At 39.3% G+C, this 72,089-nt stretch overlaps 1 long non-coding RNA gene across 1 annotated transcript; it reads right to left on the bottom strand.

Moving 5' to 3' along the window:
• Positions 1-33,215: 33,215 nt before the first annotated feature.
• LOC136882171 (uncharacterized) lies at positions 33,216-62,018 on the bottom strand. Its single transcript, XR_011018759.1, has 3 exons — positions 61,888-62,018; positions 53,511-53,638; positions 33,216-33,296 (listed from the first exon to the last, which is right to left on the bottom strand). It is a non-coding gene; the product is annotated as an uncharacterized lncRNA (long non-coding RNA).
• Between the last annotated feature and the right edge of the window lie 10,071 nt (positions 62,019-72,089).

Raw genomic sequence — 72,089 nt, 5'->3', positions numbered from 1 at the left:
TTTCGGCTGGACAAGTCACAATATTATCCTGAACTTTGAGTTGGAAATTCCTGTTTTTGTTAAAATTTGATGTTAAGATTTCATTGACGATTTTCCAAGGAATGTTTTTGGCATTACTAAATCTATTTAGACTTTTGTAGACTCTTCTGAAGTTTGTCAATATTGAAATCTTCTACAGTAAAACACATATAATTACCGTATTTATTCCATATATCCTCACGTACATTAAGAGACTCTTTGGAAAATTTTAAAAATCTGGTGATTATGGGAGATTTCAATGCTGTGGTTGGCTCAAAACCAGACAGAATTGGAATAGAGAAATTTGGACTGGGAAAGAGAAACAGACGAGGTGAAAGGCTACTAGATTTTTGCGAAAAGTATGATATGGTATTAACTAACACCTTGTTTGAAGTGCCTTTGAGAAGACGATATACGTGGAAAAGTCCCGGAGACATGCAAAGATACCAAATTGATTTCATATTAGTTAAAGCTAGGTATAGAAATCAAATCAAATCAAATTATGCCACAGCTATCCTGGCGCTGATGTGGACAGTGATAACACACTTGTGATGGCAAAATGCAATTTCAGACTTAAAAAGATAATCAGAAGGAAGAAAGTCAGATGGGATTTAAACAGATTGCAAAACAAACAAATTAAACAGAAATATGCAGAGGATACAAATGCACTCGTGGACTATAATAATTGTGAGATGGACTGGGAAATGATGAAACAAGGAATCTCTGAGATAGCACATAGAACTTTAGGTAATAGAATACTAGAGCCAAGAAAACCATGGATTACTGAAGAGATATTAGACCTCATTCAGAAACGAAACCAGTATAGGAAGATAAACACAGCATTAAGCCAAGATCAGTACAGAAAAACAAAGAATCTCATTGTGACAAAATGTAGGGAGGCAAAAGAAGCATGGATGAAGGAAATTCCGCAGACTATAGAGAATGATATAATAAGAGGAAGAACAGATAGAGCATATGGCATGATCAAATCACTCCAATATAAACCCTAAACAAGAAGTTCAGTTATAAAGGATGAGAATGGGAAACTACTTATCGATAGTGAAGATATCGCAGAACGCTGAAAGGAATATCTTGAAGACCTGTACTGGGATGAAGAAGTAATGGCAATTTCAGACTATCTTGAACCTGAACAGATGGTGGAAGAAGACAATATATGCCCAATAATCACATGGGAAAAATTTGACCTAGCACTAAAACAATTAAAGGACAAGAAAGCAACCGGACCGGACGACATACCAGCAGAACTTCTCAAGGGAATAGGAGAAAGAATGAAACAACTGTATAACATCATTGCGAAATGCTATTAAAATGGTGAAATTCCTGGAGACTTTACTAAAAGTAGGACAGTTACCTTACCAAAGATAGGAAATGCTACTGACTGTTCCAATTATAGAACACTAACACTGCTATCACACGCATCCAAAATACTGCTTAATGTAATTAAGAACAGGATTAAAAAGAAAATTGAACAATATACATCGAAGGATCAGTTTGGTTTTACAACAGCGAAGGGAACAAGAGAAGCTCTTCTAGCATTAAGAACTATTCTAGAAAGAAGACTAAGTGTTAACAGGAAAACATACATTGCATTTGTGGATATAGAGAAAGCCTTTGACGAAGTAATCTGGAAACAACTCTTTAGGAACATGGGAGAATATAGGACTGGACTGGAGGGACAGAAGACTCATTTTACTCCTGTACAAAAATCAAAGCACAACAATAGAAATCAACGGTAATGTTAAGACAGCATCCATTAGAAGGGGAGTGAGACAAGGTTGTGCGCTATCTCCATTTTTGTTCAACATGTTCATTGAGGAGGCCATATCAAAACTGAAGCAGAAAACCAAAGGAATGAAAATTAACAGACAACAAATCCACTGTATAAGGTTTGCCGATGACATTACATTAATTGCATATTCAGAGAGGGAAATAAGTAAAATGCTACGAGTTTTAACATCAACACTACAAGAATCAAAATTGAAACTGAACACATCGAAAACAAAAGTATTAGTTGTCAAGAAGTCAACTGAGGAAATACCAATAATCATTAAGGTAGGCGATGAAAATGTACAACAAGTAAGTCAATTTTGCTACTTGGGAAGCATTATCACTCAGGACAACAGGTGCACCACAGAAATCAGGAGGAGGACTGCTCTAGTTAAACAAGCCTTCAGTAACAAGAAACAGCTTTTGAGAAGCAAGAACATTAACATTAAAATTAGGACAGAATTTGCCAAAATGTTTATGTGGAGTGTTTTGTTGTATGGTAGCGAAACATGGGTCTTAGCAAAACAGGATATAAAACGCCTGGAAGCAATGGAAATGTGGATATGGAGGAGGATGCTGAAAATTAGTTGGACAGAGAAAAAGTCAAACAATAGGGTCCTTAAGAAAATAAACGAAACAAGGGAATTGATCAACACTGTAGAAAAGAGGCAAACCAAATTCCTTGGCCACACACTTCGACATAACACATTCCTCACGACTCTGCTGGGAGGAAAATTTCTGGGTAAGAAGGGAAGAGGAAGGCCGAGGAGGAAGTATCTGGATTCCGTGATGGACAGGCTGAATTTGGAAATGTATGTTGATCTAGAACGTTCAGCAGATGAGAGGCAATGTGGTTGCAGCGACAAGGCCTTGCCTTTAGGATATGAATGAATGAATGAGTACAAGTTGAAGGTGACTGACTGGTGTCCATTTAAGAAGAAACCATATCCCATCCTAAACAAATACTTCGGCGAAGTAGCCAAAATTTCCGAGGAGATGGAAACGAACGAGATAGTATCAAAGAGACCCACACCGTTCGTAAACCCACTGGTGGTAGTGAAGAAGCCCTACAGATCCTTAAGGATGTGCCTGGAAGCAAGAGCAATAAACGAGAGGATATTGCCCGAAAATGACCAAGTTCCGAACATCACGGAGATCACTCGATCATTTCAAGGCAACCGATATTTCACGAGCATGGACTTCACATCTCCGTACCATCACATCACGCTAGAGTACAAGTCAAGACTGCTCACAGGCTTCATGTTTAACAACCACACGTACGTATTCAAGCCACTACCCTTCGGAAGTAAGACCGCTGGTTCCGCATTGATTACAGCTTTAGACAAAAACCTGACTTCAGAGGTGAAAGGATTCTGCATTCGCTATGTGCACGTCCTCATACTGGCCACAAACAGCTTTGAAGAACATCTAATCAAGCTGGAGAAGTTGTTAAACAACCTATCCACAGCTGGCTTCAAAATTAATCTCGACAAGTCCAGATTCTGCCAATCGGAGATACTCTTCGTTGGTCACTTAATCGATGGCGAAGGAGTGAGACCGAATCCAACCAAGATTCAAGCGATTAGCAACTTTCCAAGGCCCACAAAAATAAAGCACGTACGCCAATTCATTGGCATATGTCAATTCTTCGCAGACGACTGTCCAGGATACGCAAGTCATGGCACCGCCGTACGACCTGCTGAAAAAGAACAACAAATGGAAATGGGACGACGGATGTGAAGCAGCCTTCACGGACGTCAAGGAGCTGCTGAACAACTCGATCAAGCTGGGATACCCAAACTTCGAACTGGACTACATAATCCAGACGGATGCGTCGTTGACGGGCATAGGGGCAATCCTATATCAAGAGAAGGACGCTGAGGATGGTAAAAGAGAATACCTGCCATTCTACAGCAGAAAACTACGGCCACACGAAGTGAACTACGCCATCACTGAGCTAGAAATGCTGTCGGTAGTACAAGCACTACAGCAGTGGCGCAAAATCATCTACGGATACCCAATCGTAATCCGAACCGACCGCAAGGCGTTGACATTCATGCTCAAGTCTACTCTATCTAGCGAGAGAATATCGCGGTGGATTCTGTTCATGCAACAATTCAATATCAACATTGAACTCTGCAGTGGAAAGTCGAAAATCCTAGCCGACATATTGAGTCGAAATCCATGTGACGACGAGGTCAATATCTTCAGCCTCGAAAACGATCCTAAAGACACCGGCATCATGGATAAACTCAAAGAGTTGAGCACAGCACAAAGAATAGGTCCTTACCTTGGGGTCCTTGTCAATCAACTGGAGCGAATCTCGGGAGACGAGCGTCAACGGAATCCTATGCTGAACAAAGTACTAGATCGATACACGATGAAGAAGGGATAACTGCGTCGATACATCGATCAAGAACACACCAGAGCAAGGATAGTACTACCGAAGGAATATCACAAGGATGTGGTGTGGTTAACACATCGGCATACCGGACATGCAGGAGTTGACAAGGTGCATGCGACCATGCGCGAGACCTTCACATGGGACAAAATGAAGAGCGACATATGGAAGATCCTAAAGACCTGCGACATATGCCAGAAGGCAAAGCACAATCCGTTCACGATGGAACAAACACCTATCCCAATACTACCAAATGAACCGCTAGAGCTAATGGCAGTTGATCTGTACGGACCTTTGCCGAAATCCACTAAAGGGAACAAATACATCATCGTAGCCATGGACGTATTCTCCAAATTCACTGACATGTGTCCATTTAGGAAAGCAAACGCCAAATCCATCATCCGAGGCCTGGAGAGGCACATCATCGTCAACATAGGAAAACCAAAATTCCTGCTAACTGATCACGGTCCGCAGAATTCCACAAAGCGTTAGACGACATGGGGATACGACACGTATTCAACTCAATCAGACATCCACAAGCAAATCCAGCTGAACGACTAATGCGAGAGATTGCGGAGTTTTGTCGCATCTACTGTCCACAACAACACTGGCAATGGGCGAAGATGATCCCCATAATGCTCAGCAGCGTAAACGATACAGTGCACGAATCCACAGGCAACATTCCCAGCGTGGTACACTTCAACAGACAACCAAGTCCTCCAAGGGACGAGATACTGTGTTACCCGCACGATGACCAGCTAACGTCCACGGAACGCATACGTCAAGTCAGTGAAAACTTGAAAAAGCAAGCAGAGAGACGAACAAGGAGAGTACGACATCATCAATTCCACTCACCACTGCGAGAAGGGGAACTGGTGCTAGTGAGAAAACCCAAAAGCTCAAACCCAGTCGTCGGATTCTACGCAAAATTTGCACCATTGTTTGATGGTCCGTACGTCATTACCAAAACATACAACAACGCCTACAGAATAAGACGCTTGGACGGTGCCAACGAAGCTACGTACAACGCAAGCAACCTCAAACAATACTACACCTGGAAGGAAGAGGAGAGCCGAACTGGCGAACCATGCGAGGAGACGCCGAAGATAGAACCTGATGCAGACTTGTCGGACAGCAGCGAGACCAAGGAAGAAAATGACGTCTAGCCAGGAAATCGCACAACGATTGATGTGACAAACCAAAGGAAAACGGACAGAAGGACATGAAAACGACACATTAGGATGATACTGAACAAGAATAAAAATTACTCACATAATTTTTATTCGGTGGCCGCGGGGGTCAATGTGCCGTTTCCACGTGAAACATGCGCCACAGCGCGAGTGAAAACAGCAAGCACGAGGTCCGGAAACATGGCGCCGGGACAGTCTAGGCGAGAACTGAAATGCAAACGTTGAATACGCGAAGAAGTGGTCGTGAAGAGAGACTTTGCTTTCATCTTTGAGCGGAATGACGTGTAAATACTTGTAAATAATGTTAGAATTAAGTTCAATGTTAAATGTAGAATATATAGAATAAGACGAAACCAAAGATCGTATATGCAGGGTAATGTCATGCAATGTACAACATCGATAGTTCTTAATAAGAATGGTGGCGAGATCTAGGTATCGACAGATGTAAGTACGTACGTTAAATTCACTTCCGCATCTAGTGTGTACTTCTGTTATTCCATGTCTTGTTTTAAAACGAAAGGAAGATATACCGTTGCCTACGCTATAATACAAGGCCTGGACAAGCCGACGCATTTCTGGGCGAACAAAGTAGTTCAGGCAATGGCCGCTTGGATCGCGTTTATGTTCTGTTTTTCACATGTTCTGTCTATCCTTATATTGAAGATTCATACAATAACGCGAAATAATACATTTTATTATCATTATGCCCGGTGTGACTCAGATATAAATATATAAAACAATTAGGACACACTACACTTGATAGATTTCTTTCATTATACACTTGTTTATCACACAAGAATAAAGAATAGGGAAATAGACCTAAATAGAAATACACACCCGATTTTTCCCTATTTCTATAATTCAACACTTTTCTGCTCAGAGGCTTGCTCTTGAATTTGTTTAATAAATCACAGTCATTAGTTACTTTCTTTGCATTATTATCAAGAACAGGCCTGAAAAATTGTGTAATTATAACGTATGTGATGTGCGCTTTTTCACACTTGTGGCACTGAAACGTCTCTTTAAACTTTGGAGCGGTAAGGAATTTCAACTTTCGAACAAAGTCACATTTTCCGAGATATCCAAACGTCCGCGTTGTAAATATTAATACATTTTTAAGAAGACGAATTTGCGTCGGCACTTTGTCGGGGAGCAGAATTCCCCTCATAGTACTTACACTGTAATCTTATTCAACAAAGTGCAAGTTACATATTCTGGAGTTATCAATAGGAGCCCAACGAGATCCTTTTCTGCTGCCCCGTCGAGAAATAGCAAGCCTCCACTTCTCCAGTAAACTCGGATCTTTAGGAAAAAGATGAACATTTATATTTGTGTATATTTCTTCGCTGTGTCAGATGTGCAGTTAGCAGTGGCGTATCCTGGAATCTCCACTGAGGCATGCAACTAGTAACCATGCAGTTAACACAATGTATTAAGTAAATTTCAATTCTACTCACCCTAATTACATGTAAGTGAACTCGAGCCAAACAGTTTTACTGTAAGTTCCTGGATTGAACGTGCGTACACAATTCTTGTTTTCTATTTTTAAATTTACGAGAGTCCGCCTCTGTGGTGTAGTGGTTAGTGTGATTAGCTGGCACCCCCAGAGGTCCGGGTTCGATTCCCGGCTCTGCCACGAAATTTGAAAAGTGGTACGAGGGCTGGAACGGGGTTCACTCAGCCTCGGGAGGTCAACTGAGTAGAGGTGGGTTCGATTCCCACCTCAGCCATTTTGGAAGTGGTTTTCCGTGGTTTCCCACTTCTCCAGGCAAATGCCGGGATGGTACCTAACTTCAGGCCACGGCCGCTTCCTTCCCTCTTCCTTGTTTATCCCTTCCAATATTCCCATCCCCCGCAAGGTCCCTGTTCAGCATAGCAGGTGAGGCCACCTGGGCGAGGTACTGGTCATCCTCCACAGTTTTGTCCCCGACGCAGAATCTGAAGCTCCAGGACACTGCCCTTGAGGCGGTACAGGTGGGATCCCTCGCTGAGTCCTGGAGGGTAAGCAGATTAAGAAGGAGAAGAAGAATAATTTTTTTGCTACGGGCTTTACGTCGCACCGACACAGATAGGTCTTATGGCGACGATGGGATAGGAAAGGCCTAGGAGTTGGAAGGAAGCGGCCGTGGTCTTAGTTAAGGTACAGCCCCAGCATTTGCCTGGTGTGAAAATGGGAAACCACGGAAAACCATCTTCAGGGCTGCCGATGGTGGGATTCGAACCTACTATCTCCCGGATGCAAGCTTACAGCCGTGCGCCTCTACACGCACGGCCAACTCGCCCGGCCAACTCGCCCGGTAAAGAAGAAATATACGAGGGAAGGTAGAGGTCTCCCGGCTTGAACTATTTGAATCTTTTCATCAAACGAACGGCCAGTAAACTGATTTACAATTATATCCGTTTTAGACTCATCCATCGTTAATACCACAATAAGCGCAAAATATAATAAAAGACCGAAAACGACGAATAGCACAGGAACAGCACACACAGAATGAACTCACTAATCAGCAAAACACACAATGAATTAACTCACTAGTTAGCCACAACTGAAGCACTGGAGGAAAGTCACCTCAGTGGCATTGGTCAGTTTCGTCACGTTGGGTTCTCGCTGGGGGATAATCTGTGGGTCCCGTTCGCTGTAAACATGTCGACTTTCTCCAAGTTGCTAACAGATGGCAGAGGGTAGCACGGGTATGGGGTGACAAATTCTGACCAAGTTTCAATTGCAGCGACATCGTTCGGAGGGTTTCAGAACTACGTCTGCCACTGAATGCAATTATAAGATTGAATGACTTGCATCCTTAACTCCGCCATGCTGTCTCTTTCTTCCTAGAGAGGAGTAGACGGCGAGACTACACCAGCACCACACGTAGTCAAGCAACGGAACTAGTACAGTTGCGCGGACCTTCTGAACTTCTGAGAGATGAAATCGTTAATATTTGACTTAAAACAACCTAAAATCGAACATCAGACAGTTCTTTGTGTTATCATAACGCATGCAGTGAATGCCTTATATTCAAGGAGAATACGCCCCTGGCAGTTAGGCAAACAAAAATAAACCACCTTAACCTCCAGAATGGAAAGAGAAACTTGACGGTAATTGGCCTCTGAAATCTGGAGCGTGAGTTGGCGACCACGGGGACTTTAGCTGAGTCCTGGCATTTCTTCCACTTACTCGTGACAGGCTCCACACTTTCATCTATCATCTCCGACCTTCCTTGGTCAACTCTAGTTCTTTGCCGACTCCGACGCTATTAGGTTTCCAAGGGCTAGGGAGTCTTTCATTTTCACGCCCTTAGTGGCCTTTGTCCTCCTTTGGCCGATACTTTCATTTTTCCACGTGTCGGGACCCTTTCGGTTTTTTCTCTCTGGTTAGTGTTATATAGAGGATATATGCCTAGTTGTACTTCCTCTTAAAACAATAATCACCACCACCACCTCCACGGTAATTTGGAAGAACATAACTAAACAAATGTTAAATGAAACTCAGCAACCAACCATATATTGCAAATCGTGAGACCAAATAAATAATAAAACGTCAAAACTCTTCACATTTCCCGTTAGATAAGGCCTTACCTTATAAAATGAAGTTTAATATATTATTTCTTCTCATAAAACATGTTGCTGTAACACACGTAATCATAGAATTCGTTCCAAAGAACAGTACATAAACGCGAACCTAGCGGTGGAAAAGAGAAAAACTATTACCTCGCTTTTAATGCAAGAAATTGGCTTTCTGTCCAGGCCTTCTAGTATCTAGTAGGCTTTGGATATACAAAGCCTGGTTATTGTTCATTGTTAGTGTCGATGTAATGGTAGTGTGAAATTGATACACAGAAACTAGAAATTGAATGCGAAAAGAAGTTATTAGGTGATATGTACGCAGTAAATGAATGAAAATAGTGTGAAATAACAACGAAATACTTACAGTCGTACAAGGCAAAGCCATTACAAGGGAAGCAACGCGATACATAATAGAAATTGTCGGTATATCGTAAACATTTACATACAACTGGAAGTATATGCATTATTGGTTCAATAGTGATTGTGTGTGTATTGAATAATCAAACGTTGGCCTTTTTCAGGTGTGATCTGCAAGGATGTAAAATAACAATGTCAGAAAGATACTCAGGAAATACAAGTACAGAAGAGAATATGGAGAGCTAAACAGTCATAGGCGTGTCCAGCTGAGATGATGGAGTGGTTACGAGGAAGGATAACTTAGGCCAAGTGCTTCCCAATACCCTGGCCATCCAAGTCAGTAACTGCCCATTATTTTAATAATAATGTCCTTTTTGCATTTTATTTTATGCAGCACTTATTTGCATTCTATTTTATTTACTAGTATTCTCAATGTAGATAATAGTGAATGTACAGTACATGTCCTGAAGTAGTTCGTCAAGACGTACGAGTAATTGCACAATGAGCGACGTGATATTATGTTATTTGGCCTATAGAAATTCATATACGCGTCTGGCGACACGGTATTCGAAATGCTATGGTATCATGTGAGCGAACGACTAATTATGTCAGTAGGCGACTTTGGCATTGTTCGTATTATGTTGTGGTATCGTAATTACTGAAAGACACGAGCTTATGTATGCATATGTAACATGCACTAGCATAAAATCAGCATACTTATTGTGGAGTTAACACAGGTAACGCAGGCAAATGGATACGTGCTGTAACATAAGAACGGAGACCGCGAACGTTGTATATTCCAAGGTACGATTGCAGCAGGTTTACTATAATTACGAGAATGGTCATGACGCAACGGCATATCGAGGTATCAATAAAGATGTTCTGCAGGTAAGTGATATAAATGTAGTGAAGTTACGAGTGATGATACTAATGTGAGTCGACGTGAAATATATAATAATAATAATAATAATAATAATAATAATAATAATAATAATAATAATAATTATTATTATTATTATTATTATTATTATTATGTGAGTGCCATATGTATTAAGTGCCTGCGATGGTGATGGTTATTGTGTTGATAAATAATATAGTGTGGGGTGATATCGTGATATGCTATTGATGCGTGGGCGAGCTCACGTGAGGTTTAGTGATTGAAATAGTGAAAAGTGCTGCGTCATGAGAATTATACAAGTTGAGATGTGATAGTGAAAATTCGTCCTACTTTCGTTATGTAGAACGTGCTATTTAACTGTGTTATGTTGCTGTGAAGTTAAATAAATTAAATGGAGGTGTGATGTTCATGTACAAGCTAATGCTGAGATTGTAATACCCAGGTGTAAGTGAATGTTATGGTTTTAATACTCATACATGAGTGAATGCTAAGATTGTAATGTTCATATGTAACAGTAGGCTAAGATGGTGATGCTGATGATTATTAATTGCGATGCGATGTCGGCCACGGTTGTTCAATCGGTTATCACGACACTTCGGATGCGATATTCGGAATTTACGTTCAGTTATCAGGATTTTCAGTTGGTATTATGACGATACGCTTGCGGCGTGTGGAAAGCCTGCCATGCACATGACTACGAGGACACATGCCATGATATCGGTTAGGTTAGGTGTTTTACTTCATGGGCATAGTAGTTTAAGTAGTGGGGATATCATGTGATGTTTTGTTGACATTTGAGTGTACATATTTCTATGTGTTGTTTCTGGTTATTCATTTTGTGCAGTAGCATTAAGTTAATACGATCCTCGAAGGTATGTACGAGGATGGGCGTGTACCTGTTGTTGCGTCAAGATGAGCCTCATCAGGACAGAATAAGTTAGCTAGGATGGTGATGATTATTGATTTTAGTTAGGATAGGTATCACATAAAAAGGGGCATTATTATTAGCTGGACTTAATGCAAGTAAAATTGAACTTCTCCTAATGTAAACCTGGTATCAGAGCAAAACAAAACAAAAAGGGCACCCAAAACAATGGAAATAAAAAGAATATGATCATATAGATGATACATTCAAACAGAATAGGTTAAAAACGAGATCTCGAAATAATTATTAATTTCAAGGTTTAGGTATATTAATGAATAAATGTAAACATGTGTACGTAATTTCGAATAGATCTTGGAAAACGAAGATTAATTAATTCACGATCTCTGCAAATATGTTGAAATAGGTCTAAATTAATTGAATTACGTCAACCGTCTTTGTGTCATTATCAATGATTCCAAATGTCTAAATTTAGGATCACGGTTTTGTTTCGTCTTAGTTAGGTAGGATTACTTTAATTATTAAATAGAATCCCATCCAGAATATCTCCATCCTTCCGTTATACAATAGATGTAAGCAACCTTACTTGTACATTTAATGGAAACCTCAAGGTCATATTAAAGTATGAGTAACTAACACAAAACAAAGTCATGGTCGTTGCATGCATGTCACAAATTATAAAAGTAGATAATACAGACTGAACAGCGACGAACTGAAAACCTCAATACAGAGATTCAGAAATCAGGCCGCCCGATATGATTCCGAATCCGATTTTCCTACCACAGACGCGACACGTATTCATATGGACACATTAGCTAGCTGAGCCGCACACAGAGACCTGCGACTCTCTGAAATAGCCCCACAACAACAAGAACCTGTTAAGACCCTGAGTGTAGAGTACACCCAGTGCTAATCCATGGGGCAAAGTGTATTTTCGTGGCAGTAAATCTACGAGGCTGACGTAACTGAACTCCTTCAAATACCACCGGTCTGATCCAGGATCTAACCTACCAAGTAGAGTCAGAAGGCGAGCAACTTAACAGTCTGAGCCATTAAGCCTGGCAAAATATTAAACAGTGTTGAAAGGAAAATACAAACGTTTATTCATAATCTCATTGCATTCTTAGCTGTTATAGTGGGATGGAGTGGTCTGTTTTGTTGTTACCTGATATATTTGAATTAAAACTCTTATTAACTCGCAGTGGTGGATTGATAAGCAACAACAACCCAAAGCTACCCCAAACTAAATAGTAAAGCTTAATACATAAATGCTTCATAACATGTCCCTTATGCGAGCAAATCAGACAAAATTCTTAATTAAATATAAAACAGCCTATAAATAATACCATATCCAATGCTGAGTCAAAACAGTACGTTCTCTCATTTGAAGATTCCTCGTGTGGCAACACATACGTTGACTGAAAATCCATAACACCACTGCAAAATATCGAATGTTCAATTACTCGTCCTCAGTTAGTCATCACTTGACAGCATTCCTGAACATTCCAGGTTAACTGAGACTTGGGTGTTCTATAATGGCTGTAGTGAACTCGGGAGTGCCCTCCAAAAGACTTCCAAGTAGGAGAAATATCTGGATAAAGTACACTTATAACTTATTATCGCGGTCCCCGTACACATGGCCCTCTAATTCATAGCTGTGTCACTGTAATCGTCTCTATCATGGCTAGGAATTACGATTTATAACTACGTACGTACGTAATTTATCAGACGAAATCTGACGTGTTAACAACAAAACAAGATTCATACTGCGATTACTTTTATGAAAGTGAGAGATCCATTACCGTAATTTAAGAGTTTGTCTCTTAATTGACCTCATTGCACAACACTTAAAAAATTGTCATCTACGGTGTCGTGTTATTTTTTCACTACTTCCTCAATTATGTTAATTAAAACTCCAGATGTTTCCAGGCACGTTATAGGTTATGGATGATTTCCATAATCGATCTTTGTCATACAAATTTTCTGGACCCTTGAGTCGTACTTTTTTAAAGACAACTGAATATTCAGAAGTTAATGAACAGTTTTGCGTGATTTTACTGTAATGTTCTGTGTAATGCAAGTCAGCTTTAACTCAAATGCCTCATATTGTAAGTACAGGCTGAGCAGAATGGGGAATACGCTACATTTTAATATTTTCGTTTCATCTCTCATGTCATCTTTAAATTTGGCCATAATATTTCTTTATTCTGGGAGGAGCTAGGAAATTACAGCGGACCAATAACGGGATATATAGGCTTAAATGCACAAATGGTGCCAATTAATACGTTGGGCGAACAGGACGTAATTTCTTAGTAAGATAGCAAGAACATATTAATGCTAAATACATAGGAAGTACTCAGAATGAGTCTTCATATGACTGAATATAAACACAATTTTACATCAATAGAAAGGGACTTGCCCATTCTATGAACGTTAAACAAAGGTAAATTAATAAATATTGTTGAAAATATCTATATTGAGATTGATCGGAAACAAAACCCCAGCCAGAATATTAACGAAATAACGGAGAATATCAATATATTGTTAGAACAGGCTACCAAATTAGATTCATCTAGAAAGGCCATCAAGACGGACCCAGAAGAACATCCAACACACCTCCTCTCAATTAGCTCCACCCTACGCAAGATTCCCCCTACTTTTCGTTCTGTTTGCCCTAGCCTATCACAAACCCACTCCTCAGTTAGCTCCGCCCTATACAACATTTCCCCTGCTTCCCCCACTTCTTCTGCTGTTTCTCCTCGCCCTGTGAAGGTCAGTGTCGAGGCGTGTCCTCCACCACGTATTAAAGGCTACCTTTTTCTCCTTGATTGCTTTTTGGACTTAATCATCCCACCACCAGGTCTGTTTATCAATGATTTTTCTCCCGGAGTTTGTTTTTCCCACAGTTACTGTTGCTGCCTGATGTATCGGTTTTGCAGCATTTTCCAGCACGTCCTCAACTGACTGGTCAGGTTTCCCTGAGAAGTTGGTTAAAGCTGTCTTAATTTCATTCTTGTGGACATTCATTTTCCACCACTTGATACGTTCAGGTCCAGTTTTAGGTGCCTCAGGACGTTCGGCACTTTTTCGAATATCCAGGACAAGCAAGCGCTGTTGTGGGGCAATGCTGTTATATGGAATCACTTTGGTATCCATTACCATCATCAGGTCTTTTGTCGATCAATCCAGTAATCGATCTGAGTAGCATGACCTCCACTGATATATGTAGCTAGATGTCTTATCCCTTTCTTGAAATATGTGTTGCTCACAACTAGGTCATGAGCCTCTACACAATCGGGTATAAGACATTCCTCATCATATCGCGTGCCAAAACCATATTATCCTCCATGACATCGCCCATATTCATCCCGCTGAGATCAGACATGTCCGTTTAAGTCTCCCCCACAGGAAAATGAACTCATCTGGAGGAAATGTTCCAAGATCGGCGTCAAGACTTACAGAACTCATTCTTCTCATTCTCCGTGCATCCAGTTTGAGGTGCATAGCAAGATATGATATGGGCAGTTATTGATGATAAATCAATCTTGACAAGACATGAACCTATGAGACACTCTGACGACACTTGTGATGTTGTTGCGGTAGCATTGGCCAAGCACTATTGCCACACCATTCTATGTTGTGTTGGTACCATGACAGATCAGTTTGTAAACATCTCCAATCCCTTTCGACTTGGAACCTCTCCACATGGTCTCTTGTATGCAGGTAATACCAACATGCCTGTTCTTCAACATTTCTGCTAGCTCACGACGTCGGCCTGTCAACGTTCCAATATTTCGTGTAAGAAATCTTACTCTTGCCGGACTGACTTCTTTAACCTACCCCGTCCATAGGCAGGTAACCCTTGCACATTTCTCACGTCACACGGACACAAGTGGCGCACGTAGCTTAGGGGGAATGCCCCAGCATGTTCCGAATTTCGAGAAGACATAGCCATAGATGGGACGAAGTGTACCTCAAACAGCTGGTCGCTCAGCCTGTCGTTGAGGGCATTTGATACCTACTGCCAGGTAATATTTAGGCCGCCCCTAATACGGAGCACAAACGCCATACGCGGCCGCTCCGCTGCAGTACAGACGCTGCTGGTTTGCACGTTTTTAAGATCGTTTACTTAGATACGGCAGAGACGTAAGTAAATAATGCAGATTCTGTGGTCCAAGGAACGCCGGATACGTAGTGAAGAGTTCGTATATGAATCGTGCTTTCTTTGGCAAGTATTTAAAATCCTACAAGATGGCTGACTGGGAAAGGACTTATAGACGTATATATAATAAATTGCCTTTCTACCTAGTGTTATCTACGGAGCCATTCTAGCAATTCCAAAATGGCTGCCAGTTATGGCGTAAAACCTTCAAAATATACTGCTAATAACAGCAAATAATATCGTAAAATTACTAGAAAACACCAACGCTACGTCAGAACAACAAAGTTAGTCAAAAACACTCGACAGAAACCACAACAGGGACACAATTCTTGCATTGAGATAGATATATTATGCAGCAAAACTCCAATGCACACCATTATTAACTTTATCTTACAAATGGCGCCCAGAAGGAGGCACTTTAGTATTTTATTTCATTTGATAATTTGTTTTCAGTTATGCAGATGAATGACAGTGTGTGTGTGTGTGTGTGTGTGTGTGTGTGTGTATGATATCGTAGATCTAGTTAGCAATCTTCAAGAAACTTCTTAACACATTCATTACGGCAATGTGGGCGCTATCCATTAGTAGAAAAAATGTGTTAGATATGGTTTAAATAATACCACACGGAACACATTGATGCGGACGAGTCTAATAACCGATGATTTTCTGCACTCAAGTAAAATATATATAAGCAAGGCAACTCAGATTTTTTAGCAAAACTGTTACATGCATAGTTATCAAAAATGTGGGATAGCTGCAATTCAACCTTATGTTTCCGAAGACAGGAAGGGTAATAAAATTAATTATCGCTATATTTCTAGAACGTCGACGCACCCAGTATGAGTCATCGTCTGTTGTCAAGGAACTTCCATATCAGATATATTCTTCGCAGATTAATTACCAGAACGCAGACTGTCATTGGTATGCATAACCACGTGACGCCGAAGATTCCACTTCTGGGAGAACTTCTTATCACATTGATTACAGAAATATGGATGCTCGCCAGTATGTGAAAACAGATGATTCCGAAGACTGCACTTGTGAGCGAACTTAGAGCAACATTGATTACAAGAATATGGACGTTTACTAGCATGTCTTACCAGGTGTTCCCTAAGACTCGACTTTCAAGCAAACATAGACCCACATTCATCACAGGAATACCGCCGCTCATTACTATGTATAAGCAGGTGATTACGAAGATTTGACCTGTACGATAATTTCTTGCCACATTCATCACAGGAAAACGGATGCTCAGTGGTATGCGTAAGCAGATGATTACGGAGATCCGACTTACAAGAGAACTTCTTACAACATTCAATACAGGAATGTTAAAGCTCTCCAGTATGGGAAACAATATGTCTCCGGAGACTCTACGAGTGGGCGAAGTTCTTCCCACAATCCTCACAGGAGATCCGTCGCAGAGTAGTGTGTGTAACCAGGTGACGCCGAAGATTCCCACTGTTACAGAATGTTTTACCACATTGATCACAGGGAAGAAAACGCTCTCCAGTATGTTTCATGAGGTGTTGTTGAAGTTGCGTCTTCTGTGAAAACTTCATACCGCATTGCATACAGGAATGTGGACGCTCACCAGTATGTGTAAGTAGGTGGCGCCGAAGAATCGAAATGCTACGGAATGTTTTACCACATTGATCACAGGGAAGAGAACGCTTACCAGCATGTTTTATCAGGTGTGTCCGCAGTTGCGTCTTCAGTGAAAACTTCTTGCGGCATTGCATACAAGAATGTAGACGCTCCCCAGTATGTGTAATCAGTTGTCGCTGAAGATGCGATTTCTGCAAAATCTGTAAACAAGAATCATTACAACGGAATGCCCTTTCGGTAACGGAATGGATTAGCCTTAGATCAGAGTCAGAGAACATGCATAGGTTGCATTCAATGCGAGTAGGCAAAATGCACATTACCTTACTTCGATCTTTCAATATCTTGCATCTACTTTTACTTGTAACCAATGGACCTCCAGTCAATAATGCAACGTTCCCAAATCTAGAAAACAGAAAACCAAAAGTTATTAAAGTTTACGATTATGACAACAAAATCAAAGACAGTATCCAGATGCAAAAGCAATATATGTATCTACTGCTATTTGCTTTACGTCGCACCTATACAGATATGTCTTAAGGCGACGATGGGATAGGAACGGCCTAGGAATGGCAAGGAAATGGCCGTGGCCTTAATTAAGGTAGACATTTCTTCAGTCTAAGCTAGTCCATACAAACTAGATATGGCAACATGGCAATGGCTGAGTAGTGGGTGTGTGATGGTAGTCCTCCCCAATATTTTGTGGTCTTGGTTGTGCCTAGTTTGAATGATGAAGTGAAAGTGTGTGCTGCTGGATTACTAAGGTATGAAGAACTGATGTACGTATTAGATTGTTATTAGATCTTAATTAGTGATGTATTATCGGTTGTGTTTAAGTCATTTGAGGAAGAATCTGCATATATAAACACTGAGGTGAAGTGCTACCAACTTGAACATCTTTCCAAGGAATAGTGGGGTGCAGTTACCCTGAGCCTACACAATCGATTTCTATACCGATCATGATACAATTCTTCACCACCGTGAGCTCTTGTGTAGCATGTCAGAAGGCTGTTTCTAGGCAAGGTATAAATTGTATGATTCAGAGTAGTAACTGTCAAGTTTGGTTCCATTGCAAATCTCATCTTATCTTACTATACATGAAAATGAATGTATGCATGTGTGTAAATGACGCTTTTCCTCCTAAACCAATGGAGCAATTTCAACTAAACAGGTACACTTACGGCTTACTATCTGCAGACGAATACTGTGGGGGTAAGCCATCCGTAGCTCCCTTAGGGGTGGGGGTCAAGGGTACAAGAAATAACAATAATCGAAAAACTCTCGAATCCAGAGTTTTTGGGGTCGCTGAGATGAATAGTGAAATTCCGATTTTTTAAAAGTCAAAGTTCAGCTCCCTTTCGGATGGGGGGCGAGGGGGGAGCGATAAATTAAATTAAACGAAATAGTGTCGAATCCATACTTTTTGGGGTCGCCGAGGTGAATTGTACACTACTGATTTTTAGTATTAGGAGATAAACCACGTGGGGTAAGACAGCCCAGGAAACCTTACGGGCGGGGTGTAGGGGGTCATATACACAAATTAACGAAAATAGTGTTGAATCCATACTTGTTGGGGTCGCTAAGATGAATTTTTTAAAGTCCAAGTTCAGCCACCTTTCGGGGTGGGGCGAGGGGGGAGTGATATCTAAAATTAAACAAAAATAAGGTCAAACACATAGTTTGCGGGGTCGCCGAGGTAAATTGTACACTCCGAACTTTTAGTACCAGGAGTCAAAATACGTGGGGCAGCCCAGGAACCCCTAGGGGCGGGGGGAGGGGCGATAGGGTGAGATATTAAAATCATCGAAAGTAGTGTCGAATCCATACTCTTCGGGCTCGCTGAAATCAAGTGACAATCCGGATATTGTGTCCAAGTTCAGCCCCTTCCGGGTGGGGGCGATTGGGATGTAATATATAAAAATATTATAAAATAGTGTCGAATCCATAGTTTTGGGTGTCGCTGAGATAAATAGTGAAACTCCGGATTTTTATAATCAGGAGGCAAACCACGTCGGGGTAATACACCCCTAGGAACCCTCAGGGGCAGGGGGGCGAGGGGCTGAGATATAAATATCATCGAAAGTACCGTCGAATCCATACTTTTCGGGGTCGCTGAGATGAATAGTGACACTCCAGATTTTTAAGTCTATCTTCAGCCTCGTTTCGCAGAGGGGTGAGAAAGGGTGAAAAAATAAACTGTCACGATGACCGAGATAATGGACGTGTGTATTTTCCAGTATGACTTACTACCTGGAAAACATACTGTGGGAGTAAGACGCCCCTAGAACCACTAGGGAAGCGGGTGAAATATAATCCATATTAATAAATGGAATTCAGTTTTGCGCGATGTATATATATACTGTGTTATACATATTAAGGCACAAAGTGAAAACAGACGCGAATTGATGAGACCATTCTAGGCATCGTAGAAAGTTAAAACTTGGTACCAGACAAGCTGATGACTTCAGGATCCCTAGAAAAATCCAAAATTCTCAAACTTTTCCGAGGGGGACACGCTGGGAGTTTCAAATCTGCATGAGAACACAGTCGGTGATATTTATCCGGGACAATAACCTATAGGTCTCATGGGCTTAATAGTTTCCTGAAAGTCATAACATTTAACCACTCCCCCATGTCAAGATGGCAGCACAATCTCCCAGACGAGTTAAAAAATTGACATTTGGCAAAATTATAGCTTTTAGCCTGTAACTGACGGGAAGTTTACGAGATGTTTAAACATTTCATTTGTTTTACTCCCGGAAAATATCGAAATATGGAAGCAATTTTAATGACGGTGCAGACATTCGTTTCGAGGTATTTCGTGGTTAAACGGTGAGTCGTATAAGAAAACGGATGGCACAATCTCGGTTCAATTTGGAGTGATCTACAACTTTCGTCCTATGACATTTTGTCGAATCTCTATCCGTTACACGTTAAATTTGGCTCCATTTCTGGATTTACCTCAATTTTGCACTTTGTACACGTATAATTGATGGTTTGATTCACTTATAGGAAAGATGGGATCATCAAATTCTACTTGAATAATAGCCCACCCAGTAGCCATATGTGAGCCAAATTCTATGTTTCAATCTGTCGCATAAGTACCTGAAAAGTAATTCACTGTGTGAAAACCTTACACAAATTTCATCCAATTCAACGTTTCTAAAATAATCTTAACGTTAAGTAGATAAGATACGAGGAAATATCATGGGGCCAGCCATTTACGTCACCAAATGAGGCCAGAGGCGTCTTTTCGTACACTCCGTTTTTCGATATGATGCACCGTTTAGCAGCAGTTATTCTGTAAAAGAAGGTAAACATGCATATGCATCCGTATGTCGACCTATATTTATTCATTTAAGTCGAATTGTAGTGATCTAGAAGGGGTGAGTCTGACATAGTAATTAATATTTTACAAATCAATAGTGACTGTAAGCGGGAGTGCGTCTGCTGTAGTAATCAGTACTCCCCAAATCAACTTTAACAGGCAGTAGGAATGGGGTCCTCCTCCAATGCCTGTGTACCATTGAAATGAATAATTCCCTTCTCTATTTGACTAGCAGAAGGCAAGGGAGCGTGCATTTTTTCGAAACGCTTTTACCTGATTCTCTTTTTCATTAGGTACAGGTGCCCCCTTGCAAGGGTGCCCCGATTGTAAACAAATTTACCCATCAAAATGTGACTTATGTTATGCATAGTGAACTGCGGTAGACAAGTGAACCTGTCGTTTTCATGACAACTCCGCAACTGGCACTTTACATTGGAAACAACGGCTGCGGACCTCCCTATGCTTTTTCTCGGATAACGCAAGAGACATGCAATTTAAAAATTCTTATTCACTTCATGTACAGTAATTTACTTTGATATCTGTATACAATATGGAATACCGTAGTGAAGCACGGGTATATTTGCTACTGTGTTGAGACGTTGAATTAAATTTTTTAAAATCTCAAAATCAAGTTTGGAGGTGTACTCGTTGTGAAAAGGAAAGACAAAAAATATAGTGTACATGGCTAGGAACTAGCAACAACACCAACAATTGAGGACATCTATCAGCACTTACTTAAGGTGAAGGAACAAATTGGGGCCGATGACCTTCGATGTTAGGCCCCTTAAAACAACAAACATCATCAAGGAACAAATTGCAGAGGTTAGGAAATCGAGTGTAGAGGTGGAGCGAAAGTTAGGCAAAAGTTTGGAGTTAGCTCACGTAAAGTTGGATGAGAAGGCAACATTTATTAAAAACAGTCGGAAGTAATAAATCAGTGCATGGAGAAAATTGAGAAATTGAGAGCTGAATATTTAATGTTAAGAAGCAATTAAAAGACACACAAATTCAGTTAGATGAAGTCTATCAGTACGGTCGTTGTAACACTGTTGAAATGTTATGCATTCTGAATGAGATAAAGAGGATGTTTATGAAATTGTTAAGCACGTAGAGTTCAAGAATGAATCCACTGATGCATGCCATACGTTGAAGAGGCAATTGCATCAAGCTTCAGGTGCCATTGTAGTGAATTTTGCACACCGCAGTGTCAAAAATGACTCATTTAAAAACGCAAGATGCTTTTCTATGGCTAGATCATGGAGGTAACATTAAATTCCAAAACGAGAGGGTGATCAGCAGGTGTTTAATCTAAAAACCCTTGACGATGTGAATGGATTAAATGAAAATGTGTAGCTTTTGTATTTTCAGAAAAAATAATTTTAATGTAAATACTATTTACTACCAGAATGCAAGAGGGTTAAACAGTAAGATTTTGGAGTTTTATGTTATCAATAGTGAATCAGAATACGATATTCTGTTGATTACAGAAACATGGCTGCAATCTCATGTTGCTAACAGTGAACTGTTTAGTAGGGATTTTAATGTGTAAAGGATGGATCGTAGAGGTACAGAGAAAGGAGGAGTGGCATTAATATCTGTTAAAGGTTCTATAGTAGCAGTTTGTGTAAAATTTATATTTAATGGTCACAGTTATGTAATAAAGTCAGTGTATATTCCACCTGCAACCAAATTGGCAACATATTTGGACTTCTATGGATTGTTTGAAGTTAATAAGGACCTTTTAAATTTAGATCTTATTTTACCTGGTGACTTTAATTTGCCATTAATTACTGGTGAGCAAAGTAATCTTGTAAATTTTTGACTTGCATATACATCCTTAGCTGAATTTATGTCCTTCTATCAGTTGCACTTGGTCAATAATATTCTTAATGCAAATGGAAATACACTTGATCTTATAATTACCAATGTTAGCACATTAACAGTATATAGAGATGAGTACCCCTTAGTTATGGAGGATAGTTCTCATCCTGCAATTGTGGTCACACTACTATTAAACAGAGAGCATAGCCATGTGTCACAACAACCTAAACAATCTAAGCAGTTATTTGACTTTAGAGGGGCTAAATTCTTTCAACTGTATAAAATATTTGAGCAAATGGATTGGTCTATGATTGTAGAAATTACAAACGCTGACCAGGCTGTTGAGTATTTTTATGCTCAGGTACACTCCGTATTTTGTGCAACGGTGCCAATGAAGAATGTTCACACAAAGAAAAAATATCCTCCATGGTTTTCTAAAGACATAATAAATAACCTGAAACTGCAGGAAATCCATATAAAGCAGGGGAAATGTTCGGAGTATACCAGGGTAATATTTAGCCAGATAAGGAGAGTAACGAAATATATGATCAATAAAGCATATTATATTTGTAGACTAGAAGGGAAGATCAAAAGTGATGTCAATCACTTCTGGAGCTATACGAAATGCAAAAGCAATACCAAAGAAAGTCTGCAACAGGGCAAAATTTTAACAAGATCTTACTTCGTAATAACAGAAGTATAGCCGATGGCTTTGCAACCTTTTTTGAATCGCTATATTCAAAACCTCCACCAATCTAAGATATTCCTGACACATCTGTTTTATACGTTAATTATCCGTTATCTTTAGAATTCGTGGATGCAAAGGAATATATGTTAGCTATTAAAAAATTAAAACCTAAAAGGTCATGTGGTGTTGGTGGAATACCGCTGTACCTACTGGAAGCATGTTCGCATGTGTTGGATTTCCCCTTACAAGCCTTATATAACATTGTGATAAAAACACAAACATTTCCAAAACTACGGAAGATAGCGAATGCATGTCCTGTTTTTAAATGTGGGGACAGTAAAAATACTGAACACAATTGCCCTGTTTTTATTTTATGTGCACCAGCTAAATATTTGAGCAAATAATGTACACGCACATATTTAATCATGTGAGAGTCGGTATACACATTAAACAGCATGGTTTTATGCCAGGTAGATACTCTATGACTAATCTATTAAAATCTATAGAATACGTGTATGCCGTTTTGAATAATCAAGGACAGCTCGACGTAATATACACAGATTTTTCTAAAGCTTTCGACAAATTAGATCAGTACATTACCTAGCCCACACTGGAAACAATAATTGAGAATGGGGCCACTAAATTGAGAAGAAATTGAGAATGCTGATATTCTAAAAAAATTTAATTCAACGGCATTTTCCCATCACTTATCACATGCATTTCATCTGGCACATTGTCTCCTCTCAAACTAGGTTTCTCAAGTTTTTCACTCCCCTTTTAACCATACATGGTGTTGGCATTTCTAACAATATAAACACACAGTCAGCCTGAATTTTCAACACAGTGTATTCATTCTGTTCTTTGGATTGTTATCAAACAAAAAATTTTAGACTAAGGGGTCCTTAACCTGAACACAAGCACTTATTGTTCGTTTCCGTCTGCATCATTTGTTTTCTTCTGAGGCTAGCACACTTTTTGGACTCAGTTATATTTTGTTCACTGACATTCTCTCAGCGAGTTATTTATTGCACCTCCTAAATGTAAATATTGCACGGTATATTTTTATTGTTTTACTTCTGCCATGTCCCTTTTGCCCTTCATTTGTTCCTTCATTATGTTTTAGCACATTTCTCTCTCTCTCTCTCTCTCTCTCTCTCTCTCTCTCTCTCTCTCTCTCTCTCTCTCTCGCATTCTCCTCAACCTGATGGTTGGTGGGTAGCATGACATTTTTCGCTTGTATTACATAATTACTTTAACCCCCTACTCTTATTTCACTGAAGATGGCTCAAATACGCTGAAACATTTTGAATTTTATTGCTTCACCTAATAATGGAATTATGTTTTTGTATTGAATTAGGAGGATACATTCAATTTTTCTCCTTTGTAAATAAGATCATGGCATTTTAGGAAAATTGTCATATTTTGGTCTGACCCATCCTTGGTTAAAACTGCTTCCACCTTAGTGCAAGAAAACAATATTTGCTATCATCAACCTGAGTCTTATGCCTACAATGTTACTTCTGATGTACCACAAGGGTCTAACCTCGGTCCTTTATCCTTTATTTTATATGTTAACGATTTTCCCACGAGAATTACATTTTCTCAAGGTATATTAAATGCTAATGATGTGAAACTTTAGCAAGAGATTAAAAGTGTTGATGATATGTTGAAACTACAATGCGATTTAGACTATTTAAACGCATGGAGCATTGAAAACTGTTTGTGACTTAATACAAATAAATACATTGAATAATAAATATAAAATTAATAACGAAGAATTCAAAGTTGTTCACTCTATTAATGACTTAGGGGTAATTGATACATGAAATTTATTTTTGATGGAGTATATTAATACCCTGGTTAATGATTCCTATACGAAATTGGGTTTTTTAATTAGAAATTCAAGAGGTTTCACTAACACATATGCACTCACCTTCTTGTTCAATAGTATTGTCCAATTAAAACAGTATTCATGTATAACTTGGTCTCCATGTTATAAATATTATCAAAATCAAGTTGAAAGAGTGCAAAAATGCATTTTAAGATATCTTTATTTAAAAATATAAGACAGCCTCTTTTAGAAATTATGTTTCTTGTGAATTTTTGTTGAATGAATTTAAATATGTATCGCTAGCCAGTAGGCATGTAATAACTCAACAAATTTATCTCTATAAGATTATTAATGCATTAATTGAAGATAATACTTTGCTTCATCTCTAAGGCTAGAAAAGGATATTTAAGATTTTGGCAATTATTCATAACTCCAGTCTCCAAAACTGTACTTTTGAGAACTCTCCATTTATCAATATGTGTGAAACATACAATAACTTAATTAATAAATATCATATAGATATTGACTATGTGTATGAATATGACAGATATGTAAATATATTAAAAGAAATGTACACATCAAAGTGATTCGTTTATATGTACATTATTTACATGATTTGGTTGAAATTTATTTTTGAAATGTAGTAATAGACTTCTGTATATGAGATACTGCTTCATCCATTTCATCACCTCATTTGCATAGTATTTCCATAATTTCCTCTTTTTGGTATTTCTGTGTGATTTGTATCAAATAATTTGTAAAAGCAACCTATGATTGGAGTGTGTCTCTGCTGGTGCCACATTTAATAAATTAATAAATAAATAAACATAATGCTACTAAGTTTTAAAGTTCACTTCTGACTATCATTCCTAGGCCATGCAGTACTTCAAAACTCAAAAAGCTAGTGCTCTGCCAACTAAGCTACTCAGCCTAAGCTAGTCTACAATGTTTCAACATCACCTCTGTCCAGTGATCCTTAGATCAGCCCTTTAGGCTGAAGACAGTGGAGCACTCACCTCCTAAGTTAGTCTACACTGAGTTGACAGCTATCTTTCAACACATTCTTTAAATTCTGAAGCCATCGCTTTCATCTCTAAGTGATGTAAACATTACGGTATGCAATTTGAAGTCTCAAAAGCTCAAATCTATAAGCTCAAAAATTTAAAATCAACAAGTGAGTGACTCTGTGGTAGCTCAGCTCTGAGATCGACCTCCATTACATCCATATAGGCAATTCAAATGTGTTAGGCCTTACACCACATCCCTCGTCCCACATAAACAATGTATACTCATTATCATATACAGAACTAAAAGTTCAACCCTGAATCCCTCAGGTTGCCTTCCACTATGCCCCGGTCAGTATTAAACGTTACACCATCACCCAAGACCCATTAGCAAAATGTGTATCCACCATCTTCTTCCTAGTCCAGCACCAAGTCCCAAAGATCCCCTATATTAGTAAATCATATGCGTTAGGCTTACACAATGTCCCTAGTCTCATTAGTAGAATGTGTAGCCGAAATTTTGTCCCAAAGTCAGCTTCGAGGGAGCTAATGCTTCTGCACATTACACTAAAGATAACTGGAGGTATGTTGTCAAGGTTGGAAGCAGTATTTTGAAGGCTGTTAATTACCTCGATCACTGTGATGTAAAGGATGGAGAGGGAGAGTGGTAATGGCTTAGCTGCGTTTGGGTATGTATTTGTACTTTTCCTCGCTCATTATTGCCCCCTTTAAATTACTCACTGAATGTTGAGGCAATGGCCTCGAGGACGGCCACTATTGTCATTAGAGTAGAATGCACTTTGTGCTGATTTGCCATATTAAGGTATAAACAAATGTCTCTGCTGTTGTTATTTACTTGGTTTATGTAGTTTTTCTATGCTTTGTGGGTGAGTTTCTAGGTGGTTTTCGTCAGACATATATAGTTGTCCCACATAAGATTGCTTGTATCCTGTTTTCATTTCCTGTGAAGCATATTCCTTTGCACATCATTTTGACTACTTCTTTTGTGATCTATGGACTGTTCTTCTTGGTAACGATGGGTAGCTGGCTTCTTAAAGTTTACAATAGCAGTTCCAGCTAGTTTTTTGTAGTAATAGACTACTCTAATATATTTCTTTACTACTAGTTTTTTGTATTTTGTAGTAGCTGTAACTACTAGGTGTCCGGAGGAACAGGGAATTACTGCTGTTTCCAGTACTGAGGATGGAGGGTTAGTAAGGACATGAGTTTTCATTATACAGGTTGGTTCAGTAATCAGTTGTTTAAGGAACGCGTTGTAGAATTCTACAACGAAAGTCGCTCTAGTGGACTGATGGAATGAGGCAGGAGGTGAGGGCGATCATGCTGCTAGAACTTCCCAAAATAAAATCACCAGCTCTCTACATACTTTTGAATCAATGCTGTAAACTTTGTACATGGCTTAGGGAAAGTATTAATTCCTCATTGATGTCACCAGTAGAGTTGGAGCTCGGTACACAGAACCCAAGGGGACTTGCTTCCAGCGCATATGATTTACACCAAAACAAATTCTGCATTTCTTTCTAGGAGCTTAAAGTGCACATGGTTGAATTCGTGTTTCATAGCCATAAGTGATCCTCCCCTGAGGTTTCCTAAATACTATGTGTGACTGAGGTACCACTATGTCATAGATTGACAAATTCAGCCAGGATTCACTACTGCACAAAATTGGTGGGTCTAAAGCAGCAAGAGTGTTAGAATGGCCTGTTTACACTTCACATATTTCAGGCTGTAAAACACACTAACTGTCCTGTTATCTGCAATCCAATATTCTGAGTTGCTAACATCATTATTTACACTGCTTGATGTCATGTTCAAAATTTATTCTGAGATTGAGAACTACATTTCCAACATGGCCATGTCTGTATCCCTGAGTTAAATTTTTACAGTGGAGATGTATTAATCATGTACATGTCATGAATAGCTGATTGGCATGATGATTAGAATTACAAACGTTCAACAGGCATTTGAATGAGACTTCTGAGTTTGGTCCTCAGTTCAATTCCACATCTCCACTAAGAGAAACGGAACACATCACAAGGTGGGGAAATGATATGGGCGGTATGGCAAATTTGCTCCCTCCGGCAACCCTCCAGACCCCCAGATGACCGATACCCATTCCTACGGTGGACTGTAGACCTTCAGGTCTACAATATACCCAAGAATTAAGATACTACTGATAAGCACTTATTAATTTCTAAATCTGCGTACAATTCTCTGTTTGTCAAGGAGTATTTTAATACTAATTTTGCAGGTGTCATTACGCTTTATACCATTAAAAACACGACACAAGTTCAGAGAACTTGTATCACTACCAAGCTGCTTGCCACCATCTTGAACTATCTTCTGGTTATTTTGTTGTGATGAGCTGCAGATTTAGCTATTTAAGAATAGCATTCTTGCAAAACTAAACATTTCAATCCTCCAATTCCATCCAACACAACCAGACAAGAGGCAGTGTTGCCAACATTCCTATCACAGAATATATTTTCTACCTGCCTGAACACTCAGCTTGCCAAGGCCAACCTCTTGCTCTGAATCAACTCCACTTTTGCTTTTATTTACTCTCTTAATTTAACCATACCAGGATGCATTTCTCAAATAGGACGCTTACCGGTTACTCATGGCCTTATTTCAGCTTTAATGATTTGATAGTTCTCAGAATATAGTGATGAGTGAGTGAGTGAGTGAGTGAGTGAGTGAGTGGTGTTTTGCATTTCTACCATACATTACCACCGACTGTGCAGAAATCAGCTACTACTTACACAGTCAGATGTAAGAACAAAGGTTGTGAAAGAGCAACAGGAGGCCAAGTTATAAGTTGGAGAGCAATAAAGACTTGACCTTTAGATACTTACATATCTCATAGAGCAGTGTTTAGATTAGGTGACAGAAGTGCAGAAGGAAAAGCAAAATACAGATGATGGAATATAACACACCAGCCACTGTGGTTCATTGCTGGATTTTCAGCCAATGGATCCCAAGGTCAAATTTTCAAAGGTCAGAACAAATTCTGAGTAAAGAAAGCAAATTGAGTACATCAGAACATGGTCATCCAACTGCCAATAATCAGGCCTTCAAATATAAGAAAAATTCCAGGCAGGTTTTTGATGTTTTTCTTCCACCTGTAACAACATTAAAAAATATGTACCTAATAACACCAAGATAAAAATCTACTATGCCATCATATGAGCCATTATATTTAATGGCTTTGAAACATAACAAGCCACTGAAGGCAACAGTAAATATATTGATATCACAGAAACAAGGTATTTGCGAAGTGTCACTAATGAAAGAAATAGGGGTTTGGAAATAAGAATCATAAAGATGTAAAGACGTATCAAAGGGGACAGAATGAAGTGCCTAATACACAGCAGGTTGATTCTTAGGACTGGTGATGTTGCAAGAATGGCCAGCTGCTAAGTCATGGTCAACCAGACACCCCAGAAACACCTATTACAATACGGAGAAAAGAACTGGGATGGTAATAATCATCGTACTGGCTCAGATACCGACTGGTGACAACTAGGCGGCCTGCTGATCACTAGATACTACAGGCTGACTTATTTTGATTTTGTGGAATCTTCTCACGAGCCATGATCAAACCAACAAATTTGCATCATGAGTGAAGTACAGGAGACAGAATTCGAGAATGATATGGACGGACCTGTGCTCGCCTTTAACCCAATATATTGGGATATCAAGGGCTTCACTCCACCTCTTGTATGCAGAGGGAGCTACTGAACATACAAATAGCAAATTCCATATTGTCAAGGGTTAGATGTGTAAAATCTAATTAAGCTAAACAGTACTTACTTGTCTTCTTCTTTGAAACAAGCGACCAACTGACGTTCTGGGGGTTCATCTACAGTTACTTCATTCTTAATATTGATGGTAGGCTGTAAGGAATAAATATGCAAAACAAAGTAAGAAATGTAAACATGTAACTAGAGTAAAAGTTTATAAATAGACATGACAGCTGATAAAATAAATTGCATAGTTGCACAATAAAAATATCAATTTATTCTCCCAATGTAAAAAGGGAACAAGCCAACATGTGCCGAGTCAAAATTATATGAAGAACAGGAACAAGAAAAGGAACTCATAATAAGATAAACAGGACAGCAAACCAAGGGAGAGCAAAAGAAGCAGACAAATTGAAGGACAACAATAATCTCTGCACATTTTTCTCCTGTTCCTATAACATTCTGTCATCGTGTTCATCCAATTATGTGTTCTTATATGACTAGTCACTTGTTTCTTTCTTGTGTTCCCACAGCTGACTCTGAAAGTCATATAGACATACATTGGATTTTAACCTGAGAAAGGTCTACCTCTTGCCTACCATGTTCAAGTTTGTACAACAAATAGTCAGTTGTTGGACTTTTCGTTGACTCTAGACAATCTGAAGGCTTTATTAATATAGACCTACAACATTTACATTCAGATTTTAAAGCAAAATGCTGGCCGTGTTTTCTATGAATGGAAAGTACCCCACATTCCCAGAAGTCCTACAACTGATTCTTGGACAAGTCAGAGATTATTATCAGACTCTGATGGCTAGTTGCTGCTCCAGTCAGGCTGTATGAGAACAATGAAGTTGTTAATTGATAGAGAGGTAGAGTCCTTAGTCCAAAAAGCCAAGAATAATGGCCAAGATAATTTGTCTTGCTCAGCACACAGTGACTTATAAACTGCAGGCCACCAGGCTGATCAGGGGTGGCTTCAGAGTGTAATGCTCATCAGAGCTCTAGAGCCACACGTTTTGATTTGGTCTTAAAAGGACTCTCTTCAGAGAGTTTCAAGTCACCTGGTATATTTTCTAAGAATGACCAGAACAGCCTAACCTTTTTTTAAAAAAATATCATTCAAGTGAAGTAGTCTACACTTGACTTTGTATGCAATGTTAGATTAATGTTATCTCTTGGGATTTTGAAAGAGAGAAACCTTATATTTTACTTCCTCACAAGTGAACCTTCCACTGTTCTAACAAAGGTGAAAGGATTCAATTTAGTTAAATGTCATTGACTGTTTCATCAACAGAGCAATATTCAAGTCAATTCATCAATCAAAACCTTACTAATGACAGTTGAAGGATCATAACTAATGCATATATTTTGGAATTAACATCCAGAAAAAGAGAAGAAACTCCCATTTTCCTGTGTAGCAAATGTTGCCAAAAAAATCAAGGATCCAAAGCACATGGGTTACACTTCCCTGGAAAATCTCAAGGCTCAATTATTCTCAGATGAGTCACTTTAGGTTCGGCTGCATCTATGGATATGCCACGAAGCACATGTAAAATCATATTAACATTAATGTACAAGTTTATACCGGAAAGGCAATCCCATTTGTTCACAACATCAAAGCTTTAAACAACAATCTATATTAACTTCATGAGAAGAAACATGCTGGAAACAGGCGATTCTCCATATATATCGATAAAATACTTTCAATGGAATGGTCATATGAAGATTACGTAGGCCACATGTGGATGAAGACAGAAATGATGTTTAATTAGCTCTAGGCGAACTGGAGTACGCGAGATAAGGTGGTTAGAACTTTAAGAGTGACAACACTGCTGATGAGACACCATGAAATGGAATCTAATAATGTCACTGACAACACACGTTACTTGTATACCTACCTTACCTCACATCACATGCATGCAAACTGGCATATTGAACACAGCCTAGGGTTAGCTGGCTAGAAGCTTGCAGTGAAACTGCATAGCCTTACAGGACAGGGGCACGGTGGGCAAAGTCTTTAACAAGGGACAACAATAAGTGGCAGATGTGTGTCAGCCAGGTCATCCTAGTGTCAGTGACGGAGAAGTGTTAATGGAATCTGGTCGATACCATATGATATGTGAGCTGGCCCAAGACACCGGGTTAGCGAATACGACTGTGCTTCTTATTGGTTCTTCGTGATTCAAGGGAAATGCAGAAATTATTACAATACGATGCTGCTCGTAATCATTTGGAGTACTGTAAGTACAAAGGAGAGGCGTTCTTATGCAATATCGTTATGCTGGATGAGACATGGGCTAAATTGTATGAGCCACAAGCTGAAATGCTGATCGAAATAATGGCATCATTACGGGAAACCACAAAGATTGAGAGCTCGTGAGAACCTCAGTCATGTGAAAGTCTGTGTCCTCTACTGAAACCGCAAGGGAAAGTTGTAATTAAACCACAGTTCTGCCAGCAGAAGTGAAATAGGCATGGATACAGAATATGATGAAACAATGGGAGGGGCATTCTCTAAGAGATTTAGTGTACCTAAATATAGTGACAGTGAATAATCCATAATCTTCTATCAACTGATTAACACACTGAGTTATGCGTGACTTGCAGTTATGTGTGTAATTATTGGAATGATTTGTGAAAGGCTTCTTAACAGGAATACTATAATTTACAATGAGATTGTTTGTTTCATACGGCATGCATTTGTAAAATACCCTTACTTATACTCTCCTATGTATGCTCGAACTTACTTCTTGTCACGTTCCATTACAGAGCACTTCCTGTCCTGCACATAAATGAGTGTTCTCCACAATTTGCAAAAGCTGTACCCAAAGAATGTAACTTTGTCCTCAACACAACAAAAGCAATGTAAAAAGAAACCTACACCATCAGAAAGCTTTCTGACGTACAACATACAGGCAGACAGGGTAAAAGATATGGTAAATCTAGGGAGTAACATAAGACAATTGTGCTGAAATCAAATGCTGGATAGAGAATGCAGAGTCCATCTTCATAAGCATGTGGCAACTCCTATCCTCAGACAATCTCACAATAAAGCGCAAAACGAGAGTAACAAAGTGCTGTGTCCTCTACACCCTACTAAATACTGTAGAGCCCTATACATTTTATTACCATCAGAAAATAGAATCCAAAATTTCATGATGTGGATATATAATGACAAATTGTGTAATTCCTATGGATTATTTTCATTTTGCACCAACGGAGACAGGTCTTTTGCCAATAAAATGATAGGAAAGGGCTAGGAGTAGAAAGGAAGCGGCCATGGCCTCAATTAAGGTACAGCCCCAGCATATTAATTATATGAAAATGGAAAACTATAAAAACCATCTTCAGGGCTGCCGACAGTAGGGTACTCCACACAATGAGCTGTCGAGCTCAGCTTATCAAGATAATTTAACTCAAGTGGCTGAAATACATGTATCACATTATGAGGACTCCTAAAAAGGACAGTCTGTCACAAGTAATACTTTGAGGAAAAAATTTAGGCAAAAGAGGACTTAGAAGAAGACGGACATCTGGGATCAATAATTTGAAGAAATGTGTTGGAACACTTTAGCACATGACAAAAGGAAGATAGCCATGCTCGTAGCCTAAATCTGGTTAGGATAAGGTAGCAGTAACAATGAAGAAACCAGCAACCAGAGGCCATGCAGTGGAGGGACTTTGAACAATAATAGCTGCTATATAATACCTAGCATAAAATTTCACACTACATGAAGAAAATACGAAAATCATTTCAAAATATTGGAAAACTCACTATAGATCTTTAAAAGGATCTCCAAAATGTCTGCTTTAAAATGAGGAGTTGCTCAATGAAGCCTATTCAGCAGTTTGTTACAATTTTCATTATCAGAAAAATGTCATCAAAATATTAGATTATTTCAAATGTGTTCACCTGTGCTTCTCCTGCCACTGCCAACTCTGAATTTGGTTCTTCTTTCAAGTGCATCTCTTCAAATATAATCTTGTAATTGTCCTGTGGATAAGTTAATATATTAGGCTAATTTTTCAGACACATTTGGAAATGTATTTATATACGAGTGCACTTAACAATTCATCATTTCCTAGTAAATGAGACAGTTTCAGTTTCAAATCTTCATTATCATTTTTCATAAAATCTAAATGTCGCGTATCCATAAAAACATGACAACTAAGAGACCTTCAGGAGTGGAGGAATGATCTGTTTGTATGATCAGAGTTATTTTTGAAGAGTAGAACAATTATATAATATAAAACCTTCCAAAATAACACCAAATGATCAGGAAAATGTACTGACATGCTTACAAATATTCTGCTCATTATAAACAAACCAATTCTGAAACATTAAAAAGTTCAAAATATATCACTGTTATCTTTGACATCCTGTACCAGCAAATAAAACTCAGCTGGAAAATGTATCTTCCATATTTTCCATATTTTCCCTCAGTCTGAGGGCAGGGAGGGTCCTCAATAGCTCTGCCATCAGCTGCCATAGAGAGCTAGGTGTCACTGAGGAGGCAAACTAAGGAAATGAAGACTAAGGTAGTTTTCCATTGCTTTCCTCTTCCAGCCACACAGTGCTGTTACATACCAGTCCTCTCATGTTCACTGAAATGCACACACAGACCAGCTTTTTCCCACATTTTCCTATAGGATCTGGCTGTATTAGCAATGGTGTTACCCATACTGCTCATATGTCAGTCACTTTCATATCGTAAGAGCTATGGATGAGAGTTAGACCCAAAATGAAAGTGACAAACTTGTTCTGAACCAATCCAGAATACAACAGGTATTGAGCACACAGTATCTCACCAGAAATGGATTAGGGCAAGCCACCTCATATGGAAGTCATAAGCCCTAAACAACATGAACCATAACCTATAGGTTATCTACAATATCATACAGTGCTCCTTGTGAAGGCACGAGTACATAAGGTCAGCCGACAGGGATATTGCAGCTTGCCTTACGTTGCACCAACACAGATAGGTCTTTTCGTGACGATGGGACAGGAAAGGGCTAAATGTGGAAAGGAAGTGACCGTGGCCCTAATTAAGACACATCCCCAGCATTTTCCTGGCGTGAAAGCAGGAAACCACGGAAAACCCTCTTCTTGGCTGCCAATATGGGTTCGACCCATTATTTACTGTATACAAGCTCACAGATGTATGACCCTAACTGCATGGCCACTTGCTCAATATAGATATATTGTGCATTGTTACAGGACTTCTTATGTATTGAGAGGCAAAAGGTCAGATTGTTGTCTCAAGAATGCCAGCTCTATGTTCAGCATATGGCTGCACTAATCAGTGTAACTAATCCAAGGTTAACTTTTGTTTCAACTAAGTGTTACTGAATTATAACTGACATTGCTTTTGCAATTCCTGTTTGATATTAAACTCATTTCAATGTTTAAACAAAGGAAGTACCGTGAGACAGAGTTGTTATACATTTGATCATGTTTCTAATTTCCTTTTTAAAGTCCAAGGAATTAACTCAACAACTGGTTGAGGGAATGAAAAGAGACAAATTTTATTCCACCCAATACAGCCATTTATGCTCTGCACACTTGAAAATTAAGTACTTCGAAGTACCTGTATCAAATGACCAGTGGCCATTACTGCCAGACATGAGATGGTTCTAAGCATTTTATTTTCCCTCGAATCTGCAAACAAAGCAAACAGAGTGCTCACTGCCAATAAAACATAACCAAGAAAACCCACCACAGGCAACCTGTTAAAATTAAAGTATATACAGTGGGATCTATTAAATAGTTTTAAGTAAGATAACCATCCAATGAATGTTGGACTGGAGTCGGCCAAGACATTGAAAGCTTATGGTGAAATAACATACATGCATTTTTATTATAGCCTGTTATGCCTTTCAGCATTCAGTCTGCAAACCTCTGTGAATTTACTAAACGTCGCCACAATCCTCGATTTGCAACTAGTGTTGTGGCCTCATTTAGTTCTATACTTCTTATCTTTAAATCGTTAGAAACCGAGTCTAACCATCGTCGTCTTGGTCTACCTCTACTTCTCTTAGCCTCCATAGCAGAGTCCATTATTCTCCTAGGTAACCTATCCTCCTCCATTCGCCTCACATGACCCCACCACCGAAGCCGGTTTATACGTACAGCTTCATCCATCGAGTTCATTCCTAAATCAGCCTGTATCTCCTCATTCCAAGTACCCTCCTGCCATTGTTCACACCTGTTTTTACCAGCAATCATTTTTGCTACTTTCATGTCTGTTACTTCTCACTTATGAATAAGATATCCTGAGTCCACCCAGCTTTCGCTTCCGTAAGGCAATGCTGATCTGAAAACAGACCGATGTAAGGATAGTTTCGTCTGGGAGCTAACTTCCTTCTTACAGAATACTGTTGATCGCAACTGCGAGCTCACAGCATTAGCTTTACGACACCTTGATTCCATCTCACTTACTAATATTACCATCCTGGGAGAACACACGACTTGAAATTACCGACCTGTTCTTGCTTTGTATCACCAATCTGACATTCAATTCTGTTGAATTTCTTACCTACTGACATTAACTTAGTCTTCAAAAGGCTAATTTTCATACCATACTCACTGCACCTATTTTCAAGTTCCAAGATATTTCGGCACAATCTGCCATTAAGACCAAGTCGGCAGCGCAGGCCAGACTGCTTATTATATTTCCACCTAACTGAATCCCTCCCTGCCATTTTATACCTTTCAGAAGATGATCCATGTCAACTACGAACAGCAAAGGTGAAAGATTACAGCCTTGTCTAACCCCTGTAAGTACCCTGAATCATGAACTCATTCTACCATCAATTCTCACTGAAGCCCAATTGTCAACATAAATGCCTTTGTTTGCTTTTAATAATCTACCTTTTATTCCATAGTCCCCCAGTATGGCCAACATCTTTTCCCTCGGTACCCTGTCATATGCTTTCTCTATATCTACGAAACATAAACACAACTGCCTATTCTTCTCGTAACATTTTCCAATTAGCTGGCGCATACTGAAAATCTGATCCTGACAGCTTCTCTGTGGTCTGAAGTCACACTGGTTTTCATCCAACTTCCTCTCAACGACTGATTACATCCTCCCAAGATGCCAGTGAATACTTTGCCTGGTATACTAATCGATGTGATACCTCGATAGTTGTTGCAATCCTTCCTGTCCCCTTGCTTATAGATAGGTTAAATTACTGCTTTTGCCCAATCTGAAGGTACCTTACCAACACTCCATGCTAATTTTACTACTATATGAAGCCATTTCATCCCTGCCTTCCCACTATACTTCACCATTTCAGGTCTAATTTCATCTATTCCACCTGCTTTATGACAATGGAGTTTATTTACCATCCTTTCCACTTCCTCAAGCATGATTTCACCAACACCATTTTCCTCCTCCCCATGAGCTTGGCTGTTCACAACACAATCGTATGTCCGATTACTGCACGTCCAAGTGTGACAGAAACCCAAATAACTCGCTCAACTATACGAACAACAGGCAACGGATTGAAGGTATCGGCAAAAATGATAAGTTCTGAATCCCGTGGAATCTCGTTAAGTTAGGTGGATATTAATATGTCGTGGCACGAAATACAGAATTAAGTAAATATCACAGTTTATTCAAGTAAATTTTAATAAATGTAAATAAATGGCGAGAATATCAATGACAGAAATGTATAGGAGGCCATGGAATGAGTTGGATTAAATGGGCTAAGTTCAATCTGTACATGATGGCCATACCTTGCCTATCTAGTCCGATACGATTCGATAATTGAGACTGGTGATGAAATTGTCGAATGGTAACCGAAATATTATGTGACGAATTATTAAATTAATTCCTTTGCCGACCTAAATGATTATATAAGAGTACTCTGTATCAAGAATTCAGGTGTTTAATTGTCAAAGACATATGGAAAGCTAGGAAATATGGAGAAGTCTTTTAAAAGCAAACTGTCTGTTATTATTGTAATCTAGTATTAGGTTTTGTTTCAAAATAAGATAAGTTTACAGTTCTGCTGAAAACACTGAGGGTATTAGAAGTGTTGCACACGCATAGGAAGCAGATTAGAAGTGAAGCTAGATTGTAATACAATATTGTCACCTGTAATAAGAAATAACATTTCTAAAGAAACGAGATACGTATCTGGTTCTCTCAGAACATTAAGGCGAGTGTTGTACAAGAATATTGTGAATGATATCAATGCGAGTAACTCTATACTAATAACTTATTACGAGTTTCAGGTATCATGACGCCAAGTACTATTGGAGATGACTATGAGATGCTGATGAATCCCAGCATGTCTTGCTAAGTTTCAGTATACGGTCTCAACTGACCTGACGAACACTGGGATAGATACGAACGGATAGTATACCAATACTGGAGGATGAGAGGTGCCTTCTTCCTGAAGCCAACGAATGATGAGTACTCAAAGTCAATGTCTTATTATCCCGCTATGTAGCTGCTTTTAAGTAGAGTAGTATGTTTTACAATGTCAAATTTGTGACATGCCAAATTACACAACCTGAAGGAAACCATTTTATTCGTCAATCATTGCCTTACGATGGGTAAGAATGTTGGAAGTTGTGTCGTGAATGATCCTGAATTATGATATATCGTACGCTATGTCGTGTGAATCTAAGCGGTCGCTAGTAAATGTTATGCAGACAGATTTAGGCATGGATAATACCCGTGTTAAGATAGTGTCATTATGAAGAAATTTCAGTTTAATTTATGGTTCGAATATATATTAGAAGGAATCGGTAATAACATGTGCGTGATTTAGAGTCATCTGCGATCATATTTTTATGTTAAGCGTAGTGTTCGCGAGTGTAATTGTAATGTAATGTAATGTAATGTAATTATGATGTTGTTGCGATGATATTGTGTTAATAATGGTGTTAAAATGTATAGTCTTCGTAATGTGAAGTGCCTGAGTATATTTTTTAATGAAATGAAAATTCCTTGAGCATGACTTCTGTGTAATATGATGAGAGGTTTATTGTGAAAGGGTGGTCGAAATATGAAAATGCTCAACGTTATATGGATCGTCGTGAATGTGTTATTGGGATTAAGCATTTTATAGAATGATGCGATGTAGAGGTCCTGATGAGATTTACTGTAGTGGAGATTGATTTAGTCATGCGTATGAAATTGATTTTGCTGTAATGAATGGTAATTACTTAGGCATAAGGCGATATTTACAATGACATTTCGAGAAAACTGGTAGTAAGATCGTCTAAAATATATTAAATACAGTATATGTGATTGCGCAGAATGCTGGAGTGATATAAGATCTTCACGAGTTAATGACACAACATAGTTGAGAACCATGTCACAAATAGAATGTATGATATTCATTTATATATGGTGAGTAGATTAATTTTTCTTGCTAGCTGAATTTCTTGACGCTTAGAGCTGATGTAGTTTTACAGGTTGATTTCACGGAAGACACCCGTGCTGCAGAGTCATCGTAGTTTTGAAACCATTGTAGTTGGTGATTAGCATGTTTTCAAATGTTCATTATTTAGGTGTAGATGCCAATGGAGCTCAGAATAGACCAATTTCATTTCTTATTTTCTCAATGTTATTGTGTGAAGGATTACGATGTTGTCTTATGTTATTCGATCATATTCTTGGCCTGAATGATAATTATGAGCATAGGTTACCGGTGCATTCAAGTTGTTAGATAGATTTTTAATGAATTAAGCGATGATTTAAACATAATAACGGGATCTTGAGACATTTATTTGAGGTCAGTGAATAGATATGCTAAGCCAACAAGAATTTATGAACTTTTTATCCATCAGATTGAAGATGAATGTGGTGAATGATGGACTTAATTAAAATTCAAGCCTTCAGCATTGTGATATGGATTTTCTTTTAATTTTTATCATTAATTTGAAGTCGTCATTGATGTTGTGAACGAAATATTGACAAGAGTCAGAAGATAAAATTGTTTCCTTTTAATTAACGTACCGGTAACATTCAATCATTTCCAACATCCATTTGTGTTGCTTTTTTATTTTCTTAGCACTGTAGTTGTTATTTTAAATATTCTTTAGTCATTAAACGGAAAATCCTTACATGACAAGTTATATTATCGGTGTTCTCATTTGATAGTATAAGGTATGTCAATATGATAGCCCAAATTAAGACATTAATTAGCAATCGTCTTCTTACGTCAGTAGAATCAAGTTAGAGCCAACGATACGATTCTGTGACCCAACTCAATGACCTTTCATGTCCCAAAAGTGGAATCTCCTGTATTTCCGCGTGACACCGGCCGAGGTATAACTTTATCATCAAGAAACCTGAATTTAGAGATGCTGCTCCTATTTATCACGCAATTTAAAACTGGAGTGATCTGGGCGACAATGTTTTAAAAATATTTTATTTTATTTTTTAAAATCACCAAACCTATGAACAAAACTACAACTTTTGTCCCATCCCTAAGAAATTAAAGCAGCAACTGATGGAGGCTACCAGCAAACAAATCAGCTGAAATCATAGCAAAGCATATAAAGAAGAACAGGAGAGAAGTCTTCCATTAGCAAGATATCATTGAACGTCTTCACAAGAAATATAATGATTCAGGTCTCAAAGTTCCGGGTAGCTATTCCCAAGAGGTGAACCAAGACCTTGTCAGGCTTCAGGCCAACGCAAACATTCATCGATATCCCCAGTATCCCTATTGTTACCAGTACCTCAAGAAATATTTACACCACCACATATTAAGAATCTTTGTCACTGGGCAACATCTATTGATGGCAGACCAGGTTTTACAGAGGAGACTTTTTAAAGAAAGAAAAAGTTAGGGCTCTTTCACAATCAATCCTTGGAACTTCGATGTTTAATGAAACGGCTGTTAAGAAGAACTTGGTGCAGGACAATAAAAGTTTTGTGTCTATGTTGACTTAGGTCAGGGATATTTAGACACTGGTGTGTATGAAGTGGCCATGGAAGTATTAGGCTTCATGGTTGCAACACTGAACAGGAGCTCAAACATACAGGTGAGTGGAGGGCTCATACAAATTATCATATGGTCAGCAACTGTGATGGGATTGTGACTAATCGCCTTAGGAATTAAGAATGTTGGACTGAATTCCCTGTGTTCTTTTCCACACCCATCAGAGTTTTAGCAATAGTCATTAACTTCCCTTGATGCTACTCACAATATAAACCTTGCAATTAATTCCCTAGCAGAAAAGCAGGTTCTCAGAGATGGTAGTGATTCAGACCAAGAAAATATTATTGAGGTGAAATACCTGGAAGAACTAGGTACTATTACAGCAAGTGAAAGGCCTGCACACTGGTTATAGATTATGGAGAAAGAATTTAGAGTGGGTGAGAGAGAAGATAAACATTTCTTTACATGCATAAACCTTCAGTAATTCTGTGGCAAATACCCTTAAATTTTGAAGTGATCTGGGTCTTGAAGTGTTTACTGATTGTGAAAGTACCATTCAGTATGCAATGTTCCTAAATGTTGCAATTGATTTAATAAATTCATGTCATCTTATTTGTAAGCATACCAAGGCTGCAAACAGATATTCCAATCAGGCCAAAATCTGTTCTGATATTGAAAAATGCATAAGTTATCCTAATAATATTAACTGATGGTTTGTCTCACTGTAACTCTATGAAAATAAGTGCAATGAATGGTATCATTTCTAATTTGTTAAGTGTGCAAGGTCTTGCAGAAACATATGTCTGGCAAAAGGATTCTTTACTAAGATACTTCCTCACATACAATTTAAGCCAAGATCACCTGGAATTCATCCTCTCATGTGTGAAGAACAGAGATGGATATAAAATTCTGGTCAACTCAAAGCTGCATACAGGAAGTGTCCCAATGGTCATATTGTCCGGCTCCATGGTTAAATGATTAGTGTGCTGGCATTTGGTCACAGGGGCATCAGTTTGATTCCCGGCAGGGTCAGGAATTTTAACCATAATTGGCTAACCTTGCTGACACAGGGGCTGGGTGTATGTGTCGTCTTCATCATTTCACCCTCATCAAGATGCGCAGGTTGCGTACGGGTGTCAAATTAAAAGACCTGCATCTGGTGAGCCAAACTTATCCTTGGACACTCCCAACACTAAAAGCCGTAACCATTTCTTTCTTTCACTGGTCAGATCGACCCATCTTGTAATTCTAATACATGTTTTTGAAAGGTACCGGTAATGCTTGATTGAACCATGGCTTTGTACAGACAATTCAACAAGAAATTGATTCTGACACACTTGATCAAGATTAATTCACCAATTATGTAGACCTTTCTTTATATAGTGAATATGTTGATTATATTGCAAGCAGTATGTAAAATATTACGAGATAAGGATTTCATCGTGTTCTGTATTGAGATGAGTTAAGTATTAAGTTAAAAGAAGATATATGATGGTTTAACCTTTCATTACTATTAAAATAAGAAGCGTCATTTTTACATTCCTACTTAATTATAATTGGCACTGGTTTCGACCATTATTCTTGGTCATCATCAGCCGATCACAAATAAGTATAAAAGAAAACGCACAGGTAAATAAAATGTGAAGTTTAAATAATTCCTTCAGTTGCTGTTTGTGAAGCACTAAACCACTTTGTGGAGCACTGTGTGTTGGAAATTCAATGTTATGAAGAAGTCTAGGATCAAATATGTATTTTTAGTTCTAGTTCATGAAGCACAGTGATGATCCACACGTGTCTTACTACTCTTCAAGAAGTTGCTCCGTACTATATTTACGTATTTGATCCACGACTTCTTCATAATTTTGGAACTATCAACATGCAGTGCTAATCCCTAAAGTTATATAGTGCCTCACGAACTGCAACTATAAATATGTATTTCATCCTAGACTTCTTCATAACATTGAATTTCCAACACACACCGGTCCCTAAAGTGTTGTGGTGCTTGTTGGACAACATCTGATGGAATTTTTTTTAAATTCACATTTTGTTTACCTGTGCGACTTTTATACTTGTTAGTGATCGGCTGAAATTTCAACACACAGTGCTCCCTAAAATGTTTTAGTGCTTCACAAACAGCAACTGAAATAATTATTTAAACTTCACATTTGGTTTACCTGTGCATTTTCGTTTATATTTTTTTGTGACCGACTGATGGTGACTAAGAATAATGGTCAAAACCGGTCCCAATTATAATTAAGTAGGAATATTTTTAAAAAATATTTTTTAATAGTATTGAAAGGTTGAACCATCATATATCTTATTTTAACTTGGGCTAATAGTGAACTCACCTCAATACAGAACACTATGAAATAGTTTTCTCTTAATATTTTACACACTGCTTGCAACATAATCGACATATTCACTATATAAAGAAAGGAGTTCATAATTGGTGACTATATCTTGATTAAGTCTGTCAAAATCAATTTCTTGTTGCATTGTCTGTACAAGACCAGGGTTCAATAAAACACTTCCTTTCAAAGACACATATTAGAATTAAAAGGTGCGTCGATCTGACCAGTAAAAGAAAATGAAATGATGTATGGCATTTAGTGTTGGGTGTGTCCGAGGACAAGTTCAGCTCGCCAGATGCAGGTCATTGATTTGACACCTGTAGGCGACCTGCACGTCTTGATGATAATGAAATGATGATGAAGACACCCAGCCCCAGTGTCAGTGAAATTAGCCAATTATGGTTAAAATTCCCAACACTGCCGTGAATCGAACCTGGGCCCCTGTGACCAAAGGCTGCACGTTAACCATTTAGCCATGGAGCTGGACAATATGACCATTGAGGAACTTCCTGTATGCAGCTTTGAGTTGACAAGAATTTTATATCCTTGTTCCTCACACATGAGAGGATGAATTCTAGGTGATCCCGGCTTAAACTCCATGTGAGGAGGTATCTTAGTACAGAATCGTCTCCCCAGACATATCTTTCTGCAAAACCTTGCACTCTTAACAAATCAGAAATAACATTCATTGCAGTTATTTTCTTAGAGTTACAGAGGGACGAACTCTCAGTTAACATACTATTATTAGCATAACTTATGCATTTTTCAATTTCAGTACAGATTTTGGCCTTGTTGGAATATCTGTTGGCAGCCTTGGTTTGGTTACATTTAAGATGGCATGAATTAATTAAATCCAACGGAAGATTTAGGAACATTGCAAACTAAATGCTACTTCCACAATGAGTAAACACTTCAAGACCCAGATCACTGCAAAATTTATGGGTATTAGCCACAGAATTACTGAAGGTTTATGCACCTAAGGAAATGTTTATGTTTATATTTTCTCCTTAATCTATAACCAGTGTGCAGGCCTTTCACCTAGTTCTTCCAGGTATTCCACCTCAATAATATTTTCTTGGTCTGGAGCACCACCTTTTATGAGAACCTGCTTTTCTCCTAGGGAATTAATTGCAATTTTTATATTGTGAGCAGTATCAAGGAAAGTTAATGCCTTTTGCTCAAACTCCGCAGGATGGGGAAAAGAACACTGGGAGTTCACTCCAACAACCTTCATTCCTAAGGCTTTTAGTCGCAATCCCACACAGCTGCTGACTATATAATTTTCTTGTATGAGCCTGCCACTGATTGGTATTTTTGAACTACTATTCAGTGTATCAACCATAAAGTCTAATATCTCCTTAACCACTTCATACTCACCAGTGTCTAAATATCCCGGACCTAAGTCAACATGACACAAAACTGTTTATTGTCCCGCAGCAAGTTCTTCTTAACAGCCATTTCATTAAACATCTAAGTTCCGAGGGTCGATTGTGAAATAGCCCTAACTTTTCCTTTCTTTTAAAAACTCTGCCCAGTGACAAATATTTTGAAGATGTGGTGGTGTAAAAATTTCCTGAGGGATACTGGGGATATCATCGCATGGTTGGGTTGGCCTGAAGTCTGACAAGGTCTTGGATCACCCCTTGGAAATAGCTACCGTGAACATTGAGACCTGAATCATTATGTTTCTTGTGAAGACCGTCAATGATTTCTTGGTGATGGAAGACTTTCCTCCTGTTTCTCTTTGTGTGCTTTCCTATTCCTGGTAGCCTGCACCAATTGCTGCTTTAATTTCTTAGGGATGGGACAAAACCTGTAGTCATAGGTTAGGTGATTAAAAAAATAAAATTAAAACAACGTTAAAACAATGTCACCCCGATTACTACAATTTTAAATTGCATGATAAATAGGAGCAGCAAATTGTTAGGGAAAGATAATTTAAAACTACTTAATAGTCCCCAATTTATATACTTTAATTTTAACAGGTTGCCTCTGGTGGGTTTTTGCAGTTATGTTTTATTGGCAGTGAGCCCTCTATTTTCATTGTTTGCAAATGTGAGGGAAAATAAAATGCTTAGAACCATGTCATGTTTGACAGTAGTAGCCACTGGTCATTTGATACATGTACTTAACTTCGAAGTGTGCACAGCATAAAAGACCGTATTGGGTGGGATACAATTCGTCTATTTTCATCCTCACAACCCGTTGTTGTGTTAATTCCATGGTCTTTAAAAAGGAAATCAGAAACATGATAAAATGAATAATAACTCTGTTTCACAGTACTTCCCCTGGTCGAACATTAAAATGGGTTTAATATCAAACAGGAATTGCAAAAGCAATGTCAGTTTTAATTCAGTAACACTTAGTTAAAACAAAAGGTATCCTTGGATTAGTTACACTGATTAGGGCAGCCGTATGCTGAACATAGGGCTGGCATTCTTGAGACAACAGTCTGAACTTTTGCTTCTCAATTCATATGAAGTCCTGTCACAATGAACAATATATCTATATAGAGCAAGTGGCCACGCGGTTAGGGTCATACACCTGTGAGCTTATATTCGGGAAATAATGGATCGAACCCAGTGTTGGCAGCCCTGAAGATGGTTTTCCGTGGTTTCCCATAGGTTATCTACAAAGGTTATGGTTCATGTTGTTTAGGGCTTTTGACTTTCTTATGGGGTGGCCTGCCCTAGTCCATTTCTGGTGAGATACTGTGTGCTCAATGCCTGTTGTCTTCTGGATTGGCCCAGAACAAGTTCGTCACTTGTATTTCAGGTCTCAGTCTCATCCTTAGCTCTTACGATATGAAAGTGTCTGAGATGTGAGGAGTATGGGTCACGCCATTCCTAATACTGCCAGATCCTATAGGAAAAGGTCTGAAATAGCTGGCCTGTGTGTACAGTTCAGTGAATGTGAGAGACTGGTATGTAACAGCACTGTCTGGCTGGAAGAGCAAAGCTATGGGAAACTACCTTACACAATGTGAAGTTTTAAAAATTCTGTCAGATGCTGTCTAAGAAGCACTAAAACACTTTATGGAGCACTGTGTATTGGAAATTCAATGTTATGAAGAAGTCTAGGATCAAATATGTATTTTTAGTTGCAGTTCGTGAGGCACTATATAACTTTAGGGATCAGCACTGCGTGTTGATACTCCCAAAATTATAAAGAAATCATAGATCAAAAACGTAAATGTAGTACGGAGCAAGTTCTTGAATAGAAAGACATATGTGCAGAACGGCACTGCGATTATTTGAATTGCACATTTTATTTACCTGTGCATTATCTTTTATACTTATTTCGTGATTGGCAGGAATAACGGTCGAAACCGGTACCAATTATAATTAAGTAGGAATGTAAAAATTATATTTCTTATTTTAATATCATACATCGTCTTTTAACTTAATAGTGTGCAAATATACCACTAAATCAATTAAATATGTGCAGTTTTTGCATCTTTTGCAGTGTTAAATAATACCTATCAGCTTCATATCCATACTGGCAGTACTGAATTATACACCTACAAGACTTTACTACAACCTCCTAATCAACACTAACTTCCGGGTAACTTCACTGATAACTTCAGGCCAATCTACCAATAGGGAAAATCATGGACACTGCACTAATGCAATTCGTATCTTGTATTGAATATGAGGATCCAATAGAGTCCTATAAAGGTATAATTAACTTGTAGTGCACAAGCACTGACACATGTGGATTGGTGCAGTGTAATGAGTCTACATGAAACACATCCTTGTCTTATCATCATGGTTGAGATGCACAGTATGGAAGATATGACACATTTATTGTTCTTTGCCTCAGTGCTTAGACAGGCATGTTGTTCTATAGGTGTCAGTTCAAAAAATCTGCTACAGGCCACAATTATTACTATTATTATTATTATTATTATTATTATTATTATTATTATTATTATTATTATTATCATCAATATTCTGAATGGCTAAATTAAGATGAGAAAGACCATTCCTTGAAAACTTTGTTTCATTCTTATTCCAATAGCAAGACTCTTCCTTAATGGGGCTGACTGATCAAAAATCACCATCAAGGAGGTGAACTAAAAGTGAACCAACACTCAAATCAGGTAGCATTTTTGTATATCATGTAATAAGGCAATAAACTGATGATTGTATGTAAGAATGCATGTAGTATTTTGTACTGCATAAAGAACAGAGAAATCTTCCAGATAACTTCAGACCATGCTGCCAATAGTGGCAAACATGGACACCGCGCTAACGCAATTGTTATCCATGAGCACATTACGAAATGTCCTGTTAAAGGAATGGATACATACATACATACATACATATTCATTACAAACCATTATTCCTTTTGGTGTTCAGTCTGCAAGCCTCTCTGAATGTACAAATCACCACAAGAATCCCCTATTTCTAACTAGTTCCATGTCTCTTATCTTTAAATCATTAGAAACTGAGTCTAATCATCATCGCCTTGGTCTCCTTGTATTCCTCTTACCCTCCATGACCGACTCCATCATTCTCCTAGGTAACCTATCCTGATCCATTCGCTTTACATGACCCCAGCACGATTCGCTCATGACTACAGCTCCGCATCCATTGAGTTCAATCCTAACTTAGCTTTATTTCTTCATAACAAGTACCCTCCTGTCATTGTTCCCACCTGCTTTTACCAGCAACCAATCTTGCTACTTTTATGTCTGTTACTTCTAAGTTGGGAATAAGTTATATTGCGCCCACCGAGCTTTCACTCCCGTACAGCAAAGTAGGTCTGAAAAAACACCTATGTAAAATAGTTTAGTCCAGGAAATGACTTCATTCTTCCAGAATACTGTTGATTGCAACTGTGAGCAGACTGAATTAGCTTGATTCAAGTTCACTTACTATATTACCAGCCTGAGAGTGCATACATACTAAATATTTGAAATTATCTACCTGTTCCAACTTCGTATCCCCAATCTCTGGATATCTTACCTACTGACATCAATTTAGTCTTAGCAAAGCTAACATTCATACCATACTCATTGCACCTATTTTCAGGTTCCAAGGCTTTAGGCAACACCTGCCATTAACATATGCCAGGTGGCTCACTACTTTTTCACCTTACTGAATCCCTTCCTGCCAATTTATACCTTATAGCATATGATCTATGTAAAGTACGAACAACAAAGATTTTTCAAAATTCTGGCAAATATAGAAAATCTGATCCTGACAGTCCCGTTATGGTCTGATACCACACTGCTTTTCATCCTACTTCCTCTGAACTACTGACCTTACCTCCCTTCCAAGATGCCAGTAAACATCTTGCCTGGCATACTGCTTATTAAGATACCTTGATAATTGTTGCAATCCTTCTTCTTTGCTTGCTTATAGGTAGGTGCAAATACAGCTTTCATCCAATCTGTAGGTACCTTACTAACACTCCATGATAATCTTATTTTATGAAGGCATTTCAACCCGTCCTTCCCAATATACTTCACCATGTCAGGTCTAATTTCATTTATTCCTGCTGCTTTACCACAATGGAGTTTATCTACCATCCTTTCCAATTCCTTAAGAATAATTTCACCAACATCATTGCCTTCTTGACACAAGAGTTGAGAAACAATAGGGATTGCAATTAATATATGACACAGCAATTTTGCAGAAAAAGGACTGTGTTCTATATTCGTGAGAATTAATTTGATGAGTGTGTTGCTGTACTGCCAGAATGGGCTAAAGATTTTATTGTTGAAGAGAGACATTATGAAGGGGCTAGAGGTAAAAGTTACATTCTACCTCATCGGGGTGTATTTAGGGACAGTGCGACGATGTGAATTAGGCCCATATTCAACGTATCCAGTAAAAGGAAAAGGGAGTTGTCACTGAATGACTGCATGACAAAGGTCCAAACTTAATTGAACTTATTCCCTCTGTTCTGTTCAGGTTGAGAGGCCAGTGGGTGATAGAATATTACATGTTGGCACTCACATGTTACTGCTGAACTTACATGAAATATTTTCGGTTATACAAGGACGAAGGATAGGCCAGATAATGCTGTCAAGGTGTACAAGATGAAAAATGGCACAAAGCTAAGAAGGTGGATACTGATTCTGGAACTCTATCAGAAAACAGAATAAAAGATGCTCTTGATACTGAAAGTAAAGAGGAAGGGGTGGATTATGCTCTTTAGATTTGCTGTGTATAGAGCAGTGCACTTGGAACTGGGCATCAATTTCATAATGAATGGATTTTTACTGAGTTTTTGACAGTTCATCACTCGATGAGAAAGACCAAAAGTGTTTACAAAAACAATGGAACAAATTTCACTGTTACAGATAATTTGTTGTGAAGTGTCAACTAAAACCACACAGAAAAATAATCCAAAATGCAGCAGGCTGGTGTGTTGGTTGGTGGCAAATTCTGATTCAGATAGTAAAGAGAAATTTGAGATGTGTCCTTGGGACAGCTACACTGTGTTGCGAAGAGATGATGACAATACTGTGCGAGTGTGATGCCGTCGTTAATTCCCGTCCTCTTACCTAGTTGCCTGAGAAGCACGATGATCTCCTCCAACTTTCAACTTCAAGTATTTTGCAAGACAATGTCTGCTTGGCAATACTAGATCTAGATCAACTGGATTCTGTGAACTTATCAAGGAGATTTTGATTTCTACTACAGCTGCAACAAGATTTTGAGAAGAGACCTAAGTCAGTTGATCCTGATGCAGAATAAGATGTCTATAAACACTGGAGAAGGGGATGTGGTGCTGGTTGCAGCTGATGGGAAGAACTGGATCGACTGGCCATTAACACGGGTGCTGGGAGTGTATCGTGCGAAAGAGTTTGAAGATTTGTGTAGTTGAAAACATTGTCAGGTGAGGTGATCAGTCTACATCAGTGACTTCTGCAACTGTGAAGGAGAATGCTGACGACTGTCCCAGTAGCTTTCACTCTCATGAACAGTCTGACTCATCACTCCTCAAAGTGGTATTATGACAGCACGTCTACTGCTTCATTTGAATATAAAAAATGATTAAATCTAAGTGATTTACAAGAAATGTGAAGTTCCTCTGAGGTAGAAAGAAAGTTTCTCACAGCCTGAAAAGATATCTCCCTCATGAATCCTCCTATCAAAATAGTGTAATTGAGCAGAAAGTTTTACAAATAGATTTCCAGTGAGGTTGGTAGATTTCAAATACGGTTGGCCACGTACATTATTGGGAGTGTAAAATCACTGTTTCAGTCTTCACATAAATCCCCATTCAATTCACAGATGTTAAAATAATACTGAACCTAAAAACTATCCATGGATAAGAAGACTCTAAATGTGTGTTCAAATACATCCGGTAGTTTTTCAGTAAAAAGAGCTCAAACGACAACAAAAATAAAGGCAAGACCCCCTAAGCTAAAAAATATTTAGGGATCATTACTACACTTGAAATGGATAATTAAAAGAGAATGCTGCCAAAATAATCAATATATAGATACACATTTGTTACAAATTTTTCATATAGATTACAGTCATTACTATTACAGTTATTACTATTGCAGTCATTACTAATATGCATGGTTTATCAGTCCATGGACTAGAATGATGCAGCTTTCCATGTCAATTTATCCTGTTCTACGAGCCTGTTCTTCTCTAAGTAGTACAGTGTTTTCCCTAGACATTTTGTCAGCAAGGTACCAGGAATGAGTGGCTAGGTGCGGAATACTGTGCACTATAATGGATATGAAAAATTGTCATTTATTCCCCTCGTGGCATTCATATTAACAGACGGGTAACAGTAACTGCAATATATAAATATTTTAGTATTTTTAAACTGAATAAAACAACAGAGGATTTTGAACTTCTTGTGTTCTACTTCTCATTCATAATCACTCAATACCAGGGATTACTATTCCATTGCTGTGGAGTTCCATACAGGTTTGTAACATCATTCAAAACCACTAAACATTTAAACTCCGATGTAATTATACTGAAAATGATGATTGATCATTCAACTAAACAGTTTTTCAGCATGTAATTAGTGCATAACTAGGTTATGTTAGCTGGGTGGTCTGTAACCATGCCACGGTACTTCACCCATGAAGAGGTCTTAGAGATAGCTCAGTAGTTGAACTAATATTTACTACAATTCTTTTATCACATGAACATAAACCTCTAGACTTGATCCCAAACTAAATTAACGAAATCCTGCAGGAATTTGTTTCTCAAAAGGTAACAATCAGAAGGTTGTTATAACATTCCTTCAGTTGTGCTAGATTGCACAGAACATTAATAAAGCTGGCCCAGTGGTTTAGGGGGCAACGCATCCACCTGTCAACTGGCAGCCCCAGATTCGATTCCCAGCCGGGTTAGGGGTTTTTATTTGTACAGTCAATATCCCTGGCCTGGGAACTGGGTGCTTGTGTCATCCTTACCTCACATTGAACACTGTACACTTCCTCCATTCCAATTACGCACAGGTTCATATCACATGTTGCAAGAAGGGGCAAAAGATCTCTATAGGTCAATGGCCCGTACAAAGAGTATTAAGAAAATATAATAAATAAAGTTGTTGCAGTACCTACAGCCACACAATCAGGTTAGGTGATACCAGTGTTGTAATATCATGGAAGTAAAGGAGGTGGTCTACTCTTTTGCCATTAATTGGTTTTTCAGTGCAGTTTAAGGTGAATTTTCATTTCAATGGAGTACCTCAAAATCTCATTATCCACATGAGAGCTGTAAATTCCTTCCCTAACAGGGAATAATTGTTCTTCTCTTCTAGATTTTTCCCTCTGTGCAATCTCAAAAGCAACACTTTAGGAAGCCTTAAGAGTATTGTGACAGTGGAAAATCCAATTATCAAGGTTAACCAACAATGTTACAAAATCTTTTCAATCAGGAGAAAAGATGAGTAAAAATCAATATTGAGCAATGTCCCCATATAAATGTTAATTTAAATCTGTTGGTGCCAAAGAGGAAAATATAGAATTATCAATATTGCATTAATGGACTCAATACCTTCATGATTTTAGGCAAAAAAGAAGCAACCAGTCACAATCACCGTAGAAGTTTTACCTAATGAGAAAAATGTCTGTATCACTGATAGGATCCAGAATCAGCACTATGTTTCAGGTACTCATTACTCATACTCATTGGAAATCTCACTGGGGCCTTGTAGGTAAGATAAAGAGGCTCATTCTTTACAGAATAGGACCTGTTCAGTTAATTTACACTGAAAATAATCAGTGTGGGGAAAAATAATGAATACAAGGTTCCAATACCAACAACTATCCAATATTTCCAATAACAATGAATGACATCCAGCATCCACTACGGGTGACAGTTTGGTCTGCGCCGTCAATATATAATCAGTTTCTAATATTGTACAATTATTTCACTAGTACATGTTTCGAGAGACACAACTCACTTCATCAGCGATTTCTACAACACAAATCAATATTCCCCACACTTTATGGTCTAACATAATTCATCTACACAAAAGACATCATCTATATATACTATTATTTATAACACATACACACATAATGACCATTTTTTATAATGTTTGTCGTAATGGAACACTTTAGAAATTTTTTTTGCTATTGGCTTCACATCGCACTGGCACAGATAGGTCTTATGGCGATAATGGGATAGGAAAGGGCTAGGAGTTGGAAGGAAGCGGCCATGGCCTTAATTAAGGTACAACCCCAGCATTCTCCTGGTATGAAAATGGAAAATCACAGAAAACCATCTTCAGGAATCCGACAGTGAGATTCAAACCCATTATCTCTTAGATGCAAGCACACAGCCGTGCGCCCCTAACCGCAGGGCCACTTCGCCCGGTTTAAAACATTTATAGAAAGTTCAACTGGTTATTCATATGTTATGTAACACTTTAAAACATGTGTTAAAATGTCAGATTGTTTCCTTAGCAAAATCGATCAGTGATAAAATATTTCTTGCTACTGTTTTTTCTGTTGGCCACTTAAACGTAGGCCTATTAAAAATTAACTTTTTTTTTGCTAGTTGTTTTATGTCGCACCGACACAGATAGGTCTTATGGCGACGATGGGAGAGGAAAGGGCTAGGAGTGGGAAGGAAGCGGCCGTGGCCTTAATTAAGGTACAGCTCCAGCATTTGCCTGGTGTGAAAATGGGAAACCACGAAAAACCATTTTCAGGGCTGCCAACAGTGGGGTTCGAACCTACTATCTCCCGAATACTGGATACTGGCCGCACTTAAGCGACTGCAGCTATCGAGCTCGGTAAAAAAATTAACTATCATACTGCCAAAGTTTATATTTTTGCCTTGTTATTCTCAGAACACTTTTTAGAATGAACTGGTTTACCATTGAATTATTTCACTTCCTAAGAAATAAAAGTGTAATTCATTATATCAAGTCAGATGGAACCTTTCCTTGTTGGTGTAGGGCTGGAATTATTATTAGCTCTTCTTACTGTAAATTATCAAAGCGTACGAAGACTACCCGCTCACCAGCCTAACACTTATGCAAACTAGCCTTAAAGGTTCTGAAACACTAAGATGACAGAAATTGTTCCTGCAAGAGGCTAATGTATTTGAGCACCTTTAATACAATCAGGATGGTAAAGGATTAAATATGCCAAGTTGAAACCAGCAGGTGAGCCATCCACAACCTGAGCTACTCAGACTGCCATTTTTCCTGACATAAGCTACAAAGCAAAGAGAGATGAAGAGAAACCCACTTCTTCAGCTTTCAGACATGCTGTGCCACATAAAAGGTGCATACATGTAAATTCTGCTTTTATTTAATCACAAAAAATATACTTAGTCAATCTGAGATCAGTAAACAAATATATATGTGCCTTTTAGAACAGACAGCAAGATACTCATGTATCTCCTGAACATCAGATAAAGGTAGAGTTATGTAACCAGTTGAACTCAGATGACTGCTAAGGGTTTAATTGTAATCACTATAAAGTTACCTGGAATTATACTTACGTATAAAGTATTTGAAGTTTCCTCTAAGCAAATTGGTTCCTCTTTTATCTTTACTTCCAAGTCCATTTTAAATAGCGTGAGAAGGTTTAGACGGTTTTGGGATGTAGATGATCTCCACAGACCTTGCACTGAAACATGAGCAACAAACACTATTATTGCTATATTGTAGTCAAGTCTGTAGTTTTCGGTGACTGTTGATATTGTGTTCATAGCCACAGGACCTCCAGTTTTACCTGGAAAATGAACCTCAAAGGATAAACATTTTCACTGAAAGAACATCCCACACCCACACAATGGGATTAACTTGCACACCCCTTATGTAGAGAGTGTGGCTATGCAACTTGCATATCGCCCACTACACTGGGAGTGTAATGACTGGTTTGATGAACCTACCTTCCTTTTTATGACTTGTTTACATCACATTGACCAAGATAGGACTTAAGGCATTATGGCTAGGAATGGGAAGCAAGTAACTGTGGCCTTGAGTAAGGTAGAGTCCCAGCATTTCTTTGGTGTGAAAATGGGAAAACACAGAAAACTGCCTCTAGGGCTGCGACTTCCTTCACACTCGTAATCTATAATCTTCATTTCCGTATTGACGAATTGCACAATTAAAAATAGGAGAGGATTTCCACCAATCAATACTTATTTATTGCATATATTAAACTACAGGACCGGTTTCGACCTCATATACAAGGTCATCTTCAGCTGAACCATACATATTTATATAATGAAGCTTTGATTAAGATTGTGTTGTTAAAGGAATGCTACATGATGATGATGTACATTTAGTCACATACAAATGGGGCACGTCTTAGCGTGAACTGGCGGATATGTCATTCTGTACAATATTGCAACTGTATGTCTAAAATATTATGTTGAAGGTCTTAAAATTAGTGTATAAAATATGTCTTTACTTAAACTAACTTATATATATATGTACAAGATAAATACAACATATATATAATATATAATATATAATACATAATATATAATATATAATATATAATATATAATATATATGCATGAAGTGTTTTATATATTGTATCTATCTTGTACATATATATATATATATATATATAAGTTTAAGTAAAGACATATTTTATACACTAATTTTAAGACCTTCAACATAATATTTTAGACATACAGTTGCAATATTGTACAGAATGACATATTCGCCAATTCATGCTAAGACGTGCCCCATCTGTATGTGACTAAATGTACATCATCATCATATAGCATTCCTTTAACAACACAATCTTAATCAAAGCTTCATTATATAAATATGTATGGTTCAGCTGAAGATGACCTTGTATATGAGGTCGAAACCGGCCCTGTAGTTTAATATATGCAATAGATAAGTATTGATTGGTGGAAATCCTCTCCTATTTTTAATCATTCCTTCACACTCCTCGCCCTTTTCTATCCCATCATTATCATAAGTCTTATCTGTGTCATTGCAACGTAAAGAAAAAAGTAACAAAAAAACAAAGAAATACTACAAACAAACATTCAAACTATTCATTTCTTGCTGAAGATGGAATTTAATTCCTGAAAATCGGTTATTTGTGCTAATACAGACTGTATCGTATCGTATCGTATCGTATTTATTAATGAACATAACAGGCGTTCAGCCCCGAATACATGTTCACAATAATAATAAATAAATAAATACTAACTACTGCTACTGTACACCTTAGCCATGCCATGAAGCCCGTCAGATACCCCGGAAACGTGACCTCACGGTAGTCATCCTCCGTCTCTTCATGCCACGTCCCGCTACTCCCCTGTCTAATTCTAAATTCACACTTTCACAATAGAGCATAATACTAAGTAACTACTACTACTACTACTACTACTACTATCCGGCCATGTCATCACCCTTGGAGAGAGAAAGGCCACCCTCCCGTCGATGAAACGGCCGGCCCTCTCCCTGGGGTCTAACTATGGACCCCCATAATCCTCACAGATGACAATGTGATTCCCTCTCACCAATCCAATGAGGCCCATCCACTTAACTGGCGCCGCTCCCTTCTCCTATTCCTCTATTCCCATCTTATCTTCTTAACTCTAATCCGCGTGGGCCCCTCCCAACCCTTCTTTATACATGACTAGGGAGAGAAAACCACATGCCATCCTGCACTCCTTTGGGCGCGCCATGGAGTCCATCAGATGCTCCGGAAACGTGCCTTCAAATATAGGTCACCACGGCAGCCATCCTTTTTCCCCATGGCACGTCCATACTTCTCTCCTAAAAAATACTCAATTCCTAAGCCACCCTACACTATCACGTCAAATAAATAATTAGATGAATAAATAAATAAATAACTAAATATAAAATACCCCCTACCCACATATAAAATAATAATAGTGATGTCAATTATAATAATAATAATAATAATAATAATAATAATCATAATAATAATAGTAATAATAATATTAATAATCAACTGGCCAACGGTAGATTCCCTCTATGAACCGTTTGCCTTACTTACAGTAAATAATAAACATAAAATATCACATATGCGATCCCGGAGCAAGACTACACCTTCCACCAACTGTCCTTGTTTACTCAGCACATTCCCACAACGCCATTGTTTTTCTGCTTGACCTACTCTGCTTAGGTGTGCTCAGGCCAACCATGCCTATGTTTACCTTACACCTCACCTGTCGCAACTTATTCTTCCTTAACCAAGCTTGATCCACTTAAGGACCGCAAAACCACAATTTTCTTACTCTCACACATACACATAGACCGCTATGCCAACTTCTCTAATTACAATCTAGTTAACAGACATACTTCTACTCTCACCACATTTTAACAATGAATACCCCATCATCACAACATTTCAGCCTCCACAAATAAATACCATAATAATAATAATAATAATAATAATAATAATAATAATAATAATAATAATAATAATAATAATAATAAACCACTCAGATCACCAAAAAAAGAAAAAGAAAAAGAAGAAAAAATTATCGTATCCCCTGGGCATGTCATAAGGCTTGTTTGGACACTCCGGAAACGTGAAACCCCTAAAGTAGAGCCACCACAGCAGTCATCCTCAGAGCCTCGTGCCATGCCCCTCATTCCATAGAATTAACACCCCAGAATCAATAGAGTAGAACTACAAAAAAAGAGAATCATAGTAATAATAATAATGAAAGTAATAATAATAGTAATAATAATAATCTATGTATAAGAGTATTATTCGTAACAGTCATTTGCTGTAGCAGTCTCTTACTCAATATTCAAGCATGCCCCTCAAGTGTCCTTATTTCGTTCTGCGCTTTCGTCACTTTATTGTTACTGACCTACACCTAATCAATACTGCAAACAACACCACTCAGCATTTATGCCAGACACCAATACAACACTAACATTGCTTTCAATCTTTCAGATTCCACCTCCTATAGTAAAGGAAAATTATAACAACAATATTCCGTCATTACATTCCAATCCCTCATACCACAGCTTTTACCAATCCGCATCATAATAAAATTTACCTCTCCATCTCCCAAAAATTTCGGCAATGAATAACAAATACCAATCACGCATATACCAACACCTCTCCAACCTCATATTTCTTCCCCCTCTCCATACAAACAAACCAAAATTTACAAAATGATAATAAACTCACCTCTCTCCAGCTCCAAAAATTAAATACTCATACCAGACACAAATACAATAATACCACCTCCCAAATCCCACTAAATTAGCCGTCACAAATAAATACCATCATAACTTTCAACTCAACTAACGCCACCTCCATCTCTTACCTCTTCTACAATCATGCCCTTAATTACTTACTTACTCGCTATATTATTGTTTTTTGCTTCTTGTTACAATACCCTCATTACTTCTCGCAACTCTCCACATGTCCGTTAAGTTTCTATTTCTCCCTCCGCTAAAACTCTCATTCTGTTCGAAAATCTCACGGGTTAACTCTGGCCTTACATTTTTACCCTGATCTTGCCTTACTACACCACTACACTCGGCTCTCTCAGCTTCTTGTTGCTCACTCTCCTTGCCCCCATCACCCATTTGTTCTTTCTCACTTCGCCTCTCTACCAGCACTTCTTCACACCGAACACTGTTATTGGTCACTTTAGCACTTGGCACTTCTCCCTGCCTCTCTTCACACGGTACAATGATACTTCCGGTATTTTGCCTACCATCTCCACTAATCGCTGCACTACTCTCTTTTTCTTCAGCCTGCTTTGACTTCATCCCTACGTCCATCCTCAGCACACTGTTATTTGTATTTCGCCTCATTTGCCTACAGTTTATTGCACTACTCTCCTTTTCCTCATCTTGTTTTAACTTCAATTCTAAATCCATCAATCTATCCACAGACCAGATCCTCTTCCAGCTTCTGTCTGACACCACTAGATTTTGACCTCTAATAGTTGCCTTCAGCCCCTGTTTTACAGCCAGTATCCTGTGTTTTCTGAGTATCCTCTCTTTTTTGATCGCGTCACTTCCCACGTCTCTCTTTATCCATATTTTCTCCCTCTGTACGTTTCCCGCATTTGTTAACACAACATCCGCCATCAACGTTGAAAACAATTGTAACTTTATAGGCCTGTTGCCTCTAGTTCTCCCCATTCTCTGCACATCATCAATATCTACTTCACTAAAGTTTATTTTCATTTTTCCCTGTATTAGATCCACTACTTTATAAGTTGTAAGTACTTTGCCTTCTCTCGACTCCTCAGGCACTCCATAAATAAACAAGCACTTCTTCCTTCTGTATAAAGTATTTGCTTCCACTTCTGCTTTCAGCTTGCAATTCTCCTCTTCAAGTCGTCCTACTTTTTCCCTTAATGCTACCACTTCCTCGGTGTTATTTCTCGCCTGTACAGCCATGTCGTCCGTTTTTTCTCTTATCCATACTTCCATTTTTTCAATCTTACTGGTTTGTTCTTCAATCATCTCTTTTATTTGCCCGAAAGGGCAAACTTCTGTCAACACCTCTCTTACAGCTCTTTTGATAGCGTCCATATTTTCCCTATCCTCATTTCTACCAGATGACGGGCCTGGGTTCAACTCGACCCCCCAATACATAGTAAAATTATAATCACTGCTGCCGATAACAATAGTTCTCCTTTCCTCTCCATATCCATTTTACACCCACCTGGCTTCTTTTCTTCTTTCTTCATTTTCCTCCGCCATCTTCCTATCGTCACTCTGTACTGTTCTATACCAATCATTGTCGGCCCACTTCTCGGCGACCTTCCAACACTCCACACTCTCGAACTCCACTCCCCTCCCGGGACCCACAGCTCACTGCGACCTCCTTCGTCCGTGGCTTAGGCAAGACTGTGTCATTTCTTGCTGAATTTGCAGGGCAAGTGATACACTTTTAGCCACTGTGAAGACACAATCCCCGCGCCCTGCCCCCCGCTAGCTCTATTTTGTACTGCTCAATATAAACCTCACTCTCTCTACACTAGAGTCTAGCGGTGATTCAGACACAATATAAAATTTGAAAGTCACCATTAGGAATGTTCTGATATAGTACATTCATTTTTGTTTTCAATCCACAAACACTCGGATGGAAAGTGGAGAGCCCAGTCTTATTCATAACACTTACAAATTATGTAAATCATCCTGGATGTTAAAAACAATTGGGGGTAATCCCTGTGCCTTATGTATTTTAATAAGTCAGTTTCTTATACAGATATAGCCTTAGTTTGTCTCTCGACGTACAGTAATCACCTGGGCTAGCAGCCGCTTTAACAGCTACCATACAACAAGTTGTATTCAGTAGCAGTTTAGCCAGATTCCTTACTGATAAAACAAATTACTTGACAGAGGATAGCCAGGTACTCATTGGCAACTTTATCCAAAAAGTTGCAACCATTATTGATTATGCTACAATATATACTGTATGTCCATTACAACAAAACATTCTGAACTGGCTATGAACACCTTCAATATTATCTTAATGAGCATACATGAATCAGAATGCTTCCAGAACTGACTGTTAATAATGGTTTGTTGGAATCAGTAAATGGTATTTGTGAACTGTATCAATGCCATCTATGAATTGTTACAAAACATTAAACAAAGGATGATGGAAGAGCTCACTATTCCAATGAGAAGTACTGCATTTAGTTACACCATTTACTGGTCGAATCAAATGTGCATGTATACAACATGCAGTCCCTGGTATTCAACGCACATTGGCTCCTGAAATGGTTCTGAATTTAGTTAGAACAGCATAAATTCAGAACTCACAGTTCAGAAGCAGTTCTGAATTTCTTTTTAAACAGCATGTACACTCGCACCAAAAAAGTATTGGCACAGACACCTTTTGGCACATAACACAATTGTATAAATATTAGGAACATTGTATTTGTACCACTAACCCTGTCTGGCTCCATGGCTAAATGGTTAGCATGCTGGTCTTTGGTCACAGGGGTCCCTGGTTTGATTCCCGGCAAGGTCGTGAATTTTAACCTTAATTGGTTAACTTCGCTGGCACGGGGGCTGGGTGTTTGTGCCGTCTTTATCATCATTTCATCCTTATCATGACGCGCAGGTCGCCTACGGGAGTCATATCAAAAGACCTGCATCTGGCGAGCCGCACTTGTCCTCGGACACTCCCGGCACCAAAAACCATACGCCATTTCATTTCACAACTAACCCTTACTCAATAAAGGAAATAATTTGTATAAACTCTTTCCTACACACAACATAAACACATGTAATCTATTAAATTAGGGTTTTCTCTTGCTCAAAAAAAGTATTGGCACACTGTATGTCATCCGTTATTGAGCTTTACAGATAGCGCTGCATCTACTAGATTTGTGAAACCGGAGTTGACAAGCAGTTCAGTCGCTTGCGTAACGCTAGTGTATGGGTCATTCACTAATCACGATGAATCCGAGGGCGAAGGAGCATTCCATGTCGTCTAAAACAAAGGCTGTTTTATTGCATTCGCAGGTCAAAAGTTACCGTGGAATTGGTAAAGAACTTTCTGTTACTTATTCAACAGTGTGGGCAATCATCAAGACGTTCCAATAGACTGGTACAACAGATAATAACCGCAGATCTTGATGTCCAAGTGTTCTTATATGTAGGGAACATCGAAGCATAGTTCGTCTCGCAAAAAAAGCGTCCTTTAAAATGCAGTGTCAATTGTAGTGGATATCCAGTCAACATCCAACAAACAGGTCTGTCCTCAAACTATTAGGAATGTTTTGAATGCAGCTGATATTCATGGGAGATCTTCTAGAAATAAACCATTTATTTTGGAAGTTAACCATAGGAAACACCTCCAGTTCGCCAAAGAATTTGTCAATCGAATTTTAAAATTGTGTGACATTTTCTGACGAATCCAAGTTTAACTTGTTTGGATCTGATGGAAATGTAAAAGTGTAGTGCAAACCAAATACAGAGCTCCAATCACAAAATCCCCTACGTACAGTAAAACATGTGGGAAGAAGCATAGTGGTTTGGGGATGCATGGGAACTTGTGGTGTTGGTGACTTGGCAATTATTGAAGGTGTCATGTATCATCGTATATATACTACCGATGTGTTGCGAGGCCACTTATGTAGCAGTGCACAGAAACTGGGTCTTGATGGCATCTTTTACTTTCATTAAGACGACCCGCAACATACCACGCTACGAAAGCAGGAATGGTATATTATAATGCACCAAGAAGAGTTTTCACTCCACACAGAGCCCTGACTTACCCCAATTGAGCATCATTGGAATCAGTTGGAGACAAAACTTTGAAAGTGTCATTCTACAGGGAAGCACGAATTTCAGACCGTGTTGTTGGGTCTCAGGAGAGATAACTCGCAACATGGTTCCCTCCATGCCAAGACGTCTACAAGCTGTCATCAGTGCCAACGGTATGCACACAGGCTACTAGACTTGAGTTACGTGAATTACAGAGACTTTAACTTCATTTCCTTACAGGTGTGCCAATACTTTTATGATGGGTAGAGCAACTGATTTTGTTTTGTAAACAATTATTTTTGTTGCGAGAAACTAATTAGAGTCGAAGAACCTTATATTTAGAACTGTACATTTCAATAAATATGTTGGTGTCTTAGCGTCACCTTTATTTGTGAGGAATTTGTATATAGTGGTAGGTGTGCCAATACTTTTTGGTGCCAGCGTATACTACTGCGCATGAGCAGGCTATTCAGAATCAATTCGGTACCATGTTGGAACAAATTTGCATGTATTATCACTAAGAATTGTAGCTGAGGTATACTTAATGTAGGCAGCCTACAGTCGGCTGAAAAACATATTTATCTGCAGCTAATATTTTATGTTTAAATACGAACTGAACAATACAGCTTAGGTACCTTATTTCCTGTCACGTAAAGTACGATATAAAGTACTTACGGAGATGTAGAAGACTTAGAATCCTTTGAACACGGCGTAAAACGTAAGAAACTGCAATTACCTGATGTAGAAAATCTTAAGAGATACAGCACAATCCACAGAATAAACCTGCACAAGCAGCCGCAATTATGTCCCACATGCACAGAACAAAACAAATTGATTCGGACATTAAATAACAACAAGCCAACCACTTCGAAAGTAAACCAGAAATAGCGAATAGGTCTCCTCACAAATTTATAACCAGTGCGTCGTTCCTTGACGGTATACATACACAACCGGTAAAATTCACTTATCTCCAACTAACTACAGAACATGGATAGAAATCAAAAGTCATCTGGGACAACGAACACCAACCAATACACTCAGACCATAAGACAAAATATACATGGTGTGCGTACGTACCGGGAGACGGGAGACGAATGGGAATCAGAAGCGTACACCACCAATTATTGCCACTACGCTCATAGGTTGTCTAGCATACAAGTTGGCTGTTACGCTTCATTGGCGCCAGCATTATTTCTGCTGAATCGGCACCCGAGGTCAGTGACCCAATGACGTCATGACAACGTGACCGTGACATCAAGAGCACGTGGCCTTGTTTGTAAACAAAAGCACGTGCTTTTGATGGCTGTCATCTTGACAGGCCCTAACCCCACTTTTTTGGACAAGAGAACGTCGCTATCCTCAATGCTGCCACCTTGATAGGTCCTAACCTTACTTTTTGTGAACAAGTGAACGTAACTAACCTCACTACTGCAAACTTAACTACGTGAGACGCGGGTTTAAACAGCTGTCAAGATGTGAGCTGCAATCTTGACAGGTCCTAACCACGTGCACTTGTTTGGTGCGGATTTGGAACAAGTAAACGTGGCTAAACTCACTGCTGCCATCTTAACATCTTAAACAGCCGTCAAGATGACAGCTGCCATTTTGACAGGTCCTAGCCACGTGCACTTCTTTGGCGCGGATTTTGAACAAGTGAACGTCGCTAATCTCACTTCTGCCACCTTGACAGGTCATAACCTTACTGCTGCCATCTTAACCATGTGGGCGCGGGATTTGAACAAGTAACAGCTGTCACGATGACAGCTGCCGTCTCGACAACTCGTAACCACGTGCACTTGTTTGGTGCGGATTTTGAACAAGAGCCCTTCGCGACATCCCCCTTCTCCGACACTACCTTAGACGGGGCCTAACCTCAGAGTATTATAGTTTTTACGCTAACTGCCCTTCTAGACATACACCCTTCCCGATACCATCTTGGAGGGGGCATAAGAAGTCAAGTCATTGCATTATGTCTCCATCTGACAGTAACGACCAAGTCTAAACATGTATAACCATGACGACGTGATCTTGTGCTTAAGGCTTTACGTCTCCTACGGGACTGAGTTCGTGCGATACTAAGCTTATTCTGCTTTTAACATGCAGCGATGACGTCGACATGGTTATGCATGTTTAGACTTGTTCTTTATCAAGGTCACTCTCTAGTAAACTCAAGCCTTTATAGATAGTATGACTGTGAATTTTTAAAGTCTCTGATATACTGTGATAGAGAGTAGAGCGCTTCATTCCTTCATGACAAGAACATTCATAGTTAATGTACAAGGTTTCAAAATAAACGGCAACAAATTTGTGTTTAAAGAGAGGGCTGTGTTGGATTGCACTGGGTTGTGGGCGCCAAATTTAGGTCTGCAGTGGAGCAGGAACATGGACCTTAAAAGTAACAAGTATCAAACCACTTGCCGCCTTTGAAATGTGGTTGCACAGAAGAATGCTTAGAATACCCTGGATAGATATGATAACAAACGATGAAGACCTAAGGAGAGCTAGGGCGAAGCAAGAACTAATAACAACTATAAAAGTTCGCAAAACAGCTTATCCAGGCCACATATTAAGAGGAAACAAAATATGGCCTCATAAAACTCATTCTCCAAGGTAAAATAGAGGGCAAACGGCGAGTTGGCAGACCAGAGATAACATCGTTACACAACATCAAGCAGTGGACCGGTATTCAGAGAAATGAGAGACTCTTCCGTGTAGCAGAAAACAGAAAAACTTTCTCCAGATTAATCGCCGGCGTCTGGGCAACCGGATATGGCACTTGAAGAAGAGAAGAAAAAGTGGGAAGATAAAGGAATACCTTATCGCTTCCTATCTTAAATCATGGACATTCTGATTCATGCAAGTCGATAATTTCACTCGTTGATGGTAGATACTCACGCAACCATTTCTTCTTTCATAACCCTTAAAAAAACAAGATCTGCTCTTAACAAATAGGCATTCATGATCGAAAACTCTTTACAAGGAGCATAGTGGAGGAACAATTAAACAGTCTTTATGGATTGCGTGCATGCTCTTTGATTGGTTGTGTTGCAGTGCATGTCGGGAGATGAAAAACATATGTAAATTACAGTGTCGAAATGGCGTCAGTGTGAAAGAAACATTTGTAGAGTAAAGACATCATGTCATTTCTATCCGATACTAAGTGTAATGCAGTTGAATGGGCTATCGTAACGTTGTATGCATGCAAAAAGAAACTAAACACTTTTACCCAAGAAGATTTGAATGCATTACCAAAGGCATTTTTTGTTAATATAGCTGCGAATGCTGTAAAGAAGATCTGGGATAATATGCCTCATAAGTGGACTCAAGACCCTATTTTGTCAAAGCTTCAAACGTGTAGTTTACATCATGAACAAGTGAGTTTTGAGCCACACCCCGCACGCACAAATTCCTGTTCACTGTGCATAATATAACATCATTGGCTAAAAACTGAGGCCTCTCGGCAGAAAAAAACGAAGAGACTAACTTTCAGAACAAAATACCAAGAAATTCAACAAATAACAAGGGAACATTTATTGAATTAATAGAAAGAAGAAATGGAGAAAGTAAATGAATTTGAAAATAGGGAAAGATTATCATTATGAAATTTATACATACGTAACTCCCCTTTTACAGAGATGTAGCAATAGTGTCATTGTGACGGTATACCATCATTCAGAATCGAATTATATTACAATCAGTTGAAAGGCTTATAAGCGGGCGATTACATTCAAATTATCCCCACACAAACACGACGCAATCCACACAGATCATTAAAGGGTGTCTAATTTTCCAACTGTTGTTAATTTCACCTACTCAATTGATCTCCACTCCCGCGTGTCACACCTCTCTTCTTTTATATCCCTTATTTGTACAAAAATCCGTCACCCCGCCCCCCCCCTCCAAATAAAACTATACTCCTACAAGAGCAGACTAAAGGAAATAATTATTCGTGGAACTTCCGGAGTAGATTTAAAAGGAGCACGAATACGAACTACAAGGAAAAGGAAAGGTGAAGGCCATTAGCTGACATAAATTGCCCTGAGTCCTCACTATCTCGGAGGTATTTCAAATTCACACCACTCACAATAGATTGCTTCATGAAGGAACTACAATATCCAGTACCTAACAACGCGATACACAAAAATACTCGTATTTGCCCCAGGTTGCAGACGAGGGGAGAGCCCAAATTTTTTACACACTGCTTGGATTTAGATTCCCTGCTGAGAATTGCACCTAGGACTTACATTGTGCTTGGCACCATTTAGGCCACATTTATATAACACTTTAAGGAAAACTTAGACCAACTACACTTAGAGACGTTACCTAATTTCCCACAATTCCAACATTCCGCTACATCAGTCTTCTTATCAACAATTAAATTAGAATTTCGGACGGCATTAATAGTGCGACGAGTAGGAGGACGAATTTCAACTTACGATCGGAACTTTCAGGAGAACGGGTTGAAGAAGGAATCGCACCAAAGGAGACAGTTTTTGACAATGCATGATACGTGACATCAGGGAACGAACAATCAGAAAGCACGGGAGGCGGACGTCACAATTTATTCTGATAAACGGTTGTCTCAAACTCGCGACCCAAACTAGTGATTTCTTTCACGCTCTCAACCTGTGATTGTTTTATGTCAAGTTTTTAATCGGGGGCCAGGTTTCGATCAAACTGATTAAATACTACCGATTCGGAGGCCTTGAAACACAAGCGGTTGAATAGCGTTAAAATTCCAGTGGTATAGTCGTCAATGTTCTCTCCTACTGCTTGAGTTCTTCTGAAAATTTCCTGTTTCAAGCAGTAGTCCATATAGGACAAACCAAATCTCAGTTTTATTTGCCAAACAAAATCTCCCCAGGACTGGATATTCGCTTTTGTTAATCTGAACCATTTGATCGCCGGCCCATCCAGCATTCCAGGGATGACCGTTACGTACAGAGCAGGAGATAAGGAGCTACATTCGGCAATATCTTCAACCCCTCCTAAGAACTTAATAATGCTAGAACTATTACCTTCCCCCGAGAAATTCAGCTTCCATTTACGGACAATGTCAAAACCGGGTTAATATTAGGAATACGGTCACTAAATGGACTAGTAATTTGTGAATCAGAGTTCACGCGTTTTTCAACGAGGGTATTTTCACCACCGGCAATCGTATCTCTCGCTTCAAGATATCTAGCACTCTCATTACCAGATACGGAAGACGTGTTAAATTCATCTAATTCATGACCCATTTATTTTCCTTTGTTGGAGATATCCCCACCAAAAATTTCATTCTCACCGCCCATATTCAAGCCATTATCTCCTTCCATAATTAGGACAACATTTCAGTAGCAATAGACACGCAAAGTATAACGGAACTGCGTAACTCAGTAGGCATACCCAAAATTAAAACTAGGAGGTGACAACATCACACGTGGAGATTGGGGTTAATCAGGAGTGATTTAACACACCCAGAATACATTTCCATCCACAGCTTACTTCTTCGGAATTTCATTCAAAGGGGATTGCCCAGTCTAACCGCGCAACTACTACCATTTTAGCCACACCCCCAAGCACAAAGTCCTGTTCACCGTGCATAATATAACATCATTAGCTAAAACTGAGGCCCGGATCGCGACTGGGAAAGGCCTCAATTTATAAGCCTTGAGCTTGAGATGAGCCTCTTGGGAGAGAAATATCAAGAGACTAACTTTCAACAAAATATACCAAGAAATTCAACATATAACAAGAAAACATTTATTGAATTAATAAGATGAAAAATGGAGAAAGTAAATGAATTTGAAAGTAGGGAAAGATAATTAGTATGAAAATTATACATAAGTAATTCCCCTTTTACAGAGATTTAGCAACAGTGTCACTGCGACGGTATACCATCATTCCGAATCGAATTATATTACAATCAGTTGAACCGCTTATAAGCGCGCGCTTACATTCAGATTATCCCCAAACAAACACGACACAATCCACACAGTTCACTGAAAGGTGGTCTAATTTTCCAACAGTTAGTAATTTCACCTACTCAACTCATTTCCACTCCCGTACATCAAACCCCTCTTCTTTTATATATCTTACTTTTACAACAATCCGTCACTCACCCCCAAAAAAGTATACTTCTAAGCATCAAAGATCAGAATAAAGGAAATAACAATTCGTAGAACCTCCAGAGTAGATTTAAAAGGAGCACGAACACGCCTAACAAGAAATAATGGTAAGGGCCGAAAGCATGCGCAGTGCATACATGAAAGAAAGATAAAACATTTCGGCCGGAAACGATACAAGAGACTAAGATATGTGCAAAGGCCGAAAGGAAAATGCGCCAACAGTGAGGTAGACAAATAAAATTAAAAACGAGAACAAAATAAAATTCAAACAAAGATATTCCTCCATTTACACTCACGTCCGTGCACACGTACAGTCAAGTAACCAAGCAATAAGATTGAAAGCGGTCCCGAGGGTCCATCAATAACACGACACCAAGGTCGGTAGAAGGCGGCTCACAATTATTAGGTCACGTGTATACATGAACATAAATTTGGCGATGGGATCAGCAGGAGTAGTATAATTGGACAGTTCGGCCGCCACCGCCACCGCCGGCTCCCAGATGCCTCCTCCACCACCACCACAGACAGATGCCTCCCAGAGGTCTCCTCCACCACCTGCGGGAAATTTGAATTTGTAAACAAAGCCACGTGCTTTTTGACAGCTGTCATCGACAACAACGCATCGCTAACCTCAGTACTGCCATCTTGACGGGCCTAAACCTCAGTAGTACCAACTTAACCTAACTAGCGCGAGGTAAACAAAGCCAGATGTTTTTTGACAGCCACGTGCTTTTTGACAGACAACAACGCATCGCTAACCTCAGTACTGCCATCTTGACGGGCCTAAACCTCAGTAGTACCAACTTAACCTAACTAGCGTGAGATAAACAAAGCCACGTGCTTTTTTGACAGCTGTCATCCGCCATCTTTAAACCACACAGCACTGTGCTGCCCTCTTTATCGCAGTAGCTGCAAATTCGTCACCTGTCATCCGCAGTGCTGCCATCTTAACGGGCCTAAACCTTAGTGCTACCAACTTAACCTCACTAGCGCGAGATTAGAATCGGTAAACAAATCCACGTGCTTTTTTGACAGCTGTCATCCGCCATCTTTAATCTATAGAGCACAGTGGTGCTCTCTTTAGCTACTTACCTTTGAAATGTGGTGGCGGATAATTTGAAAAATGCTTTTTGACAGCAGCCATCTTTGAGCACCGTGTTGCCCTCTTTAGCTAGATACCTTTGAAATGTGGTGGCAGGCAATTCCACATGACAGCAGCCATATTTAATCAAGAGAGCACCGTGCTGCCCTCTATGTGGTGGCGGCAATTTGAAAAATTCTACATGCTCTTGTTCGGAAACATACTCACGCGCTTTTTTGACAGCCGACATCCGCCATCTTTAATCAACAGAGCACAGTGCTGCCCTCTTTAGCTAGATACCTTTGAAATGTGTTGGCGGCAAATTCCACGTGCTCTTGTTTGGAAACAAAGCTATGTGCTTTTTTGACAGCTGACATCCGCCATCTTTAATCTATAGAGCACAGTGCTGCCCTCTTTAGCTACTTACCTTTGAAATGTGGTACGTCACAGCTGTCATCCGCAGTGCTGCCATCTTAACGGGCCTAAACCTTAGTGCTACCAACTTAACCTTACTAGCGCGAGATTTGAATCGGTAAACAAATCCACGTGCTTTTTTGACAGCTGTCATCCACCATCATTAATCTACAGAGCACAGTGGTGCCCTCTTTAGCTACTTACCTATAAAATGTGGTGGCGGATAATTTGAAAAATGCTTTTTGATAGCAGCCATCTTTAATCCAGAGAGCACCGTGCTGCCCTCTTTAGCTAGATACCTGTGGTGGCAGGCAATTCCACGTGACAGCAGCCATCTTTAATCAAGAGGGCACCGTGGTGCCCTCTTTGTGGCGGTGGCAAATTCCACGTGCTTTACAAACTCACGTGCTTTTTTCTGACAGCTGTCATCCGCCATCTTGCATCACAAACCTCAGTTACCTGTGAAATGTGGTGGCAGCAATTTGAAAAATTCTATGTGCTCTTGTTTAGTAAACAAAGCCACGTGCTTTTTTGACAGCTGTCATCCACCATCTTTAATCAATAGAGCACTGTGCTGCTATCATGCGGGCAATTTCGTTAGCTGCCATCCGCCATCTTTAATCCACAGAGCACCGTGCTGCTCTCTGTAGTAGCGGGTAATTTGAAAAGTTCTGTTAGCTGTCATCCGCCATCCTTAATCAAGAGAGCACCGTGCTGCCATCTTTAGCTAGATACCTTCGAAATGTGGTGGCGGCAAATTGAAAAATTCCACGTGCTCTTGTTTAGTAAACAAACTCACGCGCTTTTTGTCAGCTGTCATCCGCCGTCTTTAATCTATAGAGCTCAGTGCTACACTCTTTAGTTGAAATATGGTGGCGGATAATTTAAAAAGAAAAATTCTACATCAGCCATCTCTCGACGCTAATTGCACAAGATGGTGGCTATACATGACTCCTTAAAGGTGCTTACGCCAGATGGCCGCTATACATAGGTTCTTATGAGATGCCTTTGGGATGCTTGCGCAAGATGGCGGTTATACAAGGCTCCTTATGAGACGCCCTAGAGATGCTTGCGCAAGATGGCGGTTGCTCTTATGAGGCGGCTTAAGGGTCCTTGCACAAGATGGCTAGAGACGCCCTAAGGATGCTTGCGCAAGATGGCGGACGCAAGATGGCGGCTATACACGACTCCTTATGAGAAGCCTTAAGGGTGCTTGCGCAAGATGGCTGCTGCTCTTAGCTTAGAGGCTAACGTGTCGTGCTAGTTCGATTCATTAAATTTGGGGCTTAAATGCATAATGTTAAATATCTCGAAAACGGTGCATCGTAGAGCAAAACGGACAAAATTTTTCTACCCAATACCTCGGTTCGCAGTATGGGGAACAAGAAAAACATTTCTAATGATGAGATCAACGGTTCGGTTCTAACTTAGGCTCTTTGGTATTAGCTCTCTTGATTAAAGATGGCGGATGACAGCTAACAGAACTTTTCAAATTGCCCGCTACTACATAGAGGGCAGCACGGTGCTCTGTAGATTAAAGATGGCGGATGACAGCTGACGAAATTGCCCGCATGATAGCAGCACAGTGCTCTATTGATTAAAGATGGTGGATGACAGCTGTCAAAAAGCACGTGGCTTTGTTTCCCAACAAGAGCACATAGAATTTTTCAAATTGTCGCCACCACATTTCAAAGGTAACTAGCTAAAGAGCGCAGCACTGAGGTTTGTGATGCAAGATGGCGGATGACAGCTGTCAGAAAAAAGCACGTGAGTTTGTAAAACACGTGGAATTTGCCACCGCCACAAAGAGGGCAGCACGGTGCCCTCTTGATTAAAGATGGCTGCTGTCACGTGGAATTGCCTGCCACCACAGGTATCTAGCTAAAGAGGGCAGCACGGTGCTCTCTGGATTAAAGATGGCTGCTATCAAAAAGCATTTTTCAAATTATCCGCCACCACATTTTAAAGGTAAGTAGCTAAAGAGGGCACCACTGTGCTCTGTAGATTAATGATGGTGGATGACAGCTGTCAAAAAGCACGTGGATTTGTTTACCGATTCAAATCTCGCGCTAGTAAGGTTAAGTTGGTAGCACTAAGGTTTAGGCCCGTTAAGATGGCAGCACTGCGGATGACAGCTGTGACGTACCACATTTCAAAGGTAAGTAGCTAAAGAGGGCAGCACTGTGCTCTATAGATTAAAGATGGCGGATGTCAGCTGTCAAAAAAGCATATAGCTTTGTTTCCAAACAAGAGCACGTGGAATTTGCCGCCAACACATTTCAAAGGTATCTAGCTAAAGAGGGCAGCACTGTGCTCTGTTGATTAAAGATGACGGCTGTCAAAAAAGCGCGTGAGTTTGTTTCCAAACAAGAGCATGTAGAATTTTTCAAATTGCCGCCACCACATAGAGGGCAGCACGGTGCTCTCTTGATTAAATATGGCTGCTGTCATGTGGAATTGCCTGCCACCACATTTCAAAGGTATATAGCTAAAGAGGGCAGCACGGTGCTCAAAGATGGCTGCTGTCAAAAAGCATTTTTCAAATTATCCGCCACCACATTTCAAAGGTAAGTAGCTAAAGAGAGCACCACTGTGCTCTATAGATTAAAGATGGCGGATGACAGCTGTCAAAAAAGCACGTGGATTTGTTTACCGATTCTAATCTCGCGCTAGTGAGGTTAGGTTGGTAGCACTAAGGTTTAGGCCCGTTAAGATGGCTGCACTGCGGATGACAGGTGACGAATTTGCAGCTACTGCGATAAAGAGGGCAGCACAGTGCTATGTGGTTTAAACATGGCGGATGACAGCTTGCAAAAAAAGCACGTGGCTTTGTTTGTCTCACGCTAGTTAGGTTAAGTTGGTACTACTGAGGTTTAGGCCCGTCAAGATGGCAGTACTGAGGTTAGCGATGCGTTGTTGTCTGTCAAAAAGCACGTGGCTGTCAAAAAAACACGTGGCTTTGTTTACCTCGTGCTAGTTAGGTTAAGTTGGTACTACTGAGGTTTAGGCCCGTCAAGATGGCAGTACTGAGGTTAGCGATGCGTTGTTGTCGATGACAGCTGTCAAAAAGCACGTGGCTTTGTTTACAAATTCAAATTTCCCGCGGGTGGTGGCGAAGACCTCTGGGAGGCCTCTGGCTGTGGTGGTGGTTGAGGAGGCATCTGGGACGCCCCCAGTGCGGTGGCAGTGGAGGTGGCCTCTGGGAGGCCTCTGGCTGCGGTGGCGGTGGATGTGGCCTCTGGGAGCCCTAGGTGGCGGTGGCAGCCGAACTG

This window comes from Anabrus simplex, chromosome 10 (assembly GCF_040414725.1).
Source record: "Anabrus simplex isolate iqAnaSimp1 chromosome 10, ASM4041472v1, whole genome shotgun sequence".
NCBI lineage: Eukaryota > Metazoa > Arthropoda > Insecta > Orthoptera > Tettigoniidae > Anabrus > Anabrus simplex.
This window is presented reverse-complemented; position numbering and strand designations above follow the sequence as displayed.